The sequence below is a fragment of the Panthera tigris genome, chromosome E2 (assembly GCF_018350195.1).
Source record: "Panthera tigris isolate Pti1 chromosome E2, P.tigris_Pti1_mat1.1, whole genome shotgun sequence".
Classification (NCBI taxonomy): Eukaryota; Metazoa; Chordata; class Mammalia; order Carnivora; family Felidae; genus Panthera; species Panthera tigris.
In genome coordinates, this window is record NC_056674.1 from 11,850,880 (window position 1) to 11,918,448 (window position 67,569).

Here is a 67,569-nt window from a genome sequence, read left to right on the forward strand (position 1 = left end):
TCCACACCTTGTTTTGTTCTGGGCTCTAGACCCCAAGCCTCGGCTACTCCTGTCACTCAAGAGCCCCTTCCCCAGAGTTTAGAGGAGGAGGCTACAGACAAGCCCTAGGTCCTGAGCTAGCTATTCTCAGGAACCAAGATGGGGGGGGGGGGGGGGCAGAAGGGCGCGGCTGTGTGTCCCCCTAGGCAAAGGAGGTGATGGGGATGTCAGTCCACCCCCTCCTCCTGCAAGAAGCTCCCTGGGGTCCCCGCATTCTCAGGATGTGCGTCTAGGCCTCTGGGAGAGTCGGGCAATTTGAAGAGGGCTGCTGGGTGGCCAGGAAAGAGGGGACATGGGGGGGTGGGGTTAAAGGCATAGGTGCCCAAAGAAAGAAAAACCTGGCTGGCTCAGTTTTCCAGGTTCCCCCAGGGAAGGGGGTTCTGACCTGGACTTCTGGGTCTGAGGGAGAAGGGACTGGGGGCTCTGGACCTCTGGGTCTGAGGGAGGAGGGGGCTGGGGGCTAGATTCCTGGGTCTGAGGGAGGAGGGGCTGGGGCAGGAATCCTGGGTCTAAGGGAGGAGGAGCTGGGCGTCTGGACCCCTGGGTCTGAAGGAGGCCGGCGCTGGGGGCCCGGACTCGCGACCCCACCTTTTTCCTGGGGCAGGAGCCGCGGCTCACCTGAGTCCGGAGCCCTCCCGGAAGAGCTCGTCATTGGCACTCCTCCGACCCTGGGGTGCCAGCAGTGCCGCCACCTGCCTGCTCTTGGCCTCCAGGTTGTTAAGGTAGACGACGAGGAAGTCCCGCGCACCGCCGGGACCCTCGGGGCCGCCTCGGTCGGCCGCCCGCCGGGCGTGGGCCACCTCGCGCAGCAGCTGCGCGGTGCGGGGCAGCAGGTCCCGCATCGAGGGGGGACTGGAGGCAAGCCGGGGGTCCCCGAAGTGCTCTTCCAGGCGTTCCAGCAGCCTCACCGCCCGGCCGAGCGCGCGGGCCTCTTCCCGCTGCCGCCCCCAGGGGGCTGCCACCGCGGCCATGGGTCCCAGGGCGTCCTGGGAGGTAGGCGTGCGGCTGGGAGAGGTGCGGCCGGGCCCAGCCCAGGGTGGGGGCGGGGCCGGGCGCCAAAGGTGAGGGGGCGGGCCCAGCCCAGGGTGGGGGCGGGGCCGGGCGCCAAAGGTGAGGGGGCGGGCCCAGCCCAGGGTGGGGGCGGGGCCGGGCGCCAAAGGTGAGGGGGCGGGCCCTGGAGAACCGGGGAGGGGACCGCAGGTACCGGTGTCTCCCAAGGGGGCGGAGCCTGGGGGATCTGGCCCCTGGGTTCCGAGAGATGGGGTTCCAAGTCTGCTCCCCCCGGGGCGCCTGGGTGGCTTGGTCGGTTGGGCCTCCGACTTCGGTTCGGGTCATGATCTCACGGCTCGTGGGTTCGAGCCCCGAGTCGGGCCCTGTGCGGACAGCTCGGAGCCTGGAGCCTGCTTCGGATTCTGTGTCTCCCTGTCTGTCTGCTCCTCCCCTGCTCTCTCTCTCTCTTACACACACAGACACACTCTCTCTCTCTCTCTCAAAAATAGATAAACATTAGAAAACAAAAAAAGAAAGTCTGCTCCCCTAAAGAGACCTGGATGGGGTGGCTTTGGGGGGCGGAGACGAGAAGAGACTCTTCCATGGGCAGGAAGTGCAGGTACGATGCCTGGGCCCCTTCTGGGACCGGCTGGAGGCTGAAGTCTCCAGGTTGCATTGGAGGAAGGGTTCAGGGAGACCCGAGACTTTTGTGGGGGGTGGGGGTAGGGCTGGGGGCTTAGTTATCCAAACTCTGCAGGGAGGTGAGTCCGGGAGGGAGCCCTCCTGAGTCTCTTGGACCCAGGTTTGGATCTTTGGCTGTGGCATAGGATTAAGAGCACTGAACTTTCTGGGAGGAAAGGTCAGGGAGATAGTTCGATGCCTTTGTCCCCGACAGGGAAAGCGTACATTACCAGGTCCCTTGGTCCCCTGCGAGCAGGGGCTGGGTGCCTGAGGGAGCAGGAATTGGGCAACATCATTCCTGCGGCCCCACGTGAGGGGCCAGCGGGAAATCAGGCTAGAGTTGAGACACCCAGACTTGCAGAGGAGGTAGGCCGCTGGGTCCTCCAGGGGATCAGGTGGGAGGGTGGGGTTCAAGGGTGCGGGGATCCAGGTGCGTCTGGCAGGCTCGTGGCTGGAGGAGCGTGGTTTTGTCCCCAACCTGCAGCATATCAGCTCTCCTCTGACTGTGCGCCGGGACCGCCACCCGGGGGCGCCCAGGGCCGGGCCATCCCTGAGCCCCAGGCATCCCTTTGAGGTGGGGGAAGGGAAAGGGGGTTTAGGATGAGAACGGACCCTCTCCTTCCAACACCCTTTCCTACTCAGCCCGCATCCCCTCCTAGAACCCGAGAATGCTTCGCCTAACGGGATCCTCGATGGTGGTATCTCTCCGCCCTGGCAGAGACCGGGTCTTTGCAGCAAAGATGGTGGGGTCTGCCTTCCAGCTCCTTGCGTTTCTGCCCTCTGCGCCTGTTTCCTCTTCCAGCAATAGGATGAGAAGCCTCTGGCCTGGCAAGAATTCAGATTTTTGACGATGCTAAGTGTCGATGAGGAGCTGACGGAAGTGTAAGTGGGACAAATTAGTTGCACTAATTAGTTGGAGGGAGCATTTGTGTAACACCCATCAGACCTTGGACAGGGCACGTCCATTGCCGTCTACACCCGCTAGGGCTGGGGCTCCTAAACACATTTGCTTATATCGGGACATTACATACACCTGCCAAAGGAAAAAAAACAACAACAAAACCCAGTTTCACACGGTAATCCTTACCCTGACTATGTGCATGCGTTACAATAGCTTCTGTTCTGTTTAATTCCATTTCATTAAGGGGAAAATTGTGTCTACAGCCCACTAAATTGGTTTCGCAACCCACTAATGGATCTTGTTGGGCAGTTTGAAAAATCCTGCCCTGAGAAACTCCAAGAGATGTGTTCAGGGATGTTAATTGCAGCCTTGCCGGAAATGGAGAAAACTGGAAACAAGGTAAGTCCATCACCAGGAGGGATGAATAAATTGTGATGTACTCTCACAAAGGCCTCCCACACAGAAGTTCAAATGAATGAACTGAATGCACATGTCAATAGTGTGAGTCATAAAAACAGACTGATGAGAGCACTGGGTTGAAGAATGCGCCCCACCCCCAAATTCAAGTCCCTTCGAACCTTATTTAGAAATGGAATGTGACCTTATTTAGAAATGGAGTGTTTGTGGATGTCATCAAGTTAAGATGAGGTCACACGATTAGGGTGGGCCGTAAATCCAACGTGATTGGAAATTTGGACACAGACACAGGTACCTACACGGAAGAAAACCGCATGATGTCAGAGGCAGAGATTGGAGCCAAGGAATGTGAGGAATTGTTGGCAAACACCTGAAGGTAGGAAGAGGCAAGGAAAGATCTTCCTCTAGAGCCTTCAAAGAGAGTATAGCCCTGCCAACATCTTGGTTTGGAGTTTCTACTTTCCAGAATTGGGAGAAAATAAATTTCTGGGTTTTGTTTTTTTTTAATTTTACGTTTACTTATATTTGAGAGACAGAGCATGAGCAGGGGAGGGGCAGAGAGAGAGGGAGACACAGAATCCGAAGCAGGCTCCAGGTTCTGAGGTGTCAGCACAGAGCCCGACACGGGGCTCGAACCCGCAAACCGTGAGATCCTACCCTGACGTTGGATGCTTAACAGACTGAGCCACCACCCAAGTGCCCTAAATTTCTGTTGCTTTAAGCCACTCCATTTGTGGCCCTTTGTTACAGCACCCCTAGGAAACTAATACAATGAGTAAAAACAAACAAATCCCAGAAAAACAAGCAAGCAAACAAACAAATAAACAAACAAACGAGAAAACACAAGTACAGAAGGATTACAGCACAGTGTCATTTATACCAGGCTTGAAAACATGCAAAACCTGTGCTATATATTATTTGAGGATACATCTGTATGTGATAATAGTACGAAAACATGAAATGCAGGGTGTGGCAAAGGGAAAGCGTGGACTCTAAGAAGGACGTCATGTCATTAACGCTTTAATTTGAAAAATCTGGATCCGCTACGGCAAAGTGGCTAAGAGTGCATCTAGCCACATAGCGGATACAAAAACAGTGAATGATAGGGAAAGATCCGCAAGGTCATTATCAGTCAGATGAAAATCAAAACTACAGTGAGATACCACTTCACACCTACTAGGGTGGCTGTCCTGGAAAAGACAGGCAGTAAGTGTTGGAAAAGCTGTAGAGGCATTGGAACCCTCATACACTGCTGGTGGGAATGTAAAAACGGGGCAGCTGCTTTGGAAAACAATTCGGCGTGTCCTCAAAATAGAGGACACAAAGAGAGTTTCTCGACGGCAACATAGAGTTACCGTATGACCCAGCAATCGCACTCCTATGCATATATATTCCAGAGAACTGAAAACATACATCCACGCAGATATTTGTGGAAACAACCTAAATGCCCATCAACTGGCAGGTGGGTCAATTAAAAGCAGGGTACCTGTGCAGTGGAAGATTGTTTGGCCATTAAAGGAACGAAGTACCGGGGCTCCTGGGTGGCTCAGTTGGTTGAGTGTCTGACTCTTGATTTCGGCTGAGGTCATGATCTCACGGTTCATCAGATGGAGCCACATGTCAGGCTGAGCGCTGACAGAGCAGAGCCTGCTTGGGATTCTCTCTGTCTGTCCCGCCCCCTCTCATGCTTGCTTTTGCGCTCTCTCTGTCTCTCAAAATAAATAAATAAACAACAACAACAAGGAATGAAATACTGATACATGCCACATTATGCCAAGTGAAAGAAGCCAGTCACCAAAAGCCATATACTGAAGGATTAAATTTATATAAAATGTTCAGAAGAGGAAAACCTATAGAGACAGAAAGTATATTAGGGGTTGCCTAGGGCGGAAGGGGGTTGGGAAGAAATAGGGAGTGACTAGTAGTGGGTATGGGGTTTCTTTTGGGGGTGAAGACACGTGTTTTTTTTTAAATTTTTTTAACGTTTATTTATTTTTTTTTTTTGAGACAGGGAGAGACAGCATGAACGGGGGAGGGTCAGAGAGAGAGGGAGACACAGAATCTGAAACAGGGTCCAGGCTCTGAGCTGTCAGCACAGAGCCTGACGCCGGGCTCGAACTCAGGGACCTGAGATCATGACCTGAGCCGAAGTCGGATGCTTAACCGACTGAGCCACCCAGGCGCCCCAAGACAGGTTTTTATATTGATTGTAATGATGATCGCACAGCTCTTTGAATTTGCTAAAACCATTGAATTGTACCCTTTAAATAGCTGAGTTGCATGGTGTATACATTATATCTCAATAAAGCTGTTTAATTTAAAAAGTTTATTTTGAGAGAGAGAGAGAGAAAGGGAGAGTGAGCAGGAGAGGGGCAAGAGGAGAGCAGAGAGAGAGATCTCAAGCAGGCTCCATGCTGTCAGAGCAGAGCCCAGCTCAGGGTTCAGTCCCACCAACCGGGAGATCATGACCTGAGCCGAAATCCAGAGTCAGTAGCAGCTAAACCAACAGAGTCACCCAAGTGCCCCTCAATAAAGCTTTTTAAAAAGTGGAGGCCAGAGGCACCTGGGTGGCTCACCAGTCTGTTAAGGCGTCTGACTCTTGATCTCAGCTCAGGTCTTGAGCTCAGAGTTGTCAGTTGACACGCTCAGTGGGGGAGCCTACTTAAAAAATATATAATTATATAATACTAATATATAAGAAAAAATAAAAAGCGGAGGCCAGATCCTAGAGTAGCCACAAGAGGGCGCTCCAAGTACAGACGTAACGCCTCCCTCGGGAACAAGTTTCTCAAGGCCACGCCCCAGACTCTGGCCACGCCTCCGACTCCCTGGCCACGCCCCAAGGCTCTGACCAGACTTCAGGCTGCTGCCTGCCCCTCATCGCAGCCAGGACTCTGAGGCTGGCCACGCCCCTTAACCACACCCGAAGGCCCCGGTCACACCCCAAGGCCGTGTCTGAAGCAGCAAATTCACCGTCCCAACTCCCCAAACTCTGACCACAGATGCAGGCACAGACTTAGATACTCTAGAAACGCAGAGCCTGAAACCTTCAACTTTTAAACCATGACTTTTTATTGTGCAATCACTTTTTTTCTCTTTTGAAATCATCTTAAACTGGCAGGAAAGTCGCAAGAATAGGACAGAGACTTCTTGCGTAGCCCTCACCCAGAGTCACCAATCGTTAACAGTGGCTAGTGGGCTCCATCATGGGCTGTCTCTGCTTTTCTCCCCTCGGAACTGTTGGAGAGTAGGTTTCAGGCGTTATGTCCTTTGCCCTGAACGCTTGTATTTCCACACATGAGGTTATTCCTCGACACAGTCACAGTGCAGTTATCAAAATCAGGACACTTGCCAGTGGAGTGCATCGTCTCAGAAGGCGCAGGATATTGGTCATTCCGTTACTGATGATGGTGAGTCTCAGAACCCTGAACTCAGGCTCACCAAGTCAGGCCCCCCCCCCCCCCCCCCCCCCCGCTCTCTGGGCCTCAGTTTCCCTTTCCGTAAAATGGCAGTTTGGCTTCCACGAGGGTCTGCAAACACATCTAACCAGTAGATGTGTCCGGGTTTGTTTGCATGCTCCTAAAATTGTTTTTTGGGAACGGCGCCAACATTTAGGATTTGGCAGATTTCATGCATGCGTCTGGAAGAGACGTTCCATGACTGAGGGTCTGGATTTACCCAGGGTGGTGATAGCAAGTGAAACTTTGCAGCAGGGGTCGGGGTCTCCGAGAAATGCACTTGAAAATAGGACCTTTGGCTTCAGAATGTTAGGACTGTCACAGATGAGGCGAGCAGTCTTGGTGGTAGTGGTTGAGGGATGTGGGCTTAGTTCTGTGAGGTCTGGGGGGGCTGGAGACCCTATATATGCACCTCCTCCCCCCTCCTAGGAGTCTGCCCTTCTCCAGGGGAAGGGGGATGGGGGTGTAAGGGGGATGGTGTGTAAGGACACGCGCCCAGTCCCAAGGTTAGGAGGCTGAGAGGGGATTTCCATGTGTGGAGAAGCCGGATCCTTTGCTTTAGAGAAGTAACTTACCAAGGTCAATGCCCGGTTCAGCTCTTGAACCTGGGGCGAGTTTCTCACACATGAAGAGGCACATCACCCACAGCCTGGACTCACAAGTTCAAGGAGATTCCCAACACACACTCTAGGCTGATATTGGGCCAGGCCCTGTGCTAAGCGTCTGGCTCCCACACTCTCATTAAGTCCTGATCAACCCCTCACCCCTGAGAGGCGCGTGTTAATCCCATTTGGCCAACGAGGATACTGAGGCTCAGGACGGCAAACTCATTTCACCTACGGTCGCGTTAGCCACTTGGTAGCAGAGCCCTGGCATGACAGATACACTTGCTGCCCCTTGATGACTGTTCTCCCGTCTTCCTTTTGTAACAGAACCTCAGAATTTTAGCTGGCCAGAAAAAAAAAAGACATTTCCTGGTCTCCCTTGTGGGCCCATGACCAAATTCTAGGCAATAGAATGTGATATGTAAAACTTCTGGGTTGACTTTTTTTTTTTTCTTCTCAATGGTTGGAATGCGGATGTGATGGTGGGAGCTGGAGCAGCCATATTGGGCCACAGGGTGGAAGTGCGAGGTGAAGGCAGCAAGCAGCAAGGTAGGAGTCTGGGTCTCTGACATTTTCAAGCTACTATTCTAGCCCTGGGTGTTCACTGGATCTTAACATGAGAGAAACACAGACTTCCATCCTAGTTAAGCTGCTATGTATTTTTATTAAAAATATTTTTAAGTTTATTTATTTTGAGAGAGAGAGAGAGAGAGAAAGTGTGGGAGGGGCAGAGAGAGAGAGAGGGAGAGAGAGAATCCCAAGCAGGCTCCGCATTGTCAGCCAAGCCCCCCATGAGGGGCTCGATGTCACAAACTGTGAGATCAGGACCTGAGCCGAAATCAATAGTCGGAGGCTTAAACAACTGGGCCACCCAGGTGCCGGTAGCCACTATCTATTTTTAGGTTTTGTCAGAAAAGCTGAGTAAAAAGTGTAGCTAATACACGCATCTAGGCTAGGACCTCGTTATCTAATTTTTCCGTCAAAATAAAGAATAGGCCTCTCCTCCTCCGCCTGGCCTCCCTCAAAACCAATTCCCAGATGCTGACCACACCAATTCCCGTTTATCAACTTCTCTCTCAGCACCACACGCAACTCATTCGTGTCTATGACCCCCACGACAAACTGGCAAGGCGGACGCTCTTATTATGTGCCCTTTCTGCAGATGAGGAAACTGAGGCGCAGGGCCCTGAAGTCACCTGATTGAGGTCACACAGCGAGGAGGCGGGAGGGCACGACTCGAGCTCAGTTCTGACTCCGGGGCCTGTGCCGTCTCACTCGCACCCCTGCTTGTCATCCTTTCCAGCAGCACGCGACGTGTGCACGGGCGCGCACGGTCCCACGTGCGGTTAAAACAGACACGGGGCGCCTGGCGGACTCGGTTGAGCGTCTGATTTCAGCGTGGGTCGCGATGTCACGGCTGGGGAGTTCGCGCCCCGCATCGGGCTCTCCGCTGTCAACGCAGAGACCGCTTCGGATTCTCTGTCCCCCCCAACCCCCTCTCTGCCCCTCCTCTGCTCTCTCTCTCAAAAGTAAACAAACCTTAAATTAAAAGAAAATAATAGATGCTACCGTGCACGACCTTCCTGCACGGCAAGGGGGCCCAGTGATTACGAGCATGGGCTTTGGAGGCGGCAGACCGGGGCTTGGGCAGATTTGCTCTCTCTGAGTCTTAGTTTTCCCGTCTGGAGTATGGGTGCTGTCATGGCCACTAAAGGGCTGCTAATATTTTCGTTTCTATTCATACCTTCCAACCGGTCCCACCCAGGCACAAAGAATCGCGGGGGAACCATAACGTAGGGGGGTGGGAGTGGGGTGGGGGAGGCTCATTCATTCTGCCCCTCACTTCTCAAGGGTCTGCCCCCTGCCCCGCAGTGTGCTGGCTGCCCTGGGAAGGGCGGCCGGAGGGAAGGAGCCCCCTGCTGGAGAGACAGTCATTGTACACGGCCTTACACGTGTGATGGGATTATCACATGAGAAGTTCTCACACACAGCTGGCGGCAGGGCCCAAGGTCACCCTCTGTAGTGGGTTGCATGGTGGCCAACACCCCCCCCCCTCGCCCCCCGCGGCCAAGGCCCTCATAAAAATACGTCCCCATCCTAACCCCTGGAACTCATGAATATGACCTTACTTGGGAAACAGATCTTTGCAGATATAATTAAGGCAAGGTTCTTGAGATGAGACCATCTTGGATTACCTAGGGGGGCCCTAAACCCACTGTCAAGGATCCTTACAAGAGACAGAAGAAGAGGGGCGCCTGGGTGGCGCAGTGGGTTAAGAGACTAACTTCGGCTCAGGTCGTGATCTCATGGGTTAAGAGACTAACTTCGGCTCAGGTCGTGATCTCATGGTCTGTGGGTTCGAGCCCCGCGTCGGGCGCTATGCTGACAGCTTAGAGCCTGGAGCCTGCTTTGAATTCTGTGTCTCCCTCCCTCTACTCCTCCCCCGTTCTTGTGCTGTGGCTCTCTCTCTCAGAAATAAATAAACATCTTAAAAAATTAATTAAAGAGACAGAAGAAAAGACACACGGAGGGGAGGCCCCACGAAGACGGAGGCAGAGACCACAGGCTCAGGAGTGCGGGGGGGGGCCTCCAGGAGCTGGAAGGGGCAAGGAGCCTTTGGAGGGGGTGTGGCCCTGCTGCCTACTTTATTCCAGACTTCTGGCCTCTAGAACCGCGAGAGAATACATTTCGGGAATAAATTTCGGTCGTTTGGCGCCACCTGGTTTGTGGCCATTTATCACAGCAACCCTAGGAAGCTAACGGGCCTTCCTCGGGGGTTCCAGCCTGTCTTTGCTGTCCCCACTGTACATCCATCCTTTCCCGATGGTCAAATCCCTGTGCCAGGTCTGTTATCCACATACCTACCTCCTGGTAACGTTGCTTCTCCAGCGGGCGCCTGGGGTCGGCTGAATAAAGGCTCTCAACAGTATCTATGTCCTAATCCCTACAATCTGTAGATGTCACTTTAAATTTTTAAAAATACATTTTATTTGGGGGGGGGGTGGAGAGAGGGAGAGAGAATCTTTTTTTTTTTTTTTTAACGTTTATTTATTTTTGAGACAGAGAGAGAGAGAGCATGAACGGGGGAAGGGCAGAGAGAGGGAGACACAGAATCGGAAGCAGGCTCCAGGCTCTGAGCTGCCAGCACAGAGCCCGACGCGGGGCTCGAACTCACGAACCTCGAGATCATGACCTGAGCCAAAGGCAGACGCTTAACCGGCTGAGTCACCCAGGCGCCCCAAGAGAGAGAGAATGTTAAGCAGTCTCCACACTTAGCATGGAACCTGATGTGAGGCTCGATCTCACGACCCTGGGATCATGGCCTGAGCTGAAATCAAGAGTTGGCCACTCAACAGACCGAGTCACCCAGACGCCCCTGTGGATGTTACTTTATTTATTAAAATGTTTTTTTTTTAAATGTTTACTTATTTTGAGAGAGAGAGATACAGAGCTCGAAGGGGAGGAGAGGCAGAGAGAGAGGAAGACAGAATGTGAAGCGGGCTCCAGGCTCTGAGCTGTCAGCACAGAGCCCAACGCAGGGCTCAAACCCACGAACTGTGAGATCATGACCTGAGCCCAAGTTGGATGCTTAACCGCCTGAGCCACAAAGGCGCCCCTGATCTTGGACTTCTGACCTGCGGAACTGTGAGTGAATAAATCTGGTGTTTTAAGCCACTAAATTTGTGGTGTTTTGTGACAGTAGTGACAGGAAATGAATGCAACCCCTGAGTGATACGTAAGTGACACATCCACAGAGTCAAAACACAAACACTGCATGGCGGCCGGGGCGGGGGGAGGGCTCTGGGATCACGGAGTAAAAAGAAAAGGGGCACGTGAGGCAAGGCAGCCACATGGAGTCACACGATGACCACAGGTTTCAACGTTACAAACACTCACCAGCGCCACACGCACACAGGCCCGACACAATCAGTCCCGTGACAGTCAGCTGTGATACCACAGGGACACAACAAGCCTCAGAAGCCCGCCCATCTGCAGACCCCCAGGGTCACTACGGAATCCAAAAAGGTCCCCCGGAAAGACGTCACGCCCTGTGTCATGCCCAGAAAACAGTGGCGCGGTGACACGGCACGACGAACGCACCAGAAATCCCAGAGTCACCGCACCTGTCATCATCGGTCGGAGACAGACGCGGTCACCCATGGAATCTGCGGGTTTGGCGGCCCCGCGTGCAAGAGGCCCAGCCAAGCCGGGTATGGTACAAAAATAGTTTATTACAAAAGAAATCTAACCAAAATGCCTAATAATTTACATTGTTATCAGTGCCTGGCTACAGCCCATCTGCCCCTTCTCATTCATCTGGGTAGAGGGGGTGAGGGGAGTGGCGATTCCCTGGTTCCACCAGCTCTGGGAGAGGAGAAGGAATTTGGGCAGAACTCAAGACAGGGGCCTGGTGCCAGAGGATAAAAGGTGTAAGAGTCCTGGGTGGGGGGCATGGGGCGCGAAGATATCTTTGCTTGGAAGAGGGGGCTTATGGGTAGATGCTTGTGCCTCTGTGCAAATCCTGGTCCTGAAGATTGGGGGGGGGGGGCAGAGTGAGGTTTTCACAGTTTCCAGGAGGCTTGACCCCAACAGGGCAGGGAGGTCGCTCCGCATGAGTCTGAGATCTGCCCCCCCATCCCTCTCAGCTGCCTCCTGGAGCTGAAGAGGGGGGCACCGGCCGGCCAGGGGCTCGGAGGACCCCAGCGAAGGTCAGGAAGGCAGGTGGAGATGAGGGAGGAAGGAAGAAATTGGGGGGAGCCATGGGGAATCCAGGTGGGTCCTTGGGGGGAGACTGGGAGGGCGAGGAGGAGGGTGATGCAGAAAGGAGACCTGGGGGAAGAAGAAGGGTGGGCGCAGTGAGAGACCAGCTCTAAAGAGAAGGGGTCCGGACCACCCTGGGTGTCTGGGGAGGGAGAGGGGTCTAGAAGTTTCTGCGAGGGTAGAGACAGGAGCCTGAAAGATTCTTAGAGGGCAGAGACAAGGGCCTGGATGGTTCTGGGGGAGGAGAGGTGAAGGGCTTGGGGTCCTGGATGGTTGTGGGGAGTGGGAGGAGGGGTCGGGGCCTGGAGGTTGGTGGGGGGAGGAACTGGAGGCCTGGATGGCTGGTACGGGGAGGGGCTGGGAGCCTGGATGGTTGGTGGGGGGAGGGGCTGGGGACCCGGATGGCTGGTGGGGGGAGGGGCTGGGAGCCCGGATGGTTGTGGGTGTAGGGGCCGGGAGCCTGGATGGGGCCTGGATGGTTGGTGGGGGGAGGGGCTGGGAGCCTGGATGGGGCCTGGATGGTTGGTGGGGGGAGGGGCTGGGAGCCTGGATGGCTGTCAGGGGAGGGGCTGGGGACCTGGATGGCTGGTGGGGGTAGGGGCTGGGAGCCTGGATGGTTGTGGGTGTAGGGGCCGGGAGCCTGGATGGGGCCTGGATGCTTGGTGGGGGGAGGGGCTGGGAGCCTGGACGGCTGTGCGAGGAGGAGAGACTGGGAGGTTGGCGCTGCGGAGCTAGGTTCTCACCATTGGAGCTGAGGAGGCTACTGCTCTCAGGGGAGGTGGTGGCACTGCGGTCCGGCGAGGGCTCTGGCTGTGATGCAGGAGCGGGCCTGGTCGCCTTCCCCCTCAGGATGTCGATGACCTGTAGGAAGACGGGGGTCACCACCAGGCTCCTCCAGCCCACGCTGCTCTCCCTCGTGCGCGGTCGGCTCCGTGCCTCAGTGTCCCCTGTCCGAGCTCGCTCCCACGGACGCACAGGCTGTCCCGCTCCCCCGCGCGCACGGGCACAGACACGCGCGCGCACTCCGATGTCCCATCCGCGTGGACCGGCGCTCGGGCACAGGCCCTCCCAGCGCGGACACTCACCCGGCGGCTGCGCGCCACCATGAGCGGCGTGTCGTTGTGGCAGTTCTTGAGGCCACTGTCGGCGCCGCTGCGGACCAGCGTGCGCACGAGCGGGAGGAGCCCGCGGCCAGACGCGGAGTGCAGCGCCGAGCTGCCCGAGTACATCTGCGCGTTCACGTTGGCGCCGTGCTGCGGGGCGGGAGCCGAGGGTCAGGACCGCCGCGGCCCCGCGGGACCCCGGCCCGGGCGGCGGGTGGGGCGGGGCCACAGGAGGGGCGGGGCCGGGACGGGGTCCGAGCGCGGGGCTGGGGACTGAGGCTGGGGCCCCCACCCCGGACCGAGGCCAGGACCCGGGCGGGACCAGATGCTGGGTGAGGTGACGGAAGGGTGGAAAGCAGAACCCAGGGCGGGTCAGAGCGGGACTGGGCGGACGGGCTGAACCAGCCGGAGCAGGACTCCGCCGCCCGGCCGGAGTAGGGGCGGAGTCAGAGAAACGAAGGGTCCAGAATCCAGGCGGGGCGGAAGGACCGCACGGGGAAAGGGTCAAAACCGGAAAGCGGGGTGAGCAAGGCCGCCGCTGCACCGGGCCCGGCTCGGCTGGCGGCGGGGGAGGAAAGGGAGAAGGTCCGGGACCAGAGGGCAGCCTGGAGGGGTGAGGTCATAGACAAATGGAGAGGCCTAGAAGGGAGAGACAGCGCTGGAAGCGGAGCACGAGAGGGAGCCGGGCCTGGAAGGCAGGGTCGATGCCAGGACGGGGGAGGCGGGTGGGCGCGACTGCTGGGCTGGTGCTGGAGGAGAGGGTGGGCGAGCGGCCAAGGGCGAGGGCAGTACCCACCTGCAGCAGCAGCTGCACCATGCTCAGGCTGTTGTTTTCCACTGCGTGGATGAGGGGGGAGCGGCCGCTTTTAATGTCCTGCAGAAGGGAGGGAAGGTCTCGGAGTCGCTCCAAGCTCTGCCCAATCAGCGGGCGGCCAGCATCCCAGCCGCCGGGTCTGGCGTCTCGATCCCGGGAGATACTTCAAGCCCCACCCCCACCCCGCGCTCGCGCGGTGTCCCACGCAAGCCCCACCCCCTTGGGGGTCCCGCCCCGGCTCCTCTTGGCCCCGCCTCCGGCCCGCGCCTGCTCACCACCGCATCGATGTCTGCGCCTCGCTCCAGCAAGAGCAGCACGGCTTCGGGGCACTCCGTGTTCACGGCCACGTGTAAGGCGGTGAGCCCTGAGGTACGGGAAGACTCAGTGTAAACCTGGGTTCGGGGGCCCTTGGACTCCAGGTCTTGCCAGACAGTCCCACTCGGCGCCGGGGTAGGTGCTCACCGTCGTAATTGCGGGCCTCTAGGTCCACGGTGCCCGGGGCTGCGCTGTCCAGCAGGGCCCGGAGGCAGGTCGGGCTGCGGTGCTCACACGCCAGGTGGGCTGCTGTCTGGCCATGACGGTCCAGTGCCATGGGGCTGGCACCGGCCATCACGAGGAGCCGGACCACAGATGGCAGTGTGGTGATCACAGCCAGGTGTAGCGGCGTCTGGGGGAACAGAGAGACTGTGAGGGACCTGTGCCCTGCCCTGCGTCCCAGTCCTGTCTCTCAGAATTTCCGAGTCCTGATCCCCAGCTCCAGTCTCCCTCAGGAACCAGAAATCTGGAGTACATCCTCCCTCAGATTCAAGAGCCACGGCCCCCAGCTCCTCCCGTCCCAGGATTCAGGAGTCCGGACCCTCGGCCCTCTCCTCCATCAGATCCAGGCCCCCGGGCTCACCTGTCGTAGGTTGTTGTAGATATCCAGCTCCCGGCCCCCATGCTGGAAGAGGTTGACGAGCCGATGCACAGCAGGCAGATTGCCCTGCACCACGGCAATGTGGAGTGGCCTGGGGGCGGGGGAGGGGATCACAAGCGTTAGGGGCTGGTTACCTCTCGCCCCCATAAAATTAGTGGCGCGAACTCCAACATGTGCCGGGGACTTTGGAGGAACATCCAGAATCCAATCACTTCTGACCCTCACTCCCTCCATCCTGGTTCAGCCACCATCGCCTCCCTCCTGCACGGTTCCCTCCTCACTGGCCTCCCTGCTTCAACCCCGGCTCTACCGACTGTCCCCCCCCCGCCCCCCACAGCAGCCCGAGAGCCCTTTTTGCAACTTAAATCAGATCAAGCCCCTTCTCTGCTCAGGACCCTCAGATTAAGGCCAAACAGGCCTTGTGGGGGCTTGTCTCCCCCTTTTTCTACCCTTTTGGCTTCTCCTCCGTCTGCTCTCTTCACTCTGCTTGACTTTCTTGCTGTTCCTTGAACAAGACAAGCACGCTTGCCTCCCAGGGCCCTGACACTGGCTGTTCCCTGGAACAGTGGTCCCCCAGATACCTGCAAGACTTGGCTCCCCTCATTTGGGCCTCTGCTAAAACGGTATGGCTACGACTCCCTCCCCTTCCCCCGGCCCCTGTTTACTTTTCCTCCACACCATCATCTGACATTGTACACTTGTTTCCTGTCTGAATCTCCCCCACTAGAATGTCAACCCCACCAGGGCAGGGCGTTCTGTCTGCTTTGGTCACGGCCCAGCGCCCAGGACAGCTGCCCGATGCTGAGCCCCGCACACATGTACCCAATAAATGAACCCATCGCAGTGATCCCTGGCCAGCCTGGAGAGCTGGGGGCCTGTTCCCACCTCTCTCCGGCCCCGGCTTGCTCATGTGTGAAATGCGCGGGGATGAGGCAGGTGCCATCGAGTTCCCTCCACCGGTGGTGACTTGCATGCCACATGCAGAGCATTTATTTGGAGGAGTGTTTGTCCAAAGGGGAGGTGGGATGGAGGGGGATGGAGTCATCGTTCTGGACGCTGGGCCGCACGCATAACCCAGATCCCCCCTTCCAGACTGAAGGACTCATTCCCTTAGCTTATGGGAAGGTCGTGAGCTATCAGCTGTCTCTGGGAATTACCCTCTGCTGAAAAGAAGTGCTTGCCCGGGGCATGAGTGGGGGCAGCCGCCATCCACTGGCATCCCGTGACTGGTCGCTGCTGGCACAGAGGGCCTAGCCTCTGGCGCCAGCTGCACTGCTCAGGCCCCCCTGAGGCGACACAGCAGCCCAACTTCTGTGCAGTCCTGCTTCCTTCATCCCCACAGGCATTGATCTGGAGAGTATGTCCCAGGAAACTCCATGCGCCTTCCCACAGCCCCCAACCTGGAAGAGTCATTTAGAGTTGAGGGCAATCTGGGATGATGGTGTGTGTGTGTGTGTGTGTGTGTGTGTGTAGGGGGGAACATTAGCACTAAGGGTACAAGGTTAACTGTATATACACAGGCCACACAGCCTTCTTTTTTTTTTAAAATTTTTTTTTTCAACTTTTTAAATTTATTTTTGGGACAGAGAGAGACAGAGCATGAACGGGGGAGGGGCAGAGAGAGAGGGAGACACAGAATCGGAAACAGGCTCCAGGCTCCGAGCCATCAGCCCAGAGCCTGACGCGGGGCTCGAACTCACGGACCGCGAGATCGTGACCTGGCTGAAGTCGGACGCTTAACCGACTGCGCCACCCAGGCGCCCCCTACACAGCCTTCTTAAAGTCCATTTACTAGAGCAACGAGTTTCTCACCCATCACTGCCTCTTACTAGCCCAAGCTGCCGGTGAGCATTGGCTCCCCCCATGGAAATGTGCTTCCAGAATCCATACTTTATTGTGTTTTTTTTTTAATTCAAAAAAATTTTTTAATGTTTATTGTTGACCCAGAGCGTGCCCAAGTGGGGGAGGGGCAGAGGGAGACTACGAAGCAGGCTCCAGGCTCCAAGCTGTAAGCACCAAAGCCTGACATGGGGGCTTGAACCCACCAACCCCGCGGGAATCATGACCTGAGCCGAAGTCTGACGCTTAGCCCACTGAGCCACCCAGGCGCCCCTAATTTTTAAGTTTTTAAAATCAGAACCCGACGCGGGGCTTGAACTCAAGACCCTGAGATCAACACCTGAGATGAGAGCAAGAGTTGGATGCTAAACCGTGGCACCAGGGATGGCGGCTTTGGGGGCTGAGCAGGCCAGGGTTGGAAGTTGGGGGCAACCCTCCCTCACTGCAGGTGCTAGAGCAAAGTCACGTGGCCCTCCCGTTTTCTCCCCCATAAGGTATAGCCCACGATAGCGCCCACGTCCCAAGAGCGGCTCCGCAGGTGAAACGCTGAACCTGGATCCTGAACCTGGTGAAACGCCGAATTTAAAAGGAAAATGTTGGGGGAGGGGCCGGGCCTGGGCCGGGGTGAGGGTGGAGGGGCGGAGAAGGGCTCCCTTGGCTCCCTTCATCTCCCAGGAAGCCCGGCCTGCGTCCCCCTCGGGGCGGGCAGGGTTAAGTGAGGGCAGAGGGAGCGAATGATTTCAGAGAAACCGTCCAGGCCCGAGTTCCCATAAACGCGCGGGCTGCAGGGGGTGGGGCGGGGCTGGAGGAAGTGGGGACGGGAGGGGCGGCCCAGCCCTCGGACTTCCAGTAACAGGTCTGCTGGGCGGGGCTCCGCTTCCTGCTCCCGGGGGAGGGAAGCCTCCCGCCGGGGATCTACCCCGGCCACCCCCCCTCCCCCGGCACCCCTCCCTTCCATCCTCGCCTGGGGGGTGGGGCAGGAGGGAGGCCAACCACAGAGACCAAGCTTCCCTGGAGGGAAGGACCCCAAGTCTTGCAGCCTAGGGGCGCGTCTCGAACTCCACCCTTCAGGGCTCAGACTCCAGCTGCCTCCCTGTCCCCCATATCCCGGCATCCACCCCTCAGCTCTCTTAGGACCCGGTAGGTAATACGGTGCCCTAACTCTTTGCGGATACCAGCTTCCCCAGTGCCTGGGAGTGATCGATCCCCAAGTTGCCCTCTACCCTGTTGCTTAACCCCTCAGAGGAATACAGTACTCCGGCCTCCCCTCTCTCTTGGAGACCCAGAGTTCTAGCTCCCCGGCGCCTGACCTCTTGAGGGTCCAGATGCCCTGAGATCTTGAGTCCCTAGGGGTCCAGCCTCCCAACCAAGCTTTGCTGCTCTGGGGAACCAGACTTAGCGTGTCCCCCTCCCCCGCTCCCAGGCTAGCCAGCTGTCCATTCCGGTAATGTCTTGGCCCCAGCGGAAGGGGTTAAGGTTAGCTTGAACGCCAGGAGGGGGAGGCTGCGAGTGAGTGACGGGTGCTGACGTGGGGGAGGCAGAGCAGCTGGGCTGCGGTCAAGTTCTGCGGGAAGGGATTTCCCCCAGCAGGCAGCTGAGGAAGAAGTGTTTGCTTTGGAGGGGAGGGGGGGCGGGGAGAGCGGGGGAGGGAGGGAGGGGCGCGGGCCCTGAGACTGGGGTGCCAGGTCTTCTGTGTTCACAGGCTGCAAACAAATCACCCCCGGGGGCAGATACAAATTAAATCTATTTCACAGATGACCCCAGAGGTACCCAGAGTGGGAGGGAACTAGATTTGTTCAGCCTTTTATGGACCAGGCACTTTCTCCTGCTTGGACTCAAAGAGTGGCCCACAACCAGCTGGGAAGCTCTGTTAGAACATCCACTCCCAGGTGCTGAGGACCTACTGTGTGCCTGGCCTTGTTCTATGCTCTAGATGTAGGTACACCATTACGCCGAGTCTTAATCTGGATGGGTGCTACAGGAGCCCTCCATTTTCCAGGAGGGGAAACTGAGGCTCGGGGATGTGCAGTCGCCTCCCTGGCCAGCGTTGGCGGTCCGCCTTTTTCTGCAGAAGTAAGCCTGTCCATTCCGTCCCTACCTCTCGTTTCCAGTCCCCAAACCAATGCCCAGATAAGCGCTTTATAAAAGTCATCTCACGCCTGCCTCGCAGACTCACACACTTAGAGTTCTTGTTTTTATAGGGGGGAACTCAGGCAGAGGGTGGGGGGGTAGAAAGTGGCCAGCGGAAGTTCCAACGTAGGTAGGTAAATAAGAATCGTGATGTTCAGGTGTGTGGTGAGCACAGAGCTAAACCATCCTGCGCAGGGGTTCTCAGCAGCCTCAAGGGCAAGTTCTCCAAGCTGGAGGCAATCAACTATCGGATTTGTGAAATCAGTTTAAGGGATCGGCAAATTAATTGAATGGCCTACGACCCTGAGATCAGGAAACACACTAGAATAGAAAATACAAAGTAGATCCCATCTAGTAAGGGTGACTTGTTTTGTTCTGCGCAATTTTTATTTCAAGCTTGTCTGTGTGTACATGTGATGGGCTGAACATAAGGTAATAATATGAATTAATACTTATTGAGCATTTCTAACCTACCAGGCTCAGTGCTAAGAGCTTAACGTGCATAATTCATACAACAAGTCAATCAATGAAATGTCTTTCTCGCGGTTGGATTTTTTTAAAAAAGAATTTTTGGGTGTATTTTATTTATTTAGGGACGCCTGGGCGGCTCAGTCTGTTAAGTGTCTGACTCTTGATTTTGGCTCTGGTCATGATCTCATGGTTAAGTGGGATAGAACCCCGAGTCAGGCTGCGACACGACAGCAAGCACCCTGCTTGGGATTCTCTCTCTCCCTCTTTCTCTCTTTGCCCCTTCCCCGCTCATGCTTGCGTGCTCACACTCTCTCTCTCAAAATAAATGATTAAAATAAAAAAAAAAAACATTTTATTTATTTAAAGTAATCTCAAACGTGGGGCTTGAACTCACAACCCCAAGAGTTGCACGCTCTACCAGGCGCCCCTCTCGTGTTTGCATTTTGATAAATATGTTGATGCCCCCTGCTTCAAAAACAGTCCTAGGATGTAAGTGCTGTCAGACTGCCCATTTTTCAGAAGAGGAGACTGAGGCGCGGCGGGGGTGGGGGGGGGCAGGGGGAAAGCCTTGCTCAAAGTCACAGCCAGCGGTGGAGACAGGATTCTAACTCAGGTAGAGGTAATTCAGAAGCCCATGTGTTGTGGTGGGTGAGGTGGGGGGTAGGGCTGACTCCCCCCATTAATGGGGGGCTTTACTCACGTGTCTCCGTCCTCATCTGCACGGGTGGCCATGGCGATGTCAGCCGATAGGGGATGTTCCATGGAGCACACCATGGGGTACAGGGGTGTAGGCACGTTCAGGAGAGGAAAGAGGGAGCCCATGGTCGGGGTCGGGTACAGGGGCAGTAGAGGTCCTGGACAGAGGAAAGGACATGGGTGGTGAGGCCAAGTCAGCAGACCCTCAACCCACCCCTACCTCCAGGCCTTCACCCCTCCTGTGTCACCTGTCCTTCTTTCCAGGTCCCTTTTGCATTTCATACTGGGGCTGAGAGGCCCAAGACAACCTGGCCTTGTACATCCATCTTCTGGGCTCTGGCAGCTTCCTCCGCCTTCACCATTCCCCGTGAGCCCTGGTCACGGTCATTGTCACTTAGCTCTTCATGCCTCTGACCTCCATCTCTTACTAGGCAGAGTCCCTTAAGGACGGGACTGAACCCCGTCATCACCCAGCAGGGGACCCCAGGGCCTGTTTGCTGGGTGAATTTGTGGCTGAGGGAGGTAAGAATGGGTGTAGGGTGTGGGGTGACTGTGTAGAGATTTGGGGAGAAAGGGGGTCAGAAGGAGAGAGGAATGGCGTCAGAAGCCAAATATGGCAGTAGTCGAAGCCATATCCACCCACCACACAGATGGGGAAAACTGAGGCCTGGGTTCTCATCCAGGGAACGGGGAAAGGGGAGGAGGCAGTGGCAGGCCTCCTGATGCACAAGCTGAGGCTCTCTAAGTGCTGTACTCCGATGGGGTGGAAGGTGCAGGAACGGGGCCAAAATCTGGAGGCACTAGGCATGGGCTCTCTGCAGCTTTTGGGGTCACTCGGGGATGGCAAGGTGGTAGCAGATGCCCCTTCCTTGAGATCAGGGATGGAGAGAATGATGTTTGGCCTTCTTTATCATCTCCTGATCCTTGGGGGCCCCCATCCCTGCGCCCCCAAGTCCTCGTATCTCCAGTGCCAGCTCTTGGTCCCCTGCAGCCTTTTGTCTGGACACCCCTGAATTCTTCATCCTGGCCCTAAGTCCTCCAGTCCCAGAACTCCCCGGTCCTGGCCCGCATTCCTAGAACCCTAGAACCCTCAGTCCCCAGGCCTTGACTTTGTGACCCCCTGACCCCGTGACTTCAGATGAGCCCCTGATCCGTCCTGTGTGACTGTACCTAACTGGGTGCCCAGAGCCCCGGATCTCTGTCCCGCTGGCTCCCCAGGACCCCCTTCCCTTCCATCTGTTCCCTTCCATCCTTGGGACTCCAGATATTGGTTCGGATGCTTCAGACTCCCACTCTGTTCTGATTCCCACTATTGTCTGGTATCTCCTGGGTTCCTGAGGTTCCGATGTCCTGACATCCCTAGTATCTGTCTTCTTAGAACCCCAGTCGCTGTTTCCCTGACTGCCTTTGACACCACGGATCTGGATGCCAGGAACCCCAGTTTCTTGGGCCCAAGTGCTGATTCTGCATAACCCTAGATATCTGGGTTCTAACGAGCTTGTAACTCTGTTCTTGGGACTGTAGGTTCTGTCCGCTTGATTCCCTGAGACCCCCTATCTATGCTGCTGGGCACCATCCCCTGGGTCCCCATACCTATGGCTTTCGGATGCTGAGCTCTGTCCCCCAGAGCCCCCTGAACACCCGGTGTTCTGGGACCCCCATATCTGTGTCCCAAGGCACTGCTCCCTGATGCTTCCACAGTGGTGTCCCTGGGACTTCAGGCTCTGCCCCCTCTCAGCTTCCCAGAAACCCCATATCGGTGTCCTTGGGACCTTGGATTCTGTCCCCCCTCACCCCCTCCCCCCCCCCACCCCCCCCGTTTCTCAGCTCCATGGAACCCCCTGTATGTGCGGCCTGAACTCAGTTCCCTGGCTCCGGTGACCGTCTGCCCCGTCAGACCCCCATCTGGCCAGGACCCGTGGGAGCCACTCACCCTGGTAGTAAAGCGCCTCTGGCCGGGCCAGTCCGTGGGGGGCCGCGGGGACCGCCGGGGAGTCGGAGCCGCCGCCTAGGGGATCCGGGGTGACAACGGGGCCCGCGGCGCCGCGGGGGGCGGCGGGTTCCGGGGAGGGCGCGCGCAGCGGGCGCTTGCGGAGCGGCAGCGCGGCGCCGGGGGGCCCGGCGGCCTTGGGCCGGGTGCGCAGGTCCACGGGCCCCTCGTCCATGGCCCCCGCGGGGCATCGGGGCATGGGGCCGCCGGGGACGGCGGCCGAGCGGGCGGCCGGAGCGCGGCTCGGCTCGGCTGCACGGGAGGGTGGCTGCGCCGGGCGCCGGGACTTCCCCTGCCGCCGGCTGAACTGAAGGGACTTTTGTCGGCCGGGGCGGTGCCGGTCGCCCGCCTCCCCGCCCCCGGCCCCCCCACCCCCCCCGCCCCCGGGGCCACCCGTCCGCCCCAGGGGTTTCCTGGACCCGCCGCCGCTCCCGCCGCCCCGCGGTGCAGCCCGCCGAGCGTCCCGCCCGCGCCGCCGCGCCCGCCCCTCTCCCGACCCCGCGGCGCCCCCGGCGGCTGGGCCTCGGTGGGGGGGCGGGGAGGGGGGAGGGGGCGGGGTCAGGGCCTGGGGGTCCCCACCCCTACGGCTGCCTGCCTCTCTCAGTCGCTGTCTCAGTGCTTTGGTGTCTCTGGCTATTTGTCTCTATCTCTGCGTCTCTGAGTCTCGAACTCTGTCTCGTCTGACTCTCCGATCCGGATAGTCTTTCTGGGCCTGGGTGTCTCTCTCTCTCTCCCCCGTCCCTCCATCTCGACCTTGGCGTCTTTCTCTGTTCTCACTGCCTCTGTCTCTATTTATTGTCTCCGTGTCTCTCACCATCACTGTCTCTCGAGTGCTGTCTGCGCTCGGCCTCTTCCCTAGGGAGGCCTTCCAAGCGGCCCTGGGCTCCCTAGGGCGCGGGTTCGAGTCCCGACTCCCACTTCCTCGCCCGGTGACCTTGACCAGGCACTTCCTTTCTCTGAGCCGTTTCCTCCTTTGCGGGAGCAGAAAGACGCACCCAGGTCAGGGGCTGCCCTCGGCGGGCGCCCGGGCGCTGTCCCTCTGCCAGCCCTGTCCCCATCCCTGCCTCCTCCATGTGTCCCAGCCGAGGGTCTGAACTTCGCTGGGGGTGGGGGGCGGTGGGGAAGGGCACAGGGAAACAGCGAATGTGTCTCTCTCCGCGGGATCCCTGCACACTCAGCTCGAGCTTCTGGGCGAAGAGTTGGTGAGAGACCAAGGAAAAGAGACACAGAGAGATAGCAAGAGACGCGGAGACACAAGACCAGAGTCGGGGCGGCCACGGCCTGGGCCCGGGGGCGGCGGGGTGCTAGTCCGGCCGCCCCTTCTCCCCCACCTCCCCCTCCCGCCCGGGCGGGGTTGGTGGGTGGGGAACAGGCCGGGCGGGTTGGGGGGCATGACTCAGAGGCGGGCTGGAGCTAGTGGGCGGGGAGGGGCAGAGGCGGGCCTTTGCCGGGTCCCCGCCCCTGCCTCCCTTCTCTCCGCCCCGGGGAGGGGCCCCAGCGGCGCGGGGCTTTCCCGGATTTCCCTTGAGGCGGGGCTGTCGCTGGGGTTGAGTCCGGGTCACTGAGTTACCGGAGGCCAAGGGGGAGGCTTCGGGGATCGGGGGCGGGGGGCAGAGGAGTGGCGGCTGCACCCCGGATCCGTCCGGGAGGCACGCAGGTCCCCCTGGCTCTCTCGTGTCTCGCCCTGTCTCTGCGACTCTGTCCCTGCATCCCTGGCCCTCGGCTCCCTGTCTCCGGCCCCCACCCCCTGTCTCTTTTTGTCTCCCGATCTCTGTCTGTGTCTCTGTCTCCCTGGCGGCGTCTCTCTGCGACCCTGAAAGTGGGTGTGGGGCCCCGTCCCCAGGAAGGGACTTTGCCCACGACTCTGGCCCCACCCCGGTGGATCGTTAACCAGGGATGTGAGGAGCAGCTGTGGAGAGAGAGAAGCCTCACCCCTTCCCCCTTCTCTCCTTTCTGCCTCTCTCTGGGTGGCCCCCAAGCCCCCTTAGCCCCTGTAATGGGGAAACATTTGGGGGCAAGGCCTGGGTCCAGTCCCACCTCCACCATTTGCTCCCTGTGGGACCTCAGGCGAATCCTCTTGTCTTGAGACTCAGTTTGGTCTTCTGGCAAATGGGACTGATGTCAACCCCCTGCCTCCCCGTGTCGGGGGAGCTTCGCCCAGGGCAGGAAACGAAGGAATTAGGCTGGAGAGTCTGGGTGCTGCCGTTCCTATCCAGACAGCCCTCCCTCACCTGGGGAGGAGCACAGCCCTGCTGTACAAAAGGGGAAGTTGGGCCTCAGAGGGGGCGGGTTTTGTCAAGGTGGTGACCCTAGGAGGTTGAAATGGAAGGACACCCAAGTTCCTCCTCCTCCCAGCCTCCCTAGGGCAGATAGAGCGATGGCTTTGGGCCCAGACGGGCCTGGGGGGGGTGGTGGTGGTGAGGGGGGTTATGCATTTGGCCCAGAAGGGGGTTTGGAGGGGCCCAGAAAGAGTGCTGGGGGGTCTGAGTCTGAGGATGGATGACGGGTAAAAGTCTGAGGGAGGAGGACCTAAAGGAGGAAGACAGGTCTGAGAGAAGTAAATGGTCTAAGAGAGGGGGAGAAGGGAGAGAGAATCGGTCTGAGGGAGGAGGTGAGACTCTGAGGGAGGGGAAGAAGGTCTGAGGGAGGAGGTGAGGCTCTGAGGGGGGGAAGAAGGTCTGAAGGAGGAGGCGCTGTCTGAGGAAGTCTGAGAAGGACCAAGTGAGGAAAGCAGCTCGGAGGGAGGAGGAGAGAGTTGGCTGGCGCGGGGCGGGGGGGTGGGGGGTGGGTTGTGATGGAGGAAGAGGTTTGAGGGTGAGGACATGAGGGTCTGAGGACGGAGAGCATGGTCTGAGGGAGGAGGAGCAGTTTGAGGAGGGCCTCCTTGGGACAGAGGGAAGAGAGGAGTGCTTGGGATCAAGCAGCGACTGAGGGAAGGGAAGAGAAGGGAGGCCTGGAGTCAGCCCCGCCCTGCAGCTGTCTAATTTCCCAGAATCTTCTACTGCTCAGGAAAGTCCCAGCTCCCACAGCCGCCTCCCTCCGGTGTCGGGAATGGAGGATGCGGAACCAGGACGGCTGCCCCCTCCTTTCCCCCCTGGCTCCCAGCACCCCAGGCGGGGAGCACTAGGGTCTCCCCTCTCTGCGCTTGAGCTCCGGAGGTCCCCTGCCGGCAGGGGGCAGCCCCTGGATGAGTCCCAGAAAGTTCCCAGAGAGAGCCCGGAAGTCCTGCATGGTTGTCTAACCACTTTCCCTCACGCAGGCTGCCTTTTGTATCTGTGCAAATCTTTTCTTCCCTCCCACTGCTCCTTCCCTTCTACCCCTACCCCCAGGGAAGGAAGGGCCGAGCCTGTGCCCGTCCAAGGTCCCGAGAAGGAAACAAAGGCCTAGCTGGAAGGCTGTGGGCCTTGGGGCACTTTCTTGCTCTTGGGGGCCTTCCAAGAGGGGAGGATAGTGCTTGTTAGATACTAGGTTCCCATTGGCTTAATTCCTGGGCCTTTTTCTGTCCCAAGTTTTGCTCCCAACTGAGGCCCGAGCTTCTGTTTTCATCAGCTGTGTGGCTTCCAGGCCATTACTTAACTTCGCGGAGCCTCAACTTCCCCACCTATCAGACAGACTAAATCGAGACCCTAATGCTTCCGTCCTCTAGGGCCCGATGGATAGGAAGTGCTAAATGCAGTGTGGCTGCAATTATTGTGATCCCTGTTATAACCACAGGAACAACGGTGATAATTATTCCTATCCAGGAACCTAAAGTTTCAACAGCCGGGCCCATTTCATTGAGGAAATTGGGACCCAACATGCTGGGCCTGGAAGACATGGGTTTGAGGCCCAGTTCTGCCATGTGTCAGCTGTGTGTGACTTTGGATAGGTGGCTTTCCCTCTCTGTGCCTTTGTTGGTGACTTTACTGTTGGGGATCATAACAGCCCTGCCTCACAGGGTTGCAGAGCAGATTGAGACCACGTGTACAGAATGAATAACTGAATGAATGAATGAACGGTGTCCCTTCTTGCCTCCATATTGCCTGCCTTAACTCATCGGGCCAGGCCTTCCCTGTAACGCTCTCCGCCCAGAGATAAAGCAAGATGGGCCCATTCGCCGTGGGCCGAACTCCCACGAAGAATTGGCCCACGTAATCCTCTTGACATCTCGTGAGGAAATCCAGCTGAAACTCCCATTTTACAGAGACACAACAGAGGAGCGGAGTCCCTGCTCAGGGTCATCAAGATTTTATGCCAGGTCTCTGTGTCCCCCGCAGCCCGGCTGCTGGGGCAATCGGTCCCCGAGACCACAGGCCTTCCCCCTCCTGTCTAACTCCAGACCCCTATCCCCTAAGAAGGGAATGGCTCAGGAGGGGAAAACTCAGGCACAAAGAGGCAAAGTCACGGCCAGAGACTAGCAGGTCTATGTTCTGTCTACAGGCTCCAGGCACAGAGAGGGTCGAGCTGATGGAGGGAAGGTCGCGTCGCAGCAGGAAGGTATAGATTTAGATTGAAGAGAGGGTTCCGGGAAAGCGAGCAGATTGCACAGACAGAGGAGAACAGACCTGAGCCTGGAGCTGGGGGGCCCTGCCCAAGGTCACACAGCTTTGGGCTGCGATTCCACCCTGGGTTTGCGGACTGCCCTGCTCCCAGAGGCTGCCCTTCCCCCCACCCCCCAGGAGTGAATACAGGCCAGCTTCCTGCAGCATGGCCTGTACCTCCTGGTTCCTCCCCACCCTGGGGCCTTGGCAGCTTCTGGAACCCCTGGCACCAAGCAGGATCGGCCCTTCTGGGGCCTTGGCCAAGACTTGATCTTCCCCTTTCTCCCTCTTGCTGGGTCTGCACGCACGACGCTGAGTCAGAGGATTGCAACATCCTCTCCTCGGGCTTTGAGACCAGACATCCTCTGCCCTGTGCACTGCCTCTATCGGGCCAAGGTGATGCATTGGGAGACATCTATGGATATTGGCATCTGCCCTGGGTGGGGTTGGGCAACCTCAGAGGGATCCCAGTGAGGCGATCGTAGACAGACGGTAGGCGGCGTAATGCTGGGCCTCAACGTCCTCATCCGTAAATGGGGCTCCCTGTCCAGTTGGCTTCGAATCCCAGCTCTGCCACTTACCAGCTGCGTGACCTTGGGCAAGTGACTTATCCCCTCTGAGCCTCAGTTTCCTCATCTATAAAATGGGGACGAAACCCAGCGAACGCCTCATGGGGTGGTTGTGAGGGTCAAAGGAGTTAGCAATGCGTCGACCCAAGCTGGCGAGGAGTCAGTTGTCGGGAAACGGAAGGTACTATTTTTCAACGATTGCTATTATTAATACAGATATGGGAGTGGCAGAGGCTGCTTGGATCTCTCAAGAAAAGACATGTGGCGTGGCTGCCCCGCGTGCAGATGGCTGGCTGAGAGCCTCCCACAGTTGGTTCCTTCAAGTTCTGCCTCAGCTTGCCAGTCGGGGACACCAGCTCCTGGCAGCGTCTGGCCATTGACTGAGCCAGGCAAGGTAGGGGATTCTGGCCATTTCTGCTACTCTGGGCTTCCTCTGTGTGCAATCTTTGCTGCAGGGGCTCCCCCTTGGGCTGACATGGTGGCCTGATCGTTCCTACCCCCCGCCCCCCCCCACCTCCCAATCCCGCTTCCCCCTTCCCTTTCTCACGGACCGCTCTCGGTAACTTTTTGCCCTCCTGACTCTAGGCACCTCCTTTCTGGAAGACCGGATCCGTGCCGATGGACTTTGGAGTCAGACAACCGGAGCACGAGTGTTGTCTCTGCCTGGGTGGCTTCGGAGCGGCATCTGATCTCTCCGAGCCTCAGTTTCCCCCTCTGAGTCATGGGAACGGTAACGTGACGGCTGAGAGGCTCCAGTGAGTCAGCAACGAAGCCCTTAGCACACTTACCTGGCACCCATACGTCACACTCATCCATCGGGAGGGAGACAAATCTGGGCCTATTTTCCACTCTGCTGGTTTCTGGCCTCTGAGCCTGGTCTGTAAGGTGGGGATGGACCCCGTCCTTCCCCGAGTAGGGCGCCCTGAGTCAGGTGCGGAAAGCCCCGGCCAAGCCTGGCACACCAGAAGCTCGATAGCTGGGTGGTGTCATTACGGCCACTGCCTTGAGGGGCTGAGCCAGCCAAGTCATCTGAGGAACAGGTGAGCAGGGAGCTGTAGGGCAGGCATGTCTCACCCCCATGGGGCCCTGGTCTTGGGCTGACCAACGAAGGGAAGTCCCAGGGCTGGGAAACCGTGGTGTCCTCCTGTAGAAGCTCCCTGATTCTGGGATACACCACAGAGCTGGGGAGGAGGGAGGAGGAAGCCCCCTGCCTTGCTCATTCAGTGGGCAAGAAGGGAGGGAGAATGTACGAGGAAAAAAAAAAGTCGGCCTCCCTCATCAGACTAGAGCAGACCTCCTCCATCAGACTGGGAGGTCCCTGGGGTGGGGATAGGTTCCCCGTCAGTGTAGGAGTTCCTTGTGCCTTTGAGTTGCGTTCTCCCTCCTCCATCAGATCAGGATCTCCCTCAGAAGGGGGCGTGTGTCACTTGTCCACGGATTAGATTATCTCTAAGAGTGAGTGATGCCTCCCCTATCAGACTGGGAATTTTCCCCGGGGGGGGGGGTGTCTGGGGCATGCCTCTCTGGGGACTGGGAGGTCACTCGAGATGAGGCGACATGTTCCCCTCGTCTGTCTAAGGACATCGGTTCTCAATTGAGGGGGGCAATTTTGCCCCCTTCGGGGGACATCCGGATGAGTATTAGACTAGAGCTTCCTGAAGATGGTGGGCATGCCTCCGCCATCGTTCTAAAGTTCGCTGAGCGTGAGTCTGGGTCCTGCCTCCTCCATCGGACTGTCGCGCTGAGTTGTGGAGCTTGAATTGGCCGTTGTATGGGGAGCCCTGTGAGGGTGAGATTAATCTTATCCCCAGCATTAAATGGGAAGTATGGATTCCTCAGGAGGGAGCTGTTGCCTGTCTCCTCCGTCAGATTAGTGCTTGCTTCCAGAGACCTGAGTCGGGGGAAGTCTCTCTCTCCCCACCACCCAGCCACTCCCTGAGACGGGACAAGGCTCCCCCAGTTGGAGTCCCCGCCACTTTGCAAACGCACTCCCCAGGGCACAGCCCAGAACCCATCCCGGAGGAAGGGACAACACCTTCCCTGGAGAGCCAGCCTTTTTTCCTGGAAGTTGGCATGTCCCCAGCCCCAGGCCACAACCACTGCTGCGGCCACCAGGGCCTAAAAATACAGATGTAAAAGTTCCCTGGGCTCCTGGGAACGCCGAGGTCACACCAGGCTCTTCCTCATTTGAGCCAGAGCCACAGCGAACTGTCCTCTCCTGTGCCCCAACTATCGTCCCAGCGGGAGCCACCCCTGCCCTCCAGCCCCCTTCCCAGGAGAGCGAGGACCAGGGCGGGGGTCTCCACCACCAGACTTTGTGGAGTCGGGTCGCCAGCCGGAAGCAACGCCTGGCACCGCTTCTCGGCTCTGCGACTCTGGACAGGCCGTTTGCACATCTGGAAGGCGTGAGGCCGCACCCGTGGGTTGCCTGGCTCTGGGCTGGCTGGTGACAGATGGGGTAAACCGGGGCGGGCGGGGGGCGCTCCTCCAGTCATGCCCTGCAGGAGCTGCGGGTGGGGGTGGCTGTCGGCTTGTGGCGGCTCCTTTGGCCATTACCCATCTCTGAACTTGTCACTTTGGCCTCCTGTGGTTACGTGGCGTCACAGTGCATTGGCTCACTTCTGGGAAAATCAAATCGTATTGTGTGTTTCAGATCCCAATTCTCCTCCTGCGGGTTCCCTCCGCCGCCCTCCTGCCTTCTCGGGCCCAGGAATGTTGCCCCCTGGAGACCCAAGTCATCTGAGGAGCAGAACGGGGCCGAACGGTGGGATTCAAAAAATACGTATTTTCACATTATGAAACATAATGTGGAGAATTACATACAAGACAATGTTCCATTTTACGACCTGTTGTAAAGGGAACAGTAATAGTTTTGCCAGTTCATCACAAGCCCCTTTGTGCCTCTTCCAAATCACAACACTTTTCCTCCCTTCAGGTAACCCGTATTTCTTTTATGTGTTTATTGCCTTCTTTTATACATTTTTTTTCATTTTGTAAATTGTATTTATTAAACAATTGTTTAATGTTTGTTTATTTTTGAGAGACAGAGAGACAGAGACGGAGCACGAGCAGGGGAGGGGCAGAGAGAGAGGGAGACACAGACTCCGAAGCAGGCTCCAGGCTCTGAGCTGTCAGCCCTATGCGGGGCTCGAACCCACGAACCCTGAGATCATGACCTGAGCCAAAGTCGGACGCTTAACCGACTGAGCCACCCAGGCGCCCCCATACTTTTTTTTTTAATAAAAAATTTTTTTTTGACGTTTATTTATTTTTGAGAGACAGAGAGACAGAGCAGAGTTTGTGGGCTAGAACTCACAAACCGAGAGATCGTGACCTGAGCCGAGGTCAGATGTGTAACCTCCTGAGCCACCCAGGTGCCCCATACTATTTTTTGAAAAGATTTTATTTCTAAGTGATCTCTACACCCAACATGGGGCTCGAACTCACAACCCTAAGACCAAGAGTCACACGCTCCACCGACTGAGCCAGCCAGACGCCCCTACAGTTCTGAGTTTTTAAATAAAGGGATCTTACAGTGCAACCTCTCGGATCTGACTGTTTGCACTCGCTTTTATACCTGTGAAGTGTGTCCACATTCTCGTGTCTATTGGCCTTCATTTTCATTGCCGCGTACGACTTTCTTGCCCGATACACCACAATCTGTTAATCCATTCTCCTGTTGATGAGCGTGTGTGTGATTTTGACTTTTTGGACAATGCCATATGTATCTCCTGGTGCCAACGAGCACCCGTTTTTCTGCATCACCCAAGAGTGGGATTGTCGTAGGATGGGGTAGATGATGTGTATACGTCCAGCTGGGTGAGATATGGCCAGACGGTTTTCCCGTGTGATTGCCCCAATTTTCACTCCCATCTCCAATGTCTGCTGCGGGTTCCGCTCGCCCTACATCCTTGCCAGCACTGGTTTTGGCCAGACTTTTAAAATATGAGTCATCCTGCACGCAGGCGTGCGTGTGCGTGTGTGAAAATCTCATGGTGGTTCTAATTTGCAATTCCTGGCTCAGTAACAAGGTTGAGTACTTTTCCCTGTGTCCAATGTCTACTTGGGTCCAAGCACAACAGAATCTTTAGGACAAAAAATTCTAGAACCCTACAATCTTTTTTTTTTTTTTTTATTTTAAGTAGGCTCCATGCCCAGCGTGGAGCCCGATGCAGGGCTTGAACTCATGACCCTGAGATCAAGATCTGAGCTGAGATCAAGAGTCGGACACTTAACTGGCCAAGCCACCCAGGTGCCCCTAAGACCCTAAAACCTTAAGGGTAAAGAAATCTAGAGTCCCAGACTTTCTGGAACAAGGGCATTCCGGAATCCTGGGCCTCAGTTTCCCCATTCGTGAAATGGGGATGATGGGGGGGGGGGTTCTGTAACTCCCAGGATTGGTTGAAGGATAGGATGAATTATATGTGTGCACCCAGAATGGCACCTGGCGCCTGGTGATCGCTCAGTAATTGTGGTTTCCCCTGAGGCTGTAATTTTATATGTTTTGTTCTTTTCTGTATCCTCAGCCCCCGACACGCAGAGAGGCTCAATAAATTGTCACTGAATGAATGAGCAACTCCTAGAATCAAAGGTTCAAAGGAGCAGAGAAACTTCAGGAGCCAAGACCAACAGAATCTAGGAAGGGGGAACGCTCGCATCAGAGAGTCCTGGGAAGTAAAGAATGATAGAAATACATCCTCTGCAAACCTAACACGCACCTGCCTTAAAGGTTCGGGATGGAGGAAGCTCCTCTGGCAAAGGCCCCCGACTCTGGCTGGGGAGGGCCTCTCTCTGGCAGGCCTGAGGACCAGGTCTTACTGGTTGCGGGCTCTTCCCGCCTCTTCATTCCCATTGCCTCCCCTCGCCTTCCCTGCAGGTGTGGACGGACCCCGGGGGAAGCCGCTAGGCTCCTCACTGTCAGCACAGAGGAGCCCGATGCGGGGCTCGCACTCCCCAACCCTAAGATCATGACCTGAGCTGAAATCAAGAGTCGGGTGCTTAAGGGACTCAGCCGTCCAGGCGCCCCTCCCTGCTTTCAATAGCAACCTCTTCCCACAACCCCACCCCCCATCCCCGCAACAGGCCCTTTTCACTTCAGTCTCAAAGATAATGCCTCTTCCTCCGAGAGCCAACCCAGGGCACGAGGTAGGTGTTCCAAAAACACAGTGGGGGACCAACTCCGGCAGCTTCTCCTCCAGGAAGCTCTCCCTGATTTCTCTCGGTAGGCTGGGCCGGGTTCCCCCCTCCCCCACCTCTTGCCTGGGTTGCCCCCGCCCCCCCCCCCCCACAGAGCCCCAATCGTTCTGGGGTGTCATGCGCCTGTCTCCCCTGTGTGAAGCTGAGGGCAGGCCCCACGCTGTATACACCCAACAAATACCGCCCCAAACAGCTGGGACCTCAGGGGATGGGTGTGTCGGGCCCATCTGACTGTTGAAAAAGGCTTTCTTACAATGCTCTGAATTGTGCCGATTCGTACTGTCCCTCTGGGGCCCAGGGATGGCTCCACTGGCTTTTCTAGGTCAACCAAGGAGTGCGCAGGGACCCAGGTAAGACCTGATGGAGCTCGGTCCAGGACCGGCCCTCCCAAAACACAGGAGCCATTGTGAGCAGCTCATGGCTGTGTCGCCAGTTCCTCCCCAAAGGCTCACAAAGACCTTCTGTTTTGTTTATAATGTTTCTTGCGTGTACCTGTGTACCTGTGGGTGAGACCTGAGTCCTCACCCTGGATGTGATCGCTTCCTCCCCCATCTCCCTCCTCCTTCACTTGATGCACAGAGAGGTGAGGGGCTTTGCCTGAGGTCACACAGCCAGGGAAGAGCAAGAGAAGATAAGATTTTAAAAATCAACTTTGTTAAAGAAATCAACTTTATTGAGGTGTAATTTGCATATAGTAAAATGCACGCATTTTAAGCGTCTATGTTGGACGGGTCCTGATAAAAGTTTATAGTCGTAGAATCATACGCAAGCTGGATACAGGACATTTCCATCATCCCAAAACCCCCTGTTCTCCTTCACAGTCAAACTCTCCCTACATCCTCAGTCTCTGGCAGCCACTGATCTGTTTTTTATTGCTATAGCTTTTTTTTTTAATTAATTAAATTTTTTAAATTAAAAAAAAAATTTAAATGTTTATTTCTGAAGGAGAGAGACAGAGTGTGAGTGGAGGAGGGGCAGAGAAAGAGAGAGGCACAGAATCCAAAGCAGGCTCCAGGCTCTGACCTGTCAGCACAGAGCTCGATGTGGGGCTCAAACCCACAAGCTGTGAGATCATGACCTGAGCTGAAGTTGGACGCTTAACTCAAAGTCACTCAGGTACCCCTAATTAAATTAAAAAAATTTTTTTAAATGTTTATTTATTTTTGAAGGAGAGAGACACAGAGTGTGGGTGCAGGGGTGAGGCAGAGAGAGAGAGGGAGACACAGAATCTGAAACAGGCTCCAGGCTCTGAGCTGTCAGCACAGAGCTCGATGCAGGGCTCGGACCCACAAACCATGAGATCACGACCTGAGCCGAAGTTGGACGCTCAACCGATTGAGCCACCCAGGTGCCCCCCTAATTAAAAATTTTTAAGTTTATTTATTTATTTTGAGAGAGAGAGAGAGAGAGAGAGAGACCACAGCAGGGGAAGGGCAGAGAGAAGGAGTGAGAGAATCCCAAGCAGGATCCGAGCTGTCAGCAAGGAGCCCAATGCAGGACTTGAACCCATGCACCATGAGACCACACGACCTGAGTGCAAACCAAGAGTCAGACGCTCACCCGACTGAGCCGCCCAGGCGCCCTCGCTATAGTTTTGCTTTTCCAGAATGTTACAGGAATGGGATCACACAGTATTAAAATTATTGAAAAATGTGCATGCAGAAAAATTCACTCTTTGATGTGCGGTTCTGTAAACAACGTCCCCCCCCCCCCCCCGCGTTTGTATAGCCACCACCAGAATCAAAATGCAAATGATTTCCATCGCCTCCCCCAAATCCCCTCCTCCTGGTCTTTTGTGGTCACATCTTTCCCCAGCCCGCCTCTGGCAACCACCCACCAATCTGTTTTCTGTACTATCGTTTGGCCCTTTTCGGAATGTCTAACAAACGGAGTAATGTAGCCTTTTGAGTTTGGCCTCTTTCCCGCAGCTTGATGCATCTGAGATTCACACATGCGGTGGTGTGTATTGTCAGTGGCTTGCTGATTTTCACTGCTGCCTGGTATCCCACTTCTGGGGGCGTGGCTGGGGGCGCCACAGTTGGCTTATTTATGTACCAGTTGGAGGACCTTTGGGTTGTTTCCAGCTACTGGTGATTATGAATAGGGCTGCTATAAACATGTGCGTACAGGTTTTTGTGTGACCCTAGGTTTTTATTTCTCTTGTGTAAATTACCCAGGAATGAAATTGCTGGGTCATATGGGAAGTGTGTATTTAACCTCAGGGGAAATTGGCAAACCGTTTTCCAAGGTGGCTGCACTAGTTTGCGCTCCGGCTAGCGGCGTGCAAAGGTGCTGGTGACAGAGCTACCATCTGTTTCTGGGTCTGTGAGGTGGATATGAGCTCCTGGCCGCCAAGCCACAACCACTTTTTTTTTTTTTTTTTTTAAGTATAATATATTGTCAAGTTAGCTAACACACATTGTATACAGTGTGCTCTTGGTTTCGGGGGGGGGGGTAGATTCCCGTGATTCATCGCTTACATACAACACCCAGTGCTCATCCCAACAAGTGCCCTTCTCAATGCCCATCACCCATTCCTCCCGCTCCCCTGCCTCCCCAACAACCACTCTTGGTAAATAATAATTGTGACCAAAGTGGTCTCCACTATGGTCACCATACATGCAGCTGCTTGCAAAAAAAAAAAAAAAAAAAAAAGAAAGAAAGAAAGAAAGAAAGAAAGAAAGAAAAAAAGAAAAAGAAATCAGTTCCTGGCATGATACAATCGGATCTTCCAGATGTGCTGCTAGAGGAAAAAAAATGCAGGGCAGGGTCAAGGTGTGTGCCACTGGCATAAACGGCGGGGCAGAGGGGGGAAGAAACATTTGCGTGCATTTTCTTGTCGGTAAACAATCTCTGGAATGAACCACAAGAAACTGGAAAAAGCAGAGGCTGGGAGGGACAGGGTCAGGGGTCATGGTGGATAGGTGGCTTCTCTCTTCCATTTTGTACTTTTTGAAACTAGCAGACGTCTTACTTCTTCCATTCACTCTGCCGACGGGTATTTTAGGCCTTGCTCTGGTAGTGAACAAATAAGTTTCCGGCCCTCGGGGAGTCAGAGTCCAGTCCCTGAGACAGATTGTCAATAAGACAAGGAAAATACACACAACGTCAGGTATTTGCCATGGAGAAAAACAAAGCTGGCGAGGGACAGAGGTGGGAAGTGGTTGAAAGTGTTTCTTAAGTTGGGTGGCCAAGGGAGGCCCCTATAAGGAGTGATAGTTGGGGAAAAAACTGAAGGAGGTGAGAGAAAAAGCCATACATGCATCTGGGGGGAAGGGTGTTTAGACCAAGGGAACAAAAAGTGCAGAGGCCCTGAGGCTGAGGCGGGTCCCAGTGGCTGTTAGAGGGCAGTGTGGCCGGAGCAGAATGAGCAAGGGGGCAGCGAGCGGAAGTGAGGTGGGGGCGGTGTTGAGCGGGTCAGGAGGGCCACCACAAGGACTTTAGCTTTTACTCAGAGGGAGATGGGAGCCATGGAAGGTTCTGAGCAGGGGAGGGATGTGATCTGACTTAGGCTTTAACGGGGTGCCTCTGGCTGCATATGGGGGGCAAGGAGGGAGGCAGGGAGCCTGGTGGGGAGACAGTGATGGTCCAGGCTACAGGTGATGTGATGGTGGCTGGGCCGGGATGGGGCCAGCCGAGATGGGAAGAACTGGCAGGATTCAGAGGCTATTTTGACTGTGGCACCCCAACACTTGTTCCTTCTACCGTGGTGGGGGCTATGAGGGGCAACAGAGAGCCGGGAGAGGGAGGGAAAGCCGGCCATGATCAGGGTGATCAGGGAAGACATTCCTGGAGCGGTGATGTTTTAGCACCTGAACCCCGTGAGGGAGTGTTTGAAAGAGGAGAGCACAAGGATGTGTCTGAAGGACAGAAAGGAGGGCAGAGATGACAGTGGTCACTTCGCACAGGCCCTAGTAGGCCTGTGGCCTTGGTGAAGTGCCAGCATTCTTCCCGAGGGCACTGGGGAGCCATAGCAGGTCTGGATCTGGGGATCAGGTTGAGTTTTGGGAAGACCTCTCTGGCTCTGCAGGGAGATCATCTGTGCAGGGAGAGAGCAGGTGGCTTGGGTTAGGAAGGTAGGGGAGGGTAGAGTGAAGAGGGTCAGTGCCGAGAAGGGGGAGGGAGGGGTCCATGTTGAAACCCCGGCCACTAACCACCCCTAGGATTTATTTTGCGTGAACTCAGGGAGACTTCACAACCATCCAGAGAAGTATCATGCCCTTTTCACAACTGGGGAAACCGAGGCTTGGAGAGGCTGCAAATTCCCGGTCCAAGGCCACGCAGGGGGGACCCGGAGTGGGGAGATTTGAACCCCACCCCACCTCCATTTGCAGGGACATGGTGCTGCCTTGCCCATCCTTAGCCCCACCGGCCCATCCCCTGTCCTCCACAGCTGGGAAGTCTTGTCCTTCTGGGGAGTCCCTCGCGGCTTAGGCCACTGCCCCTCCCTCCCTCCCTGCCCTGAACCCCAAGCCCAGCTCCGGACTTTAACCTCGGGCCTCCAAGCGCCACCCCTATGGGCAAGCAAGCTCAGAGGCCAGCGGGCAAAATTCCCCTATTCCCTGTGCCAGGGGAGTTACCCAGGGTGCGGGGAGGGCGGAGGGCAGGTGTGGGGAAGGGGTGAAGGGGGAACCAGAGCATGTGCAGCTCGATGAAGCAGGGTCATGCTGCATCACTGCTCGGTGCCTCAGTTTCCCATTCCGTAAATCGGGCGTGGTTCCTTCCACAAAGAGAGGAAGGACCAGCAAAGCTTTGCAAGGTTGGAAGATTCTTCCCCTTTGGTCTGAGCAGGAGACAAAGGTCTCCTCAATCCGATGGGGGAAACAAAGAGACTCAGCTGGTCGGGGGCATGTGGAGCCCTCGGCAAGTCTGACGAGGCAGGCAGAATTTCCCGGATAGAGAATCGGATAGAGAGGATGAATCCCAGGTCCCTGGATGAAGACGTAGCTAGTCTGGATTTCTAGTCTGCTGGGGGAGGTAAGGAGGGTCCATGCTGACATGTAGGATGATGGTTTTCTAATCAGGTGGGGGAGACAGGGAAGCGCCAGTCTTATAGGGGAGGTAAAAGTCCTCCCGTCTGGGAGAGGTGACAAGGTGATCCAGTCTGAGCTTCCAGTGTGATGACAGAGGTGAACCTGTCTGCAGCTCTTTTCCTGGAGCCCTGGGGTCCGAGCAGCCTCTGGAAATCTCACTGTTAGCAAGTTCCAGCTCCGGAGGGAGCCGGGACGGGCACAGGGAGAGGCAAAGGGCAGGTCAGATTTGCTCCCCTGACCCAGGGGCCGGGAAGTTCTGCAGGGCTGTGGACTTGACCGCCCCGTGTGGGCTCAGCCCCGGCTAGTGGTTTACTGGCACCACCTAGTGGTTGCTGTGGGCCAGGCTTCCCACCCGGAGCACCCAGAAATGGTGGATCCCCACCCTCAGACCTGGGCACGAGTCTCCCGGACCTTGCAAAGTCCCGCCTGTGATTCTGTGGCTTCCCTACGTTCATCCTCTGTGGATGCTGGGGAGGTCTTTCTGACTCACGAGCCTACCTTGTTGCCAGTCCGCTCATAACTCTTCCATGGCTCCCCAGTGCCCTGGAAGGAAGCCCGCAAGGCTGGCCTCTCTAGCCTCTCCCAGACCACCCTGTTTCATCTGAGCCATGAGCAGCTTGTTTGACTCAGAACTTACCTTCAGGCCTTTGCACAGGCTGTTCCCTCTGCCTGGAACACCCTTCCCTGCTTCTTTCCCGGCATCCCTCCTACCGCCCTTTCGGGTCTTGGAGTAGATGCCTCCTCCTCCAGGACACCCTCCCTGCCACCCTGGGTCGGGGTCACGGTCCCAAGGGGCTGCTGTAGTCACTGCTATGTCCCCACGGGGGGCTGGCACTAACGACATACCCCAGGGAAGGTTTGAATGAATGAATGCACGTCAGGCTGAAGGGTTTGCCAGGGTAGGTCATCGGAGAGTTTCATCAGTGGAGGGACATGGTCACTGAGGAGCCCTAAGGTTTCCTCTCAATCCTGGGCCTTTGTGCTGTTCCCTGCCTTGGAACATTGGCACCTGTTAACTCCCGCTTACCTTCTGGGTCTCCTCCTCCTGGAAGCCCTCTGTGGCCCCCGGCTGGGTCAGGTGTTCCCCCACCCAGTCTCCCGGGCTCCCCCACCCCAGCCCCGACCAGGGGCTGGGCTGTCATTGTCCGCGACCGGTCTGTACCCCCACTGCGCCCTGGCAGGACGGGGCTGGGTCCCCCACCGCCTTCTCCTCACAGCTCACAACGGAGCCGCCCTGTCTGTCAGGAGCTGGGTTCACATCCCAACGCTCCCGGTCCGTGCGGCGTCTTGGGTGAGCTCGGGCCTCCCTCGGAGCTCCAGTTTTCTCGTGTGAAACGTGGAGACAAACCTCTGCTTCCTCCCCACCCCGCCTCCCGGGGCTGTGGTGGGGCACCGAGGAGACGGGACCCTGAAGGCCTGAGTTGACCACATGCCGGGTGACTCTGGGCGACCCGCTTCCCCTTTCGGGGCCCATCTGGCCAGATGAACGGGTGGCAGGGGCCTCGGCCTGCAGGGACGTTTTCGGAGGCCAGCGCGGGGCTTCCCAAGGCGGGAGGGTCAGGGACAGGCAGAGGGAAGAGGCGTCTGCTGGGTTAGGGGAAAACCAGCCTTCCCCATCATAAAACGGATGACGAGAGGGAAACAAACAAAAGGCCGGCTCCACCCGGCGTGAGGGGAAGTTGGGGGAGAGGATAAGGGGCCCCTCGAGGTGGGTGAAAACCACAGTCCGCCGCTTGTGCCAACTTCCTTCATGGAGCCGCCTGTGCGCCTCGGGGTCTGGGCCCGGCTCCCGCTTCGCTGGCCTCTCGGACGCCCAGGCCTCCATTCCAGCCCCCGCCCTGCGTCTGCTCAGGCCCTGAGCTCGGAGACCCCTTGACTCCTCTCTTCCCTCCGCCGGTCCTGAGCTTCACGTTCAAAATCTATTCTCCCCCCTCCCCGTGTCCACAGCCTCCCCCGGCCCGGCTGCCTTTGCCTCCTGTCTACCTGTTACCTGCTCTTTTTCTTATATTTCTTCCAGCCGGACGGATCCTGTTAGAACCCGAGACGGAGCCTGTCCAGCTCCGCCCACCCCCCGACACTGTGGCTCCCACTCGAGGTGACGGCCAGGGCCAAATTCTTCCCGGTGGCCCGCTACCGCGCCAGCCATATTGGCCGTGAACCTGGTTTCCTGCCTCCTGGACTTTGCACATTCTGTGCCCTCTGTTTGAAATGCTTTTCCCTGCCAACTTTCTACCTGGATCTTGTGTGCTTTCGGGTCTTAGCTTGCGGTAGGCTGGGTAATGCCCTGGAGAATCCAGAAGGAACCGGGCCGATTACTTAGGTGATAGACACACACTGTAGTGAACAAAGGAGCAAATCCCTGCCTCGTGGGGCTCACAGTCTGGTGGAGAAGACAGATAATGAATAGGTGAAGAAAGAAATATATCCTATAAAGTTGGGCGTGGGTGTGTCATAAATGCTCGGAAGGACAAAGCTAGACGACACGGGGTATTCGGGGGGCCCCTGTGAGGAGGTGACATTTGAGCAGAGACCTGAATGGATTGATTCAGGGTAAGACCTGAATCGATTGATTGAGGGTAAGCCCATTTTTGGCAGGAAGAAAGGCCAGTGCAAAGGTCCTGGGGCAGGAGTTGTGTGGTTTGTTGGAACAATAGTCAGGGGGCCGTTGTTTCCCCTTCTGAGGACTTCAAGGGCTGACACCTGTTTCTGAAGGTCACTGTGGGAACTCAGGGAGCTCTTGCCTGTGGTTGGTGGCTAAGGCGGGACCCTTTGGCTGCCCTGGTCCTGTGCAACCTTAGGGGCCTGGGACGTCCTCTCTGGGCTCTGCACTGTGTGTCGGGCCTGGCTGGAGCTGAGCAGACTCCCTGCTTGGTTCCCAAAGTCTGGCCTTGGCACCCTGGTGCCGGGCACCCCCCCATCCCCACTGCACCCCCCACCCCTTCTCCTCTTTCTTCTCATCCTTCTCCTTCTTCCTCTCTCCTCCCTTCCCTCCTCCCTCCTTCTCTTTTCCCTCCTCCTCCCTCGGCTCACCCTCCTCTCTCTCTCCATCCTGCATCAACATTCCAGCCCAGGGGAGAAAAACAGGGCATGTTTCCTTCCTCTCACTGGCAGGCCTCCAGACAGTGACTGGGCCATTGTGTGCTCTGGCCTCAAGGTCATTCCTGCCCCCACCCCTGCCCTCCCCACCGCAGGAGGGTTACTTGAGAAAAGGCATCTTAGGTGAGGGGGGAGGAATGGGGGCAAGACAGAGGCCGCGGCTCCCCTGGCCGCCCAGTCTGGGCCCCATCCGTGGCTGTAGTGGAATCCGGGGACCCAAGCGCCATCCGGCCTTTGTGGCTTTGTGGGGGACTTGGGGGGGCTGCTCTCAACCTCCTGGGGCAGAGGAGAGCCCCAGTCTCCAGTCCGAAACCCGCTGTGTGCTCCTGAGCTGGTTCCTGCCCCTCTCTGGGCCAACTCGGCCCTTCCTGGCTGAGTAGCCTCGGACAAGGTGCCTCCTTCTCTTTGTGCCTCTCTTTCCTTTTTTTTTGTGAACCAGTCCCTGCATGGAGGTCCTCCAACTTCCCAGGTGACAAAGATCACCCAGACTATTGATGTAAAAAATTCAGCTTCCGGGTCTCTTCCCTGGAAACACAGATTTCCTGGAGCCAGGCAGGGACCTGGGATGCGTATGTTTAATAAACAGCTAGGAGATTGGAAAAACGTGGCCCCATTTCAAAGGGAGGCTGTGAGCAGCAAGTCAGAAAATCTGTGCTAAGAGCACGTTACCCCGGGGCCAGTGATGATCAGCACCGTGATTCTGAGAGCTCACACGTGGGGCACCTGGGTGGCTCAGTCGGTTAAGCATCTGACCTTGGCTCAGGTCATGATCACGAACTGTGAGTTCAAGCCCCACAACAGGCTCTGTGCTGACAGCTCAGAGCCTGGAGCCTGCTTCAGATTCTGCGTCTCCCTCTCTCTCTGTCCCTTCCCCACTCGTGCTCTGTCTCTCTCTCTCTCTCAAAAATAAATAAACATTACCAAAAAAAAAAAAAAGCTCATACACTTTATTATTTTTCCTTGGAAGACACTTTCAGCGATTAACATTTTCAGGGACATCACATCTTACATAAAGTGCGGCAAACCTGTGCAGGATAGGATCAATTAAGTCCCCCCAAGAAGAACATATTCCAGAAAAATCGTGATTTTTGACTTTTCCCCTCTGCCTGTTGCCAAAAGCTCACACCTAGGGCCAAAAGCATTTACCAACCTTTTCTGCATAGATCCTTTACTCGTAGTTGACTCTTTTCAACAACTCTAGGGGTGGGCACTATTATCTCGGTTTTATAGGCGAGGAAGAGCAACGTGCCTCCGCCCCCCGCTGAAAGTGGCCAGCTCAGCTCTGTCTGGGCGCTCAGCCTCCGCTCTTGACCGGCCTGCCCTGCTGAGGAATGAGGGGGACTTACCAGCTAGCTTCTCCACCCAGCAGCTGTGGGAACTGGGGGACCCAGAGCAAGGTTTTTAAGCTCTCTGTGCCTCAGTTTCTCTTTTTTCTTTCTTTCTCTTTTAATGTTTATTTTTGAGAGAGAGAGAGAGTGAGAGAGAGAGCCAGAAGGGGAGGGGCAGAGAGAGAGATGGGGACAGAGGATCCGAAGAGGGCTCTGTGCCGACAGCAGCGAGCCGCATGTGGGGCTCGAACTCACGAACTGTGAGATGGCGGCCTGAGCCGGAGTCGGCCACTCCACCGACTGAGACACCCAGGCGCCCCGTGGCTTCAGTTTCTTCATCTAGAAGATGGACCAAGTGGCAGTAACTACTCTGAAGTGTTGCTGTAGAAATTCATTGAGCACGTGTTCGCAAAAGGACGGTCGATACTCGAGATACAGGAGCTAGTATCGTTTTGCGGTCACTGGTCTTTCCGGGAACTGCTAACAGAAGGGGATTGGAGCCCAGGGATGCCTAGAGGGACGGGAGCTTTGGTCCTGGGGACATCCGAGCCTCCACACCCTGAGGATATGGGATCTGGAATCCGACTGACCTAGAAACCCAAGCAGCCTCCTCCTTGGCTCCCTCCACCCTGTCCCTCCCGCTGGCCTCATTCTGCATTGCACAAAGCAACCCCCAACTGAACACAACCACTGTCTTTCGCAAACCCTGAATGCTGTGGCTGTGACAATTTCCCTTCGGGCTTAGGTGAGAAAGGCTGTTTTGTCCAGTTTAGGAAGGAGTTCCAAGGTCCCGTGTGGCCCGGCCTGCCAGCTGCCCACCCGGGATCCCTTCTTCCTCTCTTCCTTGCGACGCAGGACCCTGAGGTTCTCTGGGGGCGGCGATATACCCAGGGGAAAGACTACAAGTCCCAGCCTCCCTTGCAGCTAGGGTGGCCATGTGACTAACAGCTGGCCAATCAGATGTAAGCGGCCGGCGCAGGCCGGGACTTTGGGGAAGGTTTCTTAAAGGGGGCGCAACCTGCGTGGGGCTGTGTTTGCCCTCGGTCCCTTTCTTTCCGCGGCCGGCCTGGAACGTGGACGAGGCTGCGGCGGCTCCAGCAGCCATCTTGGACCACGAGGTGACCAAGGGAGTGGCACCCCCGCGTCACGAATGATGGGGCAGAAACCCAGAAGGCGCTGTGTCTCTAATGCCCCCGTGGAGCCGCGATTCCAGGTCTGAGCAATCCGCCTCTGGGAAGTCTTTCCGTGAGAGAGAAATAGTCTTCTATCCATGTAAGCTGCCCTCACTCGCACCAGTTTCCCTTTCATCTTGTATGTTAGCCTTCTCTCTCTTTGTCTTGTGTTATTTCCAGTCCCTTCCTGGCCACCGAAGAGAAATTCTAACTGGTGTACCTGGGTTCCAGCCCTATGTACGTTGCTCGCTCTTACGTGAACTTGGTGGAAGGGCGCGCATACGAGAGCCATTTCCCATTTGGGGGGCTGGATAGTATCAGGGTTAAGAGTGTGGACTCAAAGCCATCCACGCTTCCTAGTTGTGCCCTTGCCCGGAAACCTAATATTGGACACCACTGATTTAGGAAATAGCTTTCAAACTCCATGGAGAGCGCTCTTGGCGCCTCCCTCGGGTGGGGGCAGAGGCGTGGACGCGACTTTTGGCTCGCTCCTCCCTTCATTGGCCAGAACTTGGTTACACGGCCACCCGGAGCTGCAAGGCCCTCTGGGAAAGTGAGTATCTGACACTTTGAGCTTCTTTTACCGGAGGCGGCGACTGCCATCATGAGAGAGGAGTGGCCGCCGGGGAGCCATTCCCGGGTATTCCACACCCTCTTCCCTTCGTGTGTTTGGTTATTGTGCATCTAACCAAGAACCAACCCTCTACTGCAACCAGACCAGTCTCTCTTTTTATTGTATTTATTGTTTCAGATTTATATTTTTAAGTAAGCCCTACACCCAACGTGGGGCTCAAACTTACAACCCCAAGATGGAGAGTCGTGTGTTCTACCGATAGAGCCAGACAGCACCCCCTCCCCTCTTTGAGTGTAGATAGTGGCCTCCCCTGTCTCTCATCACACTTGCAAAACGTTTGCCTAGTCCGTCAACATTTTCAAAGAAGTACCGTTAGGTTTAGTTGACTCACTCTGTGTTTTGTTTTATCCTTCATCCATTTCTGCTTTTGCCTTTTTACATTCCTTACCTTTTTTCCCTTGGTTTATTTTTCTGGTTTCTTGAGTGGATGGCTTATTTTGTTCATCGTCAAGCTCTTTCCGTTTTAGTATTCCCAATGCATTTAAGCATTTTAAGACTATCATTCCCCCTCCAAGTGCAGCTTTGGCCCTATACCACAGGTTTCTGGATCTAGTGTTTTCACGGGCATTTGATTTTGGTTGGTATTTTGCATTGTAATTGCCTCTGTAATTCGAGGTTTATTTAATTTACATCTCAGGAATTTTCTAGGTGTAAATAAACTTTGGGGGAGAGAGGGCTGTACCTACTTTTATCGCATTACTATTTTGAATCCTATATTGGCCTACCATGTAAGCTTGCATTTGAGGAAAGGGCTCTGAGGCTAATAAAATGGTTTGAAAAAATTCTAGCCTGCCCCAAGCCCACACGTTTTTTGCTGATGGACAGACTGAGAGTCTAATGAATCCATGGCAAATGGAGGATCATAATCCAGATTTTATAACCCTCACTGTGGTGTGCGTTCACCACCCGCCATCCCATCTCAACGTGGCCATCCCCAGAAAGTCTCTGTCTTGAAGCTTTCTAGGAAATCTCTCTACTAGGCCTTTCTATCCCTGCCCAAACCTCTCTTGCTACCCTGAGTCTGTGATCACCACTTCTGACCAACACTGAGAGTCTCTCTCTCTCTCTCTCTCTCTCTCTCTCTCTCTCTCGGGACATCTTGGCTGAGTGGGGCCTGTGGCTCTGGTCCTGGTAGTCGCAGGTGTTAGAAGACACTCTCTTCCAATCCCTCACTCTCTACCCCTCACCCCCACCCCTACTCCATTTGCATTTAGAGGAGGAGGGAGATATTTTTAGGGTTGTGCAGGTGATGTTTGAGACAGACATGGGGTGGGGGACAATCCCAGGACAATGAAGGCCACAAGGGAGCATCTTTGGTTAAATAGACGGCATCCCTCATGCCCCCCAGGGAATTTGGTCATTCCCTGTCCTGGCATGAGCAGCCTCGCTTCAGGGCCCAGGGGGAGTGAGTTGCAGCATAGGGGAGGGCTATGTCCCACAGAACCCCAGTGTTTGGTGTCCCAGGAAGGGGCAGTCTTTGGCCCATTAGGAAGCAGGACCGTCAGATATAACCTGGGGAGATGTGGGAAGAGCCCGAGGCCTTGACACTGAGCAGGAGGGACTCAGCACTGTCCATTAGGCATCCCTGTGCACGCGTGCATCCACACTGAGAATAACCTCGGGTAGGAAAGGAGGCAAGTGTGGTCACCAGGAGATGGCAGGGTTGACGGTCAGAGAAGGAGAGGCTGACACATGCATGTGTTAACCAGGACATTTATGGCCTCTGTGGCTGTCCGACAACTCAGCGAAGAAGTAGGGCCCGGTCAGTTCTAGCTCTAGCGTGGAAGCAGGAGAACAGCCGACCGTGGTCAGTCCGGCATCCTCCCTGGGAACAAGTGGTCCTCCAATCAGGGGGAGGAGAAGGGGAGGACGGCGTGAAGAGCTCTTCTCTCCGGAGGTCCCCACAGCCACAGCTGCGCTGCTACTCCAGGGCTGAGGAGGGGAGGGGGCAGAAGGGTGGAAGAGGCTGTCAGGGAGGTAGAGGACGAGCTCCCGGTGCCCCCACCCCTCCTGCTCCCCTGCCCACCCCCAGCCTCCCGCGGCCCCACCCTCCCCACGTTTAGCCTGTGCCAGGTTCAGGTTCAGGAAGGTGGCGTTGGTCCTCATGCAGGGGAGGGAGGTTGACTGTGAGAAGAGAGACAGGGTGAAAAGGATTTCCGAGGCTTCATGGGTTGGGGGGGGGTGGCCTGCTGCCATCGAAGAGCATTCTACCTCCAGCACTGACCCAGGACCAGGGTTTGATGAAGGAAGCGGTGCCTGGCAGTGACTGATTTCCTGACCCCAGAAAGTTCACATCTGAGCTGGGAGATGCCATCCCTGACTCAGGGCTTCCAAAAATGCCTGGTCTGATGGGGGAGAGGAGGCTCCAGACTGGAGAATGACCAAGTTCCCAGTGTCTGAGAGCTCCTGGTCTAATGGGATGAAGGCTGCCTCAGGGACATGGCCTCTTGGACCTCTGGGGATGTCTAGTCTGATGGGGATGGTCCTGGTCCCTGACTCTGGGAGCTCCCAGTCTGATGGAGGAGATACAGTCCCTGCCTCTGGGAGCTCCCAGTCTGATGGAGGAGACATGGTCCTTGGCTCTGGGAGCCCCCAGTCTGATGGAGGAGACATGGTCCCTAACTCTGGGAGCTCCCAGTCTGATGGAGGAGACATGGTCTTTAACTCTGGGAGCTCCCAGTCTGATGTGGGAGACATGGTTCATTGACTCCGAGAACTACCAGTCTGATGGAGGAGACCTGGTCCCTGTTTCTGGGAGCTCCCAGTCTGATGGAGGAGACATGGTCTTTAACCCTGGGAGCTCCGAGTCTGATGTGGGAGACATGGTTCATTGACTCCGAGAACTTCCAGTCTGATGGAGGAGACCTGGTCCCTGTTTCTGGGAGCTCCCAGTCTGATGGAGGAGACATGGTCCCTGACTCTGGGAGTCCCTACTATGATGGGCAAGACATGGTCTTCAACATCTGGGAATTCTCGGACTGATGGAAGAGACATGGCTCCTGACCACTGGGAATTCCCAGTCTGAGGGAGGAGACAAAATTCCCATCACCTAGAAGCCTCTATCCTGACGGAGGAGATTTTTCCTATTTCACTTTGAGAGAAAAATGTCCCCCTCTGATGGTAGAAATTCTGTCCTCACTCTTACCCTAATGCAAAGGCCGAGACATGATGCCAACTGTCTAGGATCTCCCAGTCTAAAGAGGGAGTTACGATCCACCCTCGTACTATACATCCAGTCTGATGGGGGAGGTACACTCCCATCATTAACCCACTTTCCCAATAAAGTAGCGGAGGCAATAGGTCTACCCACCTGCAGGAAAAAGGGTGCCCTACGCTCAGACTGTGCCTCCTTTCTTGAGACCTTCAGTCTGGTGTACTTCTTATATGAGAGAGGAGGCGTGGAATCCCCCTTTGGTAGCCTTCAGTTTGATGCAGGAGGCCTATCTACCCCTAGTCTAGGCTGTCGGTTTGACAGAAGAGGCCAAAAACTCCATTTGGAGATCCCCAAGTCAGAGGGAGGAGAGGGAGCCCCTTCTTTCAGTCTGTTGGGGACGCAGATCCACCCTTCGTCCGTGCTTCCCTCCCCCCTCTGGAGGAGACAAAGCCCCGCTTTGGGAGCGTCTGTCTGCAAAGATACACCCTCTGCCCCCTCTGACACACTCACGGGCCACCTGCAGCTCCACTTCTAGGGTCTCGGTCTTGCCCTGCAACGTGACGGTCTTGAGGGTGTAGCGGCCGGCATCCGTGAGGTTCAGCTTCTGCACCAGCAGTGAGCAGTTTGCGAAGCCCACCTCCCGGCCTGTGTGCGCGGGGCCTGCGATCCAGTTGCCTGACGGCAGTTGGCTGAGCAGCCGGCCGGGCTCCGAGGCAGGCCCGCGGTACCAGGCGTAGACCAGCAGGTCCTTGGGGTAGCCCTGGACGGTCAGCGTCACATCCTGGCCCTCCATCGGCCTGGCGGGCACGGGCACAATCGTCATGACGACCACTGCCGCTGAAGAGAGAGTGGGGGGGGGGGCTGGGTCACCGGGCCTGCACCTGGCGTGGCATCCCCCTCCCACCCCTGCACCCCTGCCTCCCCCGCAACCGACTGGTGCCGCCCCGTGCGGGGGCCCCGGGGAAGGAGACAGAGGAAGGAGCTGACTTGTGTGGCCGTGGAGGTGGGTTTTGTGTCCCGACAATGCCTGCCAGGGAGCTCTGTCTTCCCTCAGGAGATTGGGGGACCCCAAGGGTGGGGGCCGTCTCTCCCGCATTAGACTAAGAATTTCCAGCCTTCGGGGGGATATCTCTCCCGCTTAACTAGAAGACCCTAGAGAGTCAAACCATGTCTCCTCCATCAGATTGGAAATTCCCAAAATATAGGGGCCATGTCTCCCCTATCAGATTGGAAATTCTAGAATATAGGGGGGGGCATGTCTCCCCTATCAGACTGGAAATTCTCAGAACATGGGGGCCCTGTCTCCGCCTCAGATAGTTGGGAGTTGTGTACCCCAGGTTGTATCTCTTTTGTCAAACCAAGAGACCTCAGGATGTGGGGGCCATAGTCTCTTATCAAATTGAAAGATTCCAGAGGGTGGGAGGCCATGTCTCTTCCATCAGATTCGAAATTCCAGATTATTGGGCTGGGTCTCTCCAATCAGGCTGGGGACCCCAGAAGCTGGATGGGGGTATGTCTACCCCATCAGACTGGAAATTCCTAGAAAGTAGGGGGAGGCTTTACTCCCCCATCAGATTGGGAGTAACCCAAAGGTGGGAACTATGTCTCCCCCATCAGACTAGGAATTCTCAAAAAAAAAAAAAAAAAAAAAAAAAAAAGGACCATGTCTCCTTAAGACCACATCTCTCCCATCAGAATACAGTGTCTCCCCAAGTGTGAACTGACTGTCTCCTCCATCTGACTGGAAGCTCATTGAGGGCGGGTGTCATGTCTCCTCCATCATTGCTTAAAGTCCATGGAGTGTGAGACATTGCCTCTTCTCTCTGACTGGCAGCTCCTCGAATAAGGAAGTCATGCTTCCCTATTCCAGGATCATCTCTCCAAGAGCAGAGACCATGTCTCCTCCATCACATCAGAGTCTCCCCCAGATGGGGATCAGGGTAGAGTCTCCCTTTCCTCTGTCTCTCCCTGGCACTTGCCACGGGGTTGCTGACAGTTCGGGAGGCCCTCGGGGGTGCTGTACCCACTCCCTGCACATACCTGCACACTTGGGCACCCCCCATCTTGGCCTGCACAGGCAGGGCTTGGGGCGGCACCTGGGGTCATCTGGTACATCTCCCTGTCTCTGGCCAAGACCAGCTACCAAGGCCCCAGGTGGGGTGGGGCAGGAGGTACACTTACCTTTGGGGATGCCATTTCTGCTTTGGGTGAAAGAGTATCCACCCTTTGGATGAGACCCAGCCTGTTAGTAGGAGGGAGGCAGGAGGGAGGGAGGGAAGGACTGTTCCCACCGTCCCTGGGGGCATGGTGGCCACTTGGGAAGGAACCAAGGCAGAATTAAGGAGGCCTCAGTGTTCAAAGCCACCGTCCCCAGGGGATGAGAAAGTGTCCCCTGAGGATCCTGATAGCTCTGAAAACACCAGCTGTGTCTGCATTACCCCCAGCCCCCAGGTTGTTTAGGGACAGAGGCAAGACAATGCTTCCCTGGCTGTGTTTTTCCACTTGCCATCAGTCGGCTGTGACTTTCCGTGTGTGTGTGTGTGTGTGTGTGCGCGCGTGTGTGTGTGGGCCAGATAACTGGGTAACCCAGTTGGCCGCACAGAAGTTCACCTGTCTGTGTGGAGAGAATGGGTCAGCCCCAAAGCATCTGTGACCGGCTGAATTTAGAACAGGGGCACTCACAGGAAGGGACGTCTGAACGTTTTCCCGCCCTGCCACTGCCCGATGTGGACAGGTACACACTGAGGACTCTCAAGGAAGAGTCTGATTCGTTGTTTGTTTTCCAGGCGACAAGGCATGGACCGTCTCCGGATGAAGAGGGGGTCCACCCGATATGCCACTCTGTGACTTGGCCAAAGAATGGGCTGGGAATCTCTTAACTCTCCAGTGATCTCCTGGGCACATGGTGCGGTAACTGTTGGTGGAGGGGCCAAACCTTCATAGTCCAACTGGGCCTCCATGGGGAGGGGGTGGTGGTCAGGCTGGGGGCGACTCACCGGAGAGCTTGACCACCACCGAGGCGGATCCGGAAAGCAGGGTCTTGGGGTTCTTAGCAATACACGTGTACGTGCCCTCCTGGGCCGCCGTCATGCTAGTGATGTTGAGGTGGTCTTGCCCGTTCTTGAGGGCCCGCCCGTTGAAGGCCCACACATACTCGGGCTCTGGGCAGGACTGGGACACGCACCACAGGGTGAGGGACGTGTTGAAGTCCAGTTTGATGGTACAGCCCGTGCGGGTGGTGGAATCTTGGAGGATGGCCACGCGTTCTGGGCCATCTGTGGGGGGCAGGAGGGAGAGAGACGGGGCAGTAGAGCGACAGGAGAGTAGAGATGGGCACCCTGGCTTCCTCTCCACCATGCTGGGCCTCTGAGAGTGTGCGGGCCTAGCGGAGGGAGAAAGCTCTGGCTTTTTCGGATCCCACACACATCTCTAACTTGCTCTAGGATCTCGAGAATCACTTTCCCCTTTCAGGGGACCTGTTTTCTCATCTGTAGAAAGAGGATGTTGGGCCAGACAAAATTTCAAGATATTTTTGAAGTCTATGGCTCCATTAAAAAAAAGAGAAGAAGAAGATGAAGAAGAAGAAGAAGACGACGACTAGACTAGACTATCGGTCTATCAGTTTCTCATAAGCCATTCTAAGAGTCTAGAATTCTAGGGCTCCAAGAGTCAATGTTTCTAGTCAATGCTTCTAGGTTCTAGGATTCTAAGATTCTAGAAGTCTATGTTTCTAAAATTCTAGGATTGGGTGCCTCTAAGATTTTAGAATTAGATTCTAAGATTCTAAGGATCTCTGCTTCTAGAGTTTCTAGGATTCTCAGAGTCTAGAATTCAGTGCTTCTTAAATCCAGAATTCTCTGGTCGTAGGATTCTAGGCTCTAAGTGTTTCTACATCGGCGGCCCTTGCGTACCTCTGTGATTTATTTCCCCCGGATTCCACACTGCATATCTGCTGCCCCTGGGAATGACTCCATGCTTTGGTTGTGTTTCCTTCTTTGGTCTCCCCTCCCACCCACCACTCACTTCCCACCTGCATTTCACAACCAACCAGCCCTGTGTCTCTTCCCTGCGTGTATTGCTTCAAACTGAAGGATTGGTCCGTTTCGAGGGTGGTTTTTAGTCCTTAGGACATGGGTCAAGTGCATCCCTTAGAAAGGGATCCTTGGTGCCTCGCCCCAGCTCACCTACTGACTCACTGTGTGCGCCCTTGGGCACCCTCTCCTGGCCTCGGTTTCCCCATCTATGAGGTTTGGGCGCAGGGCATCTCTAGCGGGGCCAGGAGGACTCACAGTACACGGTCAGGTTGACGGGCTCGCTGCGGCTGACACTGACCGGGTTCCAGACCTCACACTGGTAGGCTCCCGCCTCCTCTCTGCGGACGCCATGCCGGGTCAGTACCCGGCCGTCGGGGGACTGGCCGAGGCGGATGGCGATGGGCAGGGCTTCGCCGTTGAAGAACCAGCGGACCTCAGCGGGGCCGGGGCTGCTGCACGCCAGGCGCAGGGTGTCTCGGCGCTCGACCAGTGCCGTGTTGTTGGCCGTGACCACAGGCTGGGCCAGGATCTCTGTGGGGCAAGAGACAGAGGGGGAGGGGGCCGGGCACTGCCTGCTCCCCCGGCCACCCCCGCTCTAGGCAAGGGGCATGGCTGGATCCTGGGGGCGTCTCTGTAACCCCCAGCCAGAGGGGCAAAGAATGGGACAGGCGGCAGTCCTGGAAGCCATCCTGAAGGAGGCGAGCATTTTCATGTTATTTTGTCTTTTTTTTTTTTTTTTTTAACGGTTTTCCATTTTAACTTATTTTCATTTTAATTTTTATCAGAGGGGCCGGGACGCACGTGGGAAGGCTGGCCGTGGTACAGGGGAGGCCGAGGGGGGTGGGGCGTCTCACCATAGACCTGCACATGTCCGTAGCCCACGTCCGTCTGGAGCTGCCTGTTGAGGGTCTGCAGGATGTAGGTGCCCGAGTGCCCGGGCAGGGCGCCCCGGATGTCCAGGCCGCCGTCGGGGCGCACAGCCTCCCGTCCCGTGTGGGCCGGGCCAGGGGTCTCGTCGCCCGTGCTCACGATGTAGCTGGCCACCAGGTACGTCAGGCTGAGCGTGGGCCCCGCGTACCAGTTGTAGGCAAGCACTTCCCCCGAAAGCCCGTGGACGGTCAGTGTGACGTTGTCCCCCTCGGCTGGCTGGGCAGGCTCGGGGGTGATAGAGATTTCGGCCCCCGCGCTCAGGAAGGCGGCTGAGGACGAGGAGCCAGAGGGGGCGGGTGAGGCCGCCGTGGCCACTGCCCCCACTCAGTGGAGGAGGAGACGTGCCGATCTCCTGGCACGCGTGTCCCTGGCATACCACAAGCGCCTAATCAGTGTGAACCAGGTGTAGGGTCTCAGTCCTGCGGTGGGACTGAGGATTGAACTCGACGGGCTCTGCCTGGGGTCTGGCCCAAAGCCTTGAGCACAAGCTCCTAGCACGTGCTCGGCCTGCAAGAACTTTGGATTTCCTGGGGGCCCAGAGGGTTTTCCTGCTGTGAGAGTCACCAAACCCCGGCTTGCACAATCAGGCTGGCTCGTCTAGACACCGGGCCCGGACTCTCAGTCCGGTGCTCTTCCTCTGCCTCGGCAGGTCTGATCGCAGCGGAAAGTAGGGGCGGGACGAATTGACTCCACCCTTTTCCCTCCAACCCAGGAGATAAGCCCCAAACCCGACTAGCTGGTCAGGGCTGCTTGGGTTTGAATTGTGTGTGTGGTTGCCCAGAAGGGGCTGCCGTGGCGGGTTCTGGGGGAAGAAGTGCTTGCACGCCTGGCCCCGGTTTCTGGTACTTTCCAGGCTGACACATCCTGGCGAGGGGTGAGGGCTCTGGGTCTAGCACTCAGCCCTGCCACCACTGGCAGGCTGAGCCCAGCCAGCGGCTTCCCCTCTCCGAGCCTCGGGTTTCTCGCCTATGAAGAGGGGGTTCCTGAGCGGACCTCCTTTCTAGGGTGGCTGTTAACACCCAGAAAACATTTAGAGTAAATGCTAGTGAACGCTGCTTATTGTGACCTTCGGACGACCCTGGGAGTTTAGCCCATTTCACAGATGAGGAAACTGAGGCTGAGAAAGGGAAGGTGACTGCCCAAAGCCACGTCCTCAGGGAGAGGCAGAGCCGGGGTCAGGGCTCACCCCGGCCACGCTTTTATAGCTCAGTCAGGGTTTGCCACGCGAGCGAGGGTGGGTCAGTGACCCCCCTGCTTTAGCCTCACACCCCGGTCTTAGAAAAATCTCTGAGGTCCACCCTGCAGACTTCTCTGGGTGGCTGGCCCTGGCCGGGGCCTCTTGGAGGAGCAGACCGGGCCCTCCCTACCCAGCACGCTGGACTTCTGGCTCGCACCTTGCCTCTCCCGGACCGGGGTCCCTGCCCTTCCCCGAGGCCCCCCTCCCCGGGGCCTGCGGTTGTGGGGGGCACCGTTGTCGCTCACCGCTGAGGAAGAGCCAGCTGCACCCCGTCAGCGCCATCTTTCGCCCCCAACCCGGACTCGAAGACGGCGGCGTTGGCGTCCCGATGCTCCGAGGCCCTTCCTGGTTGGGACCTGGCTCCGTCTGGCGCGGGACCTGGGAGGGTTCGGTGATTTGGAGCCGGGGGAGATCACCTGAATTTGGAGGGATCGAGTCACCGAGGATCTGGGGCCCCGTTTGGGTACCAGAGCGGGTGTGGCAGGCACCGGCCAGGGGTCACGACCCGGCCAGGCCTCCTGGGGCGCTGCCTAACCTCCTTGTGCCGAGGGCCCGGGCCCGGGTTTGGTACCAGGAGGAGAACCAGGTCGCCAGGGAGGAGGAGGGCGGGGGAAGATTTTAGGGCAGTTCTTACCCCGGGCCCTGGTGAACTTGGGGGTCACCAAAGAATAAAGCCGATCAGCAGCGACTGCCGTTGTCCAGCCTCTGCGCTGTGGGTGACCTTCCGGTATCTTTTCAGGGGACTTCCTGTGAGGTGGGCACTGTTAGAACCCCCATTTGCAGATGGGGAAACTGAGGCGCGAGGCACGGGCTCTGACTTGCCCAAGTTCCTGCAGCCAGAGGGAGTTCGAACCCTGCCCTGTCTCCAAAGCCACCCCGAGGGAAGGAGGCTCGGCGGCCACGCGCTTTCTTTGGGGTCGTGCTGCCGACTGGCTTCCTGCACAGGGTGAGAAGCGCGCATTCTGTCTTTCCTTCTGAGGCCTTCTTTCCCGTGTCTGTCCGATGTGTCTGCGGAGCCTCTGGGGCCAGAGAGGGCCCTGTTTTGGCCCTGGCTCTGCACTTCCCCGAAGTGGGGCCGGAGGCAGTCCCTTGCCGAGTCTCCATGAGCTGCTCTGCAAGACACGGTTGGTGGGCGCCTGGGTGGCTCGGTCGGTCGAGCATCTGACCTCGGCTCGGGTCATGATCTCGCGGTTGGTGAGTTCGAGCCCCGCGTCGGGCTCCGTGCTCTCAGCTCAGAGCCCGGAGCCTGCTTCGGATTCTGCGTCTCCCTCTCTCTGCGTCCCTCCCCTGCTCATGCTCTGTCTGTCTCTCTCAAAAATAAGTAAACATTAGGAAGAAAAGAAACAGGGATGGTGTAGGCCCTCCTCAGTTTTGTTGAGCACAATTAGCGTGACGCTCCCTGTCGGGACTTGAACCAGCACCTGGCGGAACTGGGCCCCCAACACGAGGTCTGGCTGGTGTCACCATTATTAAAAGGGCAGGCGCTGGACCCTGAGCCTCCACGACCCTGAGCAAATTGTAGAGTCCGCCCCGCCGGGCCTCAGTTTCCTCATCTGTGAAATGGGAACAATGACAGTCCCCACCTCGTAGGGCCGCTGTAAAGATTAAGTGAGTAAACCAGTGTGAAATGGTTGTGAAGATGCCCAGCACAGGGCAAAAGGCCAAGAAACCACTCATTGATTCAACAAATATTGGAAGGGCATCTCCTGCCTGCCGGGCACCGTTCTAAGCGCAAGTAGATAAATTCCCTGCCCCCTCGGGGGGTAAACAAATACAATACAAACCGTCCCGTGTCGGATGGACATAAGTGCGGTTGGGGCAAAGATAAAGCCAGGAAGGGGGGTTTGCGATTTTTCAGTTGGGGGTGGGGGAGGGAATCAGGGAAGGTCATCTCTGGAAAGGTGACGTTGGCGATGCGGGGCGGGAGGGGGGGGATCTGGGGAAAGGGTGTTGTCGACAGATGTGTTATTACTGATACCTCGATGGCTTCTGGGTCCCCGGCCCTTCTCGGGCCCCAGTGGCCTGCCTCCGGGCAGGGGGCCGTCCCTGTGGCTCAGCTGTCCCAGTTTGCTCCTCGGGCACCGTGTCCTGAGCTACCCTTGCAGGGCGGGGCTCTGATGGGGGGGTTGCGAGAGGTGTGGGTGCTCTGGCGCCTTCTCTCCCCCGCCCCCCCACCCCACCCCCCCTGCCTGCAGCCTCACCTCACCCTTCTCTGTCCTGACCCAGGCCTCTCCCCTGAGCCCTGGGACCGCGTCTCAGAGTCATTCAGGACGCCTCCCCCGAGCTGTCCCTGGGCGCCGCTCGCTCACCTTGTCCCGACCGACCTTGGCATCAGGCCTGCTTCTGCTCCTCGTCCTCATATCAAAGGGTTTGGTGACACTGTCCACCCGTCACTGGGACAGAGAGACCCAGGCCTCTGTCCCCGACGCTTCCCCACCAGCACGCCACATCCTGTGGCCCCTGCCTCTTAAATCTCTCTCCCACGTGTGCCTTTCTCTCCCTCCCTGGGGCCTCTGCCCTGGTCCAGGCACCCCTCCTGCCCTTTGTCTGGCTGCCCCCTCCCACGTCCTCCCAGGTTTCTGGCCCTGGTCTCGCCCTCCCTCCTTCCATGGTGCTCAGAACCTGCGTTACTCCCCGGCGCCCTCGGGAGAAAGCCCAGCTCCGTGGCCTGGCCCGTGGGGCCCTGCATGGCCTGGCCCCTGCCGGCTCGACTGGCCTCTCGGACACCCCTTCCTCCCGGGAACTCTGTGCTCTGGTTATTCCGCCTCCCTTCTGCCCTCCCGGCCCAGCACATCCCCGCTTCCCTCTGCTCTGTTTCATTGCTTGCCCAACTCTTCCTCCTCCTCCGGAAAGCCCTCCTGGACTCTCGGAAGGGGGGGTGGTGGTTAAGAGCACCCTGACCGCCCTGGCTGCTCACAGTCGGGGGGTGGGCCTGTCTCCCCATCTGGACTGTGAGTCCTGGGAGGGCAGGACCTGGGTCGTTGTGGTCACCACCGTGTCCCCATTGCCGGACAGCACAGGGTGGGGCGCAGAGCGCTTGTGGAAGTGGACACCAGGGGCGGATGACAGGGAGGCCTGGGTGTCTGGCGATTCGCTATCTGGTTGAGGAGCAGGAGGAGGCCGTGGCTCTGAAAGTACTGGAACAGGTCCAGGCTTTTGTCCAGACTCTGCCATGGCTCCCGACCACTCACAGCGTCTGCTGTCCTTGCCTTTCCGGATCCGCCCCATTCCCCACCTCCCCGCCCCTCCGCTGGTGCTCCCGGACACGAGCCTGGATCCTCGGTTCAAGTGAGAGCTGACGTTTCTCGAGCACCTACTGTGTGTTAGGCGCCGGGCTAGGCAGGAGGTTATGGGCACGAGTAGACAAAAGTCCCTGCCTCGGAGAACTGACCTTCTTTCTGTCTGGCGAGATAATCAGTAGGTGAATAAGCACAACCACACAGAGCTTTGTATCAGGTGGGGATAATGCCATGGGGAAAAAGAAAGCAGGGGAGGGAGTGGAGGGGGCCTGGGCGCTGCCTTCTGTCGGGCAGTGAGAAGACGTTGTAGGAGGCGACCCTGGAGTAGAGACTGAATAAGGGAGCCGTGCTGAATCCAGGGGAAGAGCATCCCAGGCAGCGGGCACAGCAGTGCCAAGGTCCTGAGGCAGGAGCGTGAGGAAGAGTGAGGGGGCCGCTGAAGGAACAGGGGCGGATCTGGCAGGCCTCACGGGCCGCCGGCGGATTTTGGCTTTTGCTCTGACGCTGGAGCCATGGAAGGGCTTTGAGCAGAGAACGGATGGGGGCTTGACACTTAGGTGTTTGTAGAAACTTCTGGCTGCGTGTGGGTAACAGACTGGCGTGGAGGGGGTGGCGGCGGGGCTGGGAGGGGCTGAGGAGGTGACTGCGGTAGTCCAGCTGTGTCCCGTATGGTGGCCACGGGCCGCTAACTTCTCTGAACCGAGATGAGCTATGAGTAAAAGGTACCCGGGCATTTTGTCCTGTGTACGTGGCTCCCATCCTTCCTGCCGGATGGCACCAAAGCGGACACCCGGGAGGGGGGAAACGGCTGGACCGTGGGTACGTTTTACAGAGAGGCTCTTATTCAGGTTGACGGCATTGGCCTTACCCGTTACCTTGTCCCGCAGCCCCCTCCCTCCCCGCTGAGGATCCATTTTGCAGACCGGGAAACTGAGGCTCAGGGCCATCGGCTCAGGAGGCTGGAGTGGGTGCGTCTTATCACAGCAGGCTGGGGACAAGGTTCTCCGGTCTTGTCAGCTCACTTCCACCCCCCACCCCCACCCCAAGCCCTCTTATCTGACCAGCCACGTCACTAAGTTCCCTAGGGAGCCGGCCCGGGGCCCTGTCCTTCATGGAGACCCCACCCACCGCGGACCTAATCAGTATTTGTTAGATGGAAACTAGCCTGGGCCCCTTGTGGCAAGACCCTTGTCCTCTCCTTCCCCTGGCAGAGACCTTGGAGCTGAGGGGCTAGAGCTAATCCCTCAGCGAGAGGCCAAAGCGGGTTTCTGACCCCCTTCCCTCCCCTTATCTGGTGAGAGGAGGCCCAGAGTGCTGCAATATTTACTCAGGGACCTGACCTCAAGGTGTGGTTTCCTGTGCCCGCCTGGCAAGGTCTGGGCTTGGTCCGGGGGAGGCTGTCCTTGGGGAGAAAGGACCCCAGATCCCCTAAAGTCCTCACCCCCCGGGAAGAGCACTGGGGCTACCATGCAGGCGCGGGCCGGCGGGTGGATCTGAGGAGCCTCAGCCCTTTAGCACGGGCTTTGCCCTTTGTCTGGACACCCACCCCCCGCTTCTGTCCTCTCACCTCGTTCACCCGGGTTTTTCCTCGTCCTTCAATCATTTCACAAATATTTATCGAGCACCGACTATCTGCCAGGCTGCGCTGGGGATACGGGCAACATCGCTTTCCTTGTTGGGCTTCATCCCATTGGAGGGAGATGAACGCTAATTGAAAAACCGATAAGGCATATCACGTCAGGGACAGACAACTGCTATAAAAAAATAAAGTAGGGCAAGAGGGTAGGGAGTGACCAGGGAGGTCAGGGAGGGCCATGTGAGCGGGGAGCTGGAGGACGTGGTGGGGTCTGTGAAGGAACATAGGGGGAAGGGCGCTTTTGGCTGTTGGCACAGCAGGTGCAAAGGCCCTGAGGCAAGAAGGTCTTTGGTAAGGGTGAGGACAGTGAGGAGGCTGGTGTGGCCGGAGCTGAGGGAGGGAGGGAGGGAGGGGGCAGTGGGAAGAGGTGGTTACACGGGAAGCAGGGGACATAGGGAGTAAGATTTTGGATGCAAGATGACCCATTATAGGCTAGTCGGGTGCATTTTATCCATCAGGAATACAGGAGGGGGGCGCGGATTTGGATTTAGAGTTAGGGAAAAACAATTGAATAACTTTTTATTCCGGAACATCTCCAGATTCCACGCACTCCTCGAAAGTAGAGGGGAGAGCGATGGCTCCCTGCCCATCCCCCAGCTCCTGCCAGTCACGCCCCCCTTCCCCCACCCACCCACCCCTCGCCCCGGAGTGTTTCCTTCAAATATTCGGTCAGTATTGTTCAGGGTTCCTGTCTGTCCTAAACATCATCCCTTCCTCAGCTTCCCTGGGGCATACTTTTCTTTCCTTTTTTACGATTTTATTTTATTAAAGACATTTTTTAATGTTCATTTTTTGAGAGAGAGAGAGAGAGAGGGAACAAGTGGGGGAGGGGCAGAGAGCGGGGGAGACCCAGAATCCGAAGCAGGCCCCGGGCTCCAGAGCTGTGGGCACAAAGCCCGACGCGGGGCTCGAACCCCCCAACGGTGCGATCGTGACCCGAGCCGGAGTCAGATGCCTTCGCCGACCGAGCCAGCCAGGCGCCCCAGGGGTACGATTTTCTATAGCATCAAGTTCACCCGGTGCGGCGGTCCCCAAATCTAGTTGGAGAACGTCTTCGCCGCCCCCGGAAAGTTTCCCCGTGCCAGGAGGCAGAACTGGCCCAATTGTTTGAAATGTCTACTCCAGCGGTGGACTGCTTTCCTCCAAGTCTTCCATAGAATCCCCGCGTGCACCACAGGTGAAGATCCCCGGGTCTAAACTCCCGGGCTCCCCGCGGGCCCCCGGGTTCAGGAAGGGGCCTGCACCCCTACGGGCGGTTCGACCCCCGGGGCCACCGGCTGGCCCTGCCAGCCAGTCTTCAGAGTGCGATGCCCTTTGCGTACAAAGAGGTTGAGCTCGGGAGGGAAGGGTTTTCCCCATGAATCATAATCAGTCCTGGTCATGGGCCAGCCCGTTTCCTTCCCCAGACGGTCACTTCCTCATCGGTATAACGAGGAGCCACGGCCCTGAGAATGCAGTGGTGACCGGGACTCAGGGGAAGGGAGTGGCGGTCCGCCGGGAGCCCCGGTGGGCAGAGCTCGGGTGGAGAGAGAGGGCGAAGGACCCCAGGGGCTCCTCGTCCCAGCCGAGGACATTGGCTCTTCCAAACCCGACCCGGGGCCTGAAACTCCACCATCGGCGTTGGCCTCTCTGCATGCCGCCTCGTGGAAGGCAGATCCCCTCGGCCGGGCCGGGCCGATCCAGGCGGCCCGGGTTACGTTTGGTCCTTCTTCACGGGCCGGAATGAGTAGAGGAGAAAGCCGGATGTTAGAAAGACCCTGGTTCTATTTCCGGTGGGTCTGTTTTGCGCCCTGTGTGACCTGAACGTCCTTAGCCTCGGTTTGCCCATCCGTAAAATGGGAACGGTCACAGCGCCTCCCTGAGTAAACTTGTGAGGATAAAATGAAGCTAATCAGCGTGAAGGGCATGTTATGTCCCCCCCCCCCCCCCCCCCCCCCCGGCCAGCAAGCTTCCTGAGAGGAGGCACTTGTCTGGTTTTTCTTCTCGTCTCTGCAGCCCGGGTGGGTTCATTCAACACAGCTCGGCGGACGGTAGGTGCCCGGTGAACATTTGTCGATGAATGAGTGGAGCTGCGGATATGTAGATAACGAGGATCCGCACACGTTCCCGTGTGTCACATACGTTCCTTGAGCCCTTGCCCCGTGCCTGTCCTGCTGCCTGGTGCCGGGACCCATCAGTGACCCCGGCGGCCCTGGCCCTGCCCTTCCGGCGCCTACAGTCCAGTGGAGAGACGAGTCTGTCCCTAGACGGTGACCAGCCAGAGTGGGCAGGGCTGAAGCGGATGAACTCAGAAGGGGCTGAACCAGCTGGAGGGTCAGGGAGGGCTTCCCGGAGGAAGAGGTGTCTGAGCTGAGACCTGGGAGATGAGTGGGGGTGGGGCAGGCAGGGTGGAGTGCCTGCGGGCATGCCCCTAGCACAGGGAGCCAAAAGTGAAGGGCCTAGAAGCAGTTCGGTCTGGTGGACTGTAGACCGCAGATCTCAGGATGGGGGTGAGGGTGAGGGGTGCTGAGAGAGGCCGAGGGGCCTCCTGGAGCCAGACCTCCCAGAGATTTGCAGGCTATGGCGAGAAGCTTGGACTTTAAGGGCACTGGGGAGCCATGGATGATGGTTCTGAGCAGGGAGAGGCAGTACTGAGTTTGGGATTCAGAAAGATCCCTTGGGCTGTCTTGTGGGGGGGAGGGTAGGAGGGGGCAGGAGACCAGGGAGGAGGTGACGGGGAGAAATGTCCTGGCCCAGGGCTGGGCTGTAGAGACACCAATCTCAGGAGGCCCTAGGAGGCGGGTTCTGGTGCTTGTCCTTCCCTGAGGGTAGAAGGAGCCTATGCTTTGGGCCTGGGCAGCTGGGTGCATTCTCAGGGCACCCAGAAGGGGGAACAAAGGCGCAGAGGCCAAGGACAGGTGCAGGGAGGTGGGGTGCGAGAGGCTCCAAGCGGCCCGGGAGCTTGTCTGTGGGTCTGCACGGTCCTCTGCTGCCCCCTGCTGGTTCTGCGTTGACATGGGTCCTGCCTGCAAACCCGGCTTTAGGACGGACCCGATCAACTCACACCCCAACCGGTGACAGAAGATGACATTTCTGGGGCGGCCATGCTGCAGGGTGCACCCACGTGCACTGTCTCCACCCCCCCCCCCCGGGTCGCTGCCTCCTGTGGTCAAGCCAGACACCTGGGGGTCCCCCACTCCAGGCCCCCCCCCCCCCAGCTTTCTCCTTCGCGACGTCACTCCCCCCGCGGAGATTATGTTTGACGCCGCGTGTTGTCAGTTCTCTGACGGCAGGGACCTCTGTTTCGTTCTCGGCTGTCTCCTCGGGGGCTACGACCACTGCATACAGCAGGTGGTCAATAAATGTTTGTTGCACTGATGAAGCAACAAGTTATTGTTTTTAAAGGTTTCTGGTGAAATTCTTTTTTCTTTTTAAGTTTATTTTTTAAATTTATTTATCTTTGAGAGAGTGAGAGCGTGAGCAGGGGCGAGGCAGAGAGAGGGGATCCGAAGCAGGCCCTGCACTGTCAGCGCGGAGCCTGACGTGGGGCTCGAACCCACAAGCTGCGAGATCATGCCCTGAGCCCAAATCAAGAGTCAGGTGTCCAACTGACTGAGCCACCCAGGCGCCCCTGAAATTCTTTTCTTTTTTTTAAAGTTTATTTATTTAGCTTGAGAGAGAGAGAGAGAGGGAGAGAGAGAGAAAGAGGCAGAGAAAGAGAGAGAGAGAGCATCCCAAGCAGGCTCCGTACTGTCAGCGCAGAGCCCGATGCGGGGCTTGAACTCCCAAACCGTGAGATCGTGAGCTGAGCCGAAATCAAGAGTCAGCCACTTAACACACTGGGCCACCCAGGTGCCCCACAAACGAGTTATTGGCACTTAACCGATGCCACCCAGGGGCCCCCCCAGGATCCTTAACTTGATCATAGCTGCAAAGTCCCTTTTGCCATGTAAGGTAACATTCACAGGACATTAGGACACAGACGACTTTGAGGGGCCGTTATCAGCCTACCACTCTTTTTTCAGCTCCCGGATAAATAAATGAATAAATAAATAAAAGCGACCGTCCGTTATGCTTTATTTGTCCTGTACCCTCTACCGCTCCCATCTCCCTGAACTCACCTCCCTCCCTTTCCCTCTTCCTTCCTCTGCTCCCATCACCCTGGCCTCTTTATTGCCCCTTGAACTCCCCAGGCACCGTCCTACCTCAGGGCCTTTGCACTTGCTGCTTCTTTGCCTGGAATGCTCTCCCTCCAGATCCCTATATGGCTTCCCCTCCCTCCCCCTTTAGGTCTTGGCTCATTGTCACCTTCTCAGCAGCCTTCTCTGCCCTTCCTGTGTTTCAAATCACGATCCCTCGGGGCGCCTGGGTGGCTCAGTCGGTTGAGCATCCAAATCCTGATTTCAGCTCAGGTCATGATCTCACGGTCCTGGGATTGAACCCTGCATCGGGCGCCACAATGAGTGTGGAGCCTGCCTGGGATTCTGTCCCTCCCGCTCCCTCTGCCCCTCCCTCACTTGCACGCACATGCGCGCTCTCTCTCTCTCTCTCAAAAAGTAAAATCCCAATCCCTCAATACTCCCAGCCCCCCTTCTCTCTTTATCTCCCCAGTGGCCTCATCACCATCCAACACACCACGTGTGTTACTTCGCTCGTTGACTCTCTCCCCTGCCACAGCGCCCCTCTAGGGGAACAGAAGGGATTGTCTGTTTTGTTCCCTCCCAAAGCTGCAAGATCCAGAACTGTGCATAACACGCGGCTTGTTTATTGCTGAGTGAGTGAATAAATTAAGGGGCTACAGACTGGGCCCACATTTGGGGCCTGGGGTTGGGTGGGGGCAGAGAGGGCCTTGGTACGATTCGGGCCGGGGGTGGGGGCAATGGGCAGAAATTGGCCACAGGTTCTGAAAGACGGAGTCTGGAGAGGGGCGGGGTCTGCCCCTGCCTGGGCAGGGAAGGGGTCTTACCCGGTAACTGACCAGGTCTGTCGTCTGGGGTCACAGCCCGTGAGGCCAGCCCTCCCTGCCATGTGCCTTATCCTAGGGGGCCTGTGTGGTGGGGGGCTGCCTTGTCCCAAGGGGCGAGGGGCTCCAAGGACAACCAGGGAGCAGGGGTGGGGCGTCGCGAGCTGACGGTCAGAAGCCCGGCCAAGTAGGCGCCGGTGAGGTCTGGCTAGAGGCAGGCCCAAGCCCCAAGTATCTCCCCCCCCCCCAAGTATCCAGTGTGTGGGGGGGTACTTTGGGTTGGGACAAGGAAAGCCTGTCTTTCACAGGCACGTGGCCCAGGCCAGGTTGCTGGAAGGACCAGAACTGAGTGTGGGTTGTATACTCAGACCCATCATGATCTCTTGCCCCCCGCCCGGGACACCTGCCCAAGTCTTCGTTGGAGTCCACCTCGTTGGCCCCACGGCCCTGGTGGCCTGGTCCTGTGGGGTCTCTGGTACGGCTTTTCTGCGGGCGCCAGGTCCCAGGGGAGGGCTGAGGCCGTCGCCCTTCCAGGGCCCTGGGACCCCTTCAGGGCCTTGGCACGAGCTGGCAGTAAGGAGCAGGGTCGGGGTTCAGCAGGTCCTGGTGGGGGAGGGAGAGAAGGGGGTTGCGGGTGGGGGGGTCAGGGTCAGGGTCGGGGGGAGTCAGGCAGAGGCTGAGAGATACACGCAGAGAAATGCACACAGACACACGGGGACACAGAGATCCAGGGGCGGACAGGAGGGGACAGAGAGGGGCTGGGGCGCAGGCCCAGAACGGGCTCCCCGCGGTGGGGTCTGACGCAGGCCCCGACCTGCTGTGTGACCCTGGGCACCGCCCTTGCCTCTCTGGGCTTCATTTCCTCCTGTGCAAACTCACAGCCTTGGAATCCTTCTAAGAGGGAGGAAAGTGCCTCCCCAGGAGGGGAGAGGCTGTACCGTGTACAACTACGGACCCTGAGAGCAGGTGGACGGTGGGTGAGGGGGCCCCTCCCGCCCCGCCGTCCTCCCCTCCCCTCCCGCTTGCCAGCTCCGCACCTGATAGTGGTGGTTCTCGGGCAGGGGCAGGGGCTGCAAGGGAAGAGCACGGGTGAGCCGGGCGCCTCCAACCTTTGACCTTTGCTGTGAGGACAGGCACCGGCGGTGGCACGTCCATGACCCCTTTAGCGCTCGGCCTCCCGTCCACACCTGCCCTTCTGAGCTTCTCCGTTTCAGCTTTTGAAATTGCCGCTCTCGTTCAGTTCACTCTTTCTTATTATCAGCCCTTCCCACCGATAATAAGGGGAGTATCTGCTCCGCGTAGAAACTACAGCCAAGCGGCAGAGAAAATAAAGTCCCCCCACCAGCCTCCGTGCCCCAGAGACAAAGGCTCTTTAGGTTGGGTCCCTTCCGGTCTCTTTTCCCGGTGGCTCGAGAGCAGGGAGCATCCCAGAGAGAGTCGCGTTCCCACGCGACTTGTGTGGGACAAGGTGCCGGGCCCCACAGCGGGCTCCCAGGGGAGGCACCAGGTGGGCTTTGGGGGGAGGGGGCGGGGCTCACCATGGCGGTGTTCGCAGACCCCGGGTCACCGAGGGGGGACACCAGGAGGGTCGGAGATGGCATCACTTCGTAGATGTTCTCGTCACCTGAAGCAGAGGACAAGGGAGGAACCGGCTGACAGGTGGCCCACAGGCCCGTGCTGGCTGCTGTCGGCATTCATTCGTTCGGCCAACATTTGTGCAAAGCCCTCTTCTTGCCCAGCCCGGTGCTGGGGACACAGCGGTGACCGAGGCAGTGCTGGCCCTGCCCTCCTGGGGCTCACAGTCTGGTGGGGGAGCCAGGTCTGTCCCCAGAGTGGGTAGGGTGAGTGGCGGAGCCCAGGGCTCCTGGAGGTGGGTCAAGGTGGGCTTCCTGGAGGAGGGGACGTCTGAGACTGAAGAGAGAGCTACGCAAAAGCAAGAGTGAGTAGGTGCAGAGGCCTGGTGGAAACAGCCTCGTGTTTGAAGGGCGATGATATGTTTGGCCTGTCTGCATTATATATATATATAGTCTGTTTTTTATTGTTTTCTTTTTGAGGCTGGGAATGTTATATGTGGGAGACGAAGCCAGGAAAGATGGTGGGGACCAGCGTATGGGGGTCTTGAGAGCCATGTTAAGGAGGCTGAGCCCGTCCTACAGACACTGGGGAGCCATGGAGGGCCTTTGAGCAGAGAGGAGTGACAGGGTGAGAGTTTTGGAAGAGGAGGGACTTCCGGCTTACCGGCATTGTGGTTGGGCTGCGCCTCTGGCTTCTCTGTGGTTGTCGTCCTGGGGACACACGGAGGGGGGCCTGTGTTAGGGCGCTCAGGTGGGCGGAGAGAGACTCAGAGAAGCTGGAAAGCCCATCAGCCCATCAGAGAGAGAGATGGTCTGGTCCCTGCTTCAGAGTGAGTCAGGACAAGACGTGCCCCATCCCCCCTGCCCCTTCTCCCATAATCTCCAGCCACAGAGCCCTTCCTCAGTTTCCCCAGCCACTACTGTGTGCCGACGACCGATGCCACTATTCATACAGACCATCTAAATCCAGGCGCCCCTGGATACCCTTATTTAAAAAACACACTTGAGGGCGCCCCGGGGGGGCTCAGTCAGTTAAGCATCCGGCTCTTGATTTTGGCTCAGGTCATGATCTCACTGTTGGTGGGATGGAGCCCTGCCGTCGGGCTCCACTCTGACCGCATGGAGCCTGCTTGGGATTTTCTCTCTCTCTCTCTCTGCCCCTCTCCCGCTCATTCTCTCTCCCTCCTTCTCTCTTTCTCCCTCAAAATAAATAAGTAAGCTTTAAAAAAAATAAAAAAAAATACACTCGACATCATTGCAGCAAATTCATCAACTCACTGAACAAATATTTACAGAACACAGACCGTGGGCTGGGCCCCGTTGAAGCCACTGGGGACACAGCTGGGAACAAGACCGACAAGGACCCCTGGCCTCCTGGAGCAGGCATTCTAGTGGGGAGAGAGAGAGAAGTCCTATAAGTGACTGGCAGTAGAAGGTCAGGGAGTGAAAAGTGCTATGAAGGAAAATGAAGGTGGAAAGGGGCAGAGGGTAGAGGGGGTGTGCGTGCAGTTTCAAATAGGATGGTGTGGGGAGCCTCACTGAGAGGGTGACATTTGAGAAAAGGCCTGATGCAGGCAAGGGAATCGGCTATGCAGAAATCATGGGAAGAGAGTTCTAACAGCTTGTGCAAAGGCCCTGAGGCAGGAGCAGGAATAGCAAAGGAACAGCAAACACAGGGGTGTGGCTGGGGCAGAGAGTGTAAGGGGGAGAGGGGGAAGAGGGGAGGTTAGAGGGGGTTAGTGGGTCAAGCTAGGTCTTGTGTCCATGGTGAGGACTTTGGCCTTGACTCTGAGGGACCCAAACTGACTGATTTTCACCGGATCTTTCTGGCTGCTGAATGGGGAACAGACTGGGGTGGGGGTAGGGGGGTGGGAGTGGAAGCAGGAGACAGAAGCTGCCATATTGTAATGAAACTTGACTTAAGTAGAAAGTGAGGAAAATGAAAGCCAATGGTTTAAATCTGTAGCTCGACGGGGCGCCTGCGTGGCTCAGTTGGTTAAGCGTCCGACTTCCGCTCAGGTCATGATCTCACGGTCCGTGAGTTCGAGCCCCATGTCGGGCTCTGTGCTGGCAGCTTGGAGCCTGGAGCCTGCTTCGGATTCTGTGTCTCCCTCTCTCTCTGCCTCTCCCTTGCTTGTGCTCTATCTCTCTCTCTGTCTCTCAAAAATAAGTAAATGTTATTACAAAAAAAAAAAAAAAAAAGATGTGATCACCGATTGACCCCTGAGCTGGACACAGGCCTTTGGGGGCTCCTCGCCCCCTTTCCTGTCCTGGGAATGTGGGTTCTACCTGCCTTTTCTGCTCCCAGGACATGGCCTTCAGATGGCATGTGGTGCTGAGGACACCTGCACGGTGGACGTGACTGAGCCCAGTTAGGACCTCCTCCTTAGCTGCTGCCCCAGACAAACCTCGTATCTAGGTTTTCTTTGCTTCGTGAAACTGTCCCTACTGACCGGGAGTGGCCTCTTTCTTCAGTCTCTCCCTCCGCTCTGTGTGTGGGGGCTGGTTTCAGATTACACCCGGGAAGCCCCCAGGAGCATTAGGGACCCACATCACCTCTTTTTGTGCCAGCTGTAAGCTAAGAAGGAGGCACAGCAAGGATGGCTTAGGTGCCTTTAATACCCTCCTTCCAGCCATGGCAGACATGACTAATCGATCACAGCATCCGTTCCCACGGAACTCAGCCCGGCCTCCAACTCCTTTTCCGCCAAGCTCTCTAGGGCACCCAGTAGGCCCTCAACAGGTGTGTGTTGACTGATTCACTGAGCACAACTGAGCTGGGAGGCGAAAGCTGTTCGCCGCCCCTAAGTTGGAGCATGTCGGGAGAAAGACAAGTAGAAGGATCAAGAACCAGAGACCACAGCACCTAAGGGAGAGTAGGACGAGGAGGTAAAGTGGCTGCCTTCATTTTCTGGATATTAGGGAGGGTGGAGAAATTCCTCGTCGGCCAGCAGCTCAGAACCAAGGTCACGAGAGAAAGTTCTCAAGAGGCTGATTTCATGAGGAAGGAATTTTTCACAAACAGACAGTCCCCTGGGAAAGCAGGCCCTTCTCCATCCTCCCCACCCTCCCCGGGGGCAGAGGGAGGCACCGCCTGATGCCTTTGCCTGCTCACCATCCACTCGGCTTCTTTGCCAATAAAGTGTATTTTTTTTGGGGGGGGACCCCTCCCCGCTCTGAACCCATTTGGTCACGTGGAGCTGGGTCTGTCTCTGGCTCCAGAGCCGCACAAATAGCCCAAGTTTGGCCAATCAGGGTATTTTAGCACCTGGCCACAGCGGCTGGTCTGCACGAGGACACGTGATTTAAGTTAAGCCAGTGAGAAGCAGCCCTGAGGCTTTGGTTGGAAGTGTTAGGGACAAGGTGTGGTCTGCTTGCTGTGGTGGCCCAGTTGGTGGGATATAAGCCTGGAGCCCCCGGGAGCTGTCTCGTCACACTGCGCAAGGGGAGGGCCTGCCTGTGAA

At 57.0% G+C, this 67,569-nt stretch overlaps 4 protein-coding genes and 1 long non-coding RNA gene across 10 annotated transcripts in view; 1 reads left to right on the forward strand and 4 right to left on the reverse strand.

The window, feature by feature from the left end:
• CBLC (Cbl proto-oncogene C) overlaps positions 1 to 1,030 on the reverse strand; it is an 11,715-nt gene extending 10,685 nt beyond the window's left edge. The window contains exon 1 of the mRNA XM_015539523.2: positions 658 to 1,030. Coding sequence (XP_015395009.2) covers positions 658 to 1,010 — 353 coding nt within the window. The 5' untranslated portion in view covers positions 1,011 to 1,030. The remainder of the gene's footprint in view (positions 1 to 657) is intronic.
• Positions 1,031 to 11,303: 10,273 nt separating this feature from the next.
• BCL3 (BCL3 transcription coactivator) lies at positions 11,304 to 22,076 on the reverse strand. The gene is made up of 9 exons (XM_042969236.1): positions 21,755 to 22,076; positions 19,826 to 19,979; positions 14,668 to 14,776; positions 14,232 to 14,436; positions 14,045 to 14,133; positions 13,752 to 13,829; positions 12,938 to 13,105; positions 12,596 to 12,713; positions 11,304 to 11,921 (listed from the first exon to the last, which is right to left on the reverse strand). The coding sequence occupies exons 1-9, from the start codon at positions 22,008 to 22,010 to the stop codon at positions 11,734 to 11,736; spliced, it is 1,365 nt and encodes a 454-aa protein (XP_042825170.1). The 5' UTR covers positions 22,011 to 22,076; the 3' UTR covers positions 11,304 to 11,733.
• Positions 22,077 to 24,644: 2,568 nt separating this feature from the next.
• Positions 24,645 to 29,840, forward strand: LOC122234337. Its single transcript, XR_006212104.1, has 3 exons — positions 24,645 to 26,727; positions 27,117 to 27,294; positions 27,486 to 29,840. It is a non-coding gene; the product is annotated as an uncharacterized LOC122234337 (long non-coding RNA).
• Positions 29,841 to 45,068: 15,228 nt separating this feature from the next.
• Positions 45,069 to 55,219, reverse strand: CEACAM16 (CEA cell adhesion molecule 16, tectorial membrane component). Of its 6 annotated transcripts, none has more exons than XM_042969959.1 (9): positions 55,024 to 55,219; positions 54,693 to 54,828; positions 53,349 to 53,461; positions 52,960 to 53,130; positions 51,402 to 51,746; positions 50,803 to 51,078; positions 49,510 to 49,788; positions 47,024 to 47,350; positions 45,069 to 45,291 (listed from the first exon to the last, which is right to left on the reverse strand). In XM_042969959.1, exons 4-9 carry the CDS (start codon positions 52,994 to 52,996, stop codon positions 45,281 to 45,283), a joined length of 1,275 nt encoding a protein of 424 aa, XP_042825893.1. In that variant the 5' UTR covers positions 52,997 to 53,130; positions 53,349 to 53,461; positions 54,693 to 54,828; positions 55,024 to 55,219; the 3' UTR covers positions 45,069 to 45,280. The 6 variants fall into 6 exon arrangements, with proteins under 6 accessions (XP_042825893.1, XP_042825892.1, XP_042825891.1 ...); XM_042969958.1 differs by lacking the exon at positions 45,069 to 45,291 and adding an exon at positions 45,412 to 45,483; XM_042969957.1 differs by lacking the exon at positions 45,069 to 45,291 and having other exon boundaries at positions 45,427 to 47,350; positions 52,960 to 53,092.
• Positions 55,220 to 62,342: 7,123 nt separating this feature from the next.
• CEACAM19 (CEA cell adhesion molecule 19) overlaps positions 62,343 to 67,569 on the reverse strand; it is a 17,251-nt gene continuing 12,024 nt past the window's right edge. Inside the window, exons 4-8 of the mRNA XM_042969342.1 lie at positions 65,410 to 65,493; positions 64,770 to 64,816; positions 64,070 to 64,155; positions 63,569 to 63,601; positions 62,343 to 63,134 (exon numbers count right to left, since the gene is read on the reverse strand). Coding sequence (XP_042825276.1) covers positions 63,081 to 63,134; positions 63,569 to 63,601; positions 64,070 to 64,155; positions 64,770 to 64,816; positions 65,410 to 65,493 — 304 coding nt within the window. The 3' untranslated portion in view covers positions 62,343 to 63,080. The remainder of the gene's footprint in view (positions 63,135 to 63,568; positions 63,602 to 64,069; positions 64,156 to 64,769; positions 64,817 to 65,409; positions 65,494 to 67,569) is intronic.

What these genes read in the sequence shown, in the direction of transcription:
- BCL3 (XM_042969236.1), bottom strand. Translation starts at nt 22,010, where the DNA reads ATGCCCCGATGCCCCGCGGGGGCCATGGACGAGGGGCCCGTGGACCTG. An exon ending in TCTACAACAACCTACGACAG is followed by an intron (nt 14,437 to 14,667) that starts GTGAGCCCGGGG and finishes CTGTTCCCCCAG; the next exon opens with ACGCCGCTACACCTGGCTGT. An exon ending in TGGTGCAGCTGCTGCTGCAG is followed by an intron (nt 13,106 to 13,751) that starts GTGGGTACTGCC and finishes CCCGCCCCGCAG; the next exon opens with CACGGCGCCAACGTGAACGC.
- CEACAM16 (XM_042969956.1), bottom strand. Translation starts at nt 52,996, where the DNA reads ATGGCGCTGACGGGGTGCAGCTGGCTCTTCCTCAGCG. An exon ending in CAGCTGGCTCTTCCTCAGCG is followed by an intron (nt 51,747 to 52,959) that starts GTGAGCGACAAC and finishes CCTCGTCCTCAG; the next exon opens with CCGCCTTCCTGAGCGCGGGG. An exon ending in CGTCAACCTGACCGTGTACT is followed by an intron (nt 49,789 to 50,802) that starts GTGAGTCCTCCT and finishes TGCCCCCCACAG; the next exon opens with ATGGCCCAGAACGCGTGGCC.